Here is a 72089-nt window from a genome sequence, read left to right on the forward strand (position 1 = left end):
TCTATTTGTATCATCTTTGTCAATTACATTTAAGTAATTAATTAAATCAGTTGCATGAATGTAATGTATGATATTTGGATAGTTTCATGTGATATATATATGATATCTATTTGCATCATTTATATCATTTACATTTAAGTAATTAATTAGATCACTTGCATCGATGAATGTAATGTATGATATTTGGATAGTTTCATGTGATATATACATGATATCTATTTGTATCATTTATGTCAATTACATTTAAGTAATTCATTAAATCAGTTGCATGAATGTAATGTATGACATTGTTTACGTCAGAGATGAATATAACATATGAATATAACAAGATGCGGTGGCTGAGCGGGTTAGGCGGCTGACTTTGTGTGCTAGCGATTAGGTGCCTGACCCTTAAGCTGTGGGTTCGAATCCCGGATGGGACTCAACCTAACAAAAGTATTAGAATCTGTACTTTACTAAGGAAGTGTAATCCCAAATATAACATATGATACATTTGACCACTTTCTAAATGGCATTGTATATTCACAGAAATTAATATGTTTCTTGGACAATACCCTTTTTGAATTTTACATGATTGTAAAATGATAATGATTAACACCCTGAAATATGTTTAACTGGTGAAATCTTTATTCAAGAAATTTTAATTTTAACAAATATTAACTAATTATGAAATTATGAAAACATTTCTGATGATTTTTACAACATAACTCTTGCACAAGTACCATAAAAGGCTGTTAACAACAAGCCAAGGTCAAGGCCGTGTAATCAGAATCCGGTCAAGGGGTACCTTTCTTTCAGGAGCTGTTAATCATTAATGTGCAACTAACTTTGCAAGAAAAGTTTTGATTCTGAACAATCACATCCTGGGAATCATTGATATAGAGAGAATCTAACCCGAGTGTCTTTTGATATCAAATATATCACCATGAGTTGATAAAGTAACAAATATCCGAGGCTTGCCGAGGATATTTCTACTTTTATCAACGAGTGTTGATATATTTCATATCAGAAGACACGAGGGTGAGATTCTATTTATCATAAAAAATCACTCTCCATTAGTTTCCAATGAAAAATGTACATCTCTGAACACAGTACTGCCATTAGATTTGCAGTACAGCATTGTGACGTCATAGCATTGTCATGGCATTGTGCAAAATCTACTGTCAAAACGATATCTCCTAGGAGATATCGTCTGATCTCACGCAAGCGATATCTCCTGTGGAACACAGTTTTGGATGATAAATAGTTCTTGTATTCACCAAGTATGTTGAAGCACTCTCCTATTTCTAGAGGCCCTACAGGTTTAGGCCCACGGCCTTCCAATTTGTGAGCTTATGAAAACGTGAACACACTGGCACATGAACTTTTGGGGTTCATCTAATCGAGATCTTTCCAATGCTATAAAATATGTCTTTGTAGCTTGCTTCCTTCTGTGGGTCAAGTTAGGACTTGCTAGCCATTCCTAAATTGTCCCGTCTGGTCTTGTTTACAACATCTGCAGCTACTGCTCGTAACATAATCTTTTCATGGCCATGTTTTGCAGCATATGCAACATGAAGTATGATTATCGGTTTCGGGACGAGTGGAGTACCAGGTTTCAACTTTCGAACACTGACAGCTCCGTCAATAATTAAAGTGATAAAGTTGGCTCTTTAGATACTGCTGTAACACATGCTATTTTGTGTACCAACACGCCACATTTTGTACCAGTGCGAAAGCATCCATTTTCTGATAGGGAAGGTGTCTGCTTTTCATGCTTATCAGAATCATCTAAATTTCCCCACGAGACTGACGCCTAAAGTACACTCTGAAAAGAGTTCGAAGTCACTCTTCATTGTTTCCAACCCTACTTTACGCTTTTTACGGCTCTATTTTAATCAGTCAATGTTAACATAATACGTAAAAGATACTGTTACTCGGATTTGTTCTGTCCACAAACTTTCCTTTGTTGAGGTCTCAAACCGCTCTTTCCCTATGGGTCCCATTTTTAACACATTGGAAAAGTCAAGGGTCAACATTTTCGGCAAGAGGTACTGGATACGATGGTGCCGCATTTTGTTAACCTTGCCAAACGTCAGATATTCATGGATGACAAACGGACAATGTTAGACGATGTTCGAGAAGGACCTTATCCTGTTCAAAATAAACAACTGAGGCATACACTGTACAGATAATGGCAGAGGAATCAGATGCTAATAATAGTGAGTGAGTTTATTTTTACGCCGCTTTTGGCAATATTGTGGCAATATCACGGCAGGGGGATACAGAAATGTGGGGATCAAACCAGGGTCTTCAGCGTGAAGAGCGAACGCTTTAACCACTAGGCTACCCCACCGCCCGTGCTAATGATAGAATGCTTGATTGCAAGTATGAGGAGGAGATGCTGCACCTAATACTGGTGTGGTCGCCTGTGGTGGTTCATACAATCAGAATAACCATTGTATGAAAACTCTGCGACAATCAGATTTCAGGGGTAGTCATGGTGACCATACTTTCCAGCATTGTTGATGTTCACGTTTTTGGTGTATTCTTCTCAGATTGCAGTAATGTGTTACCAAATTTCAATATCAGTTTTGTTTTTGTTGAAATCAGAGTAAAATGTGTTACAGTTACCGTTTTATCCGTGTAATTTTGGTTTGCAAAGCATATGCATGTGCGTCCGTGCTCACCTTAAGAACGTGGGTTGTTGCATGATTAATTCGCATGGACATATTTCATTGTGGCCTTGAGCATGAAGTCCAAATTCAATATCGTAACTTTTTCAGGATGTAACATAGTTAGACCAGTGAAATATCAGGGTGTATACGGTGTATATAGCGCCATATCAGACATATTATATTGTATTGTATATGGAGTCACATCCAACATATGTTGTACATAGCGCAACATCCGAAATACCATGCCACATATAGCGTCATATCCGACATGTCACGCTGTATGTAGCATCACATACGACATGTCATATTGTTTAAAGGACCACATTTGACATATCATGCTGTATATTGCATCACATCCCTTCTATCTCATTGTATATTGCATCATATCTGATCTATCATGTTGTATAATGCATACTCCTCTGACATATTATGTTGTATATAGCGCCACATCCGACATACCTTGTTGTATATAGAGTCACGTCCGTCACTTGTTGTACATAGTGTCTTATCTGACATATATTGTATATAGGTCTTATCTAACATATGTTGTATATAGTGCAACACCCGACATACCATGTTGTACATAAAGCTACATCTAACATATCATGTTGTATATAGTGCAACACCCGACATACCATGTTGTATATAGAGTCACGTCCGACCTATCGTGTTGTACATAGTGTCTTATCTGACATATATTGTATATAGGTCTTATCTAACATATGTTGTATATTGTGCCACATCTGACATCATGCTGTGTCTTGTGTCACATCCAATGTGTATTGTATATTGCGCCACATCCGACTTATTGTGTTGTATATTGTGTCATATATCCGCCCTATAATATATGTTCCCAATGTTACATCAGTGCACCTACACACATGTTAACTAATTAATCAATACATAGCTAAAACAAAGAGATTTTTCAAAAGGGGAAACAGATCAAGATTTTACAAAAGCGGTTGCTGCATACACAGGCCAGGTTTGAATACTGGGAATAATGGATGCCATTTATTTGCAAATTTCTTCATTTCATTCTTTCTTTTGGCAATGAAGCTTTCAACAGAAAAAATATCTTTTAAAGTCTTTATAAAGTTCTTGCATTTTGGAATGTTGTTTGTCAATAAGAGACATAAATATGTCTTTTGCTGAAATGATTATATGATTAAGTAATGGGTTTTTACTTAAGGAACCAAAATACACTAAAACTTTTGTCAAATTAACGTTTTGTATCAAATGGGAGTTAACTTGTCATTTGTAATATAACTGCCACGGGGCCTGTATGCGAAGAAGATTATTGAGTCACCATGGGTTTATTGTTAAATATGGAAACATTTGCAAGCATAATCAGTAAAAGATGGGAACATCATGACTTATTCCGTTAAGATAACATGGCTTAACAATTTTCATACTTTTTCTATAGTGAGTCTAAACTTTTGGAGAGAAGTATATTTAAGTATGCGTGTTTACATATTTTGTAAACATCAGACATACGAGTTTTTCACCATATCGAGGGCAATGTTTGTGTTGCCATTTCTGTTCACGAGGCCGAACCGTAAAGAATCGGACAGCAACAACAGTCTCGGTTATTTTCTAAAACATTTTCATGTGCTCGCCTCCCTCATTGAAAGAAAGGTTTCTGAACCGGTGAGTGAGTGGGTTCAGATTTATGCCGCTTTTAGCAATATTCCAGCAATATCACAAGAAATGGGTCTCACATAATATATCCATGCTGGGAATCGAACTCGGGTCTTCGACGTGACGAGCGAATGCTTTAACCATTAGACTGCCCACCGACCGTCTCCGAATCTTGTACACTGGTCTCGTCATCAAGGCAGGATTGCCAGACACTCATTTTATATAACAATCCTTGGAAGAATTACGAGTGCCTGATAGTAAGTTCGTGAGTGCCTGATGGAATGTTCATCATTGTTCTGATAGCACATTCCTCAGTGTCTGATAGTATGCCTGTCAGCGTCTGGTAATAAGTCCGTGAGTGCCTGATAGTAGGCTCGTGAGTGCCTGATTCACGATATTTAATTCATTCCGTGTTCGTTAATATGAGAATGTGCGTACTTATGATGAGGTTGTGAGCCGCTCCTGAATTGCCAACAGCATAGAGGCTAACGTCGTACTTATCATATTTATCATAACTGCATAATATTGTGCACAATATGGACATTATGACACGCAATACATTTTAATTACCATTAAACAACATTACTCTGATTTCAACATACATCCATCCAAAGGGAAGGTATAATTGTCAGCTTCCGGTCGTTGGGCGCTGAGAAGCGACTGCAGCTTGTAAACAGGAACAAGTGATGCGGTTGTGTACTACACTACGTATATACATCTGAATCATCAACTACCACTACAAATGGCGTGAGAGCTGGGTCAAACGTCATAACTGAGGCAACAGGACGATGGGGAACCTCTGGCTGGTACTGTTGTTGGCGATATGTCTGGCAGGTATTATCATTAATATTAATATGATTATTGTCATTGAATTGTATTTAGTTGTTTTGTGTGATTTAATTTATATTGTCTTTATAGTATGTATGTATGTATGTATGTATATGTATGTATGTATGTATGTATGTATGTATGTATGTATGTATGTATGTGTATGTATGTATGTATGTATGTCTCTGTGTGTGTATGTATGTATGTATGTCTCTGTGTGTGTATGTATGTATGTGTGTGTGTATGTATGTATGTATGTCTCTGTGTGTGTATGTATGTCTCTCTCTGTGTGTATGTATGTGTATGTCTGTGTGTGTGTATGTATGTATGTGTGTGTGTGTGTGTGCGTGTGTGTATGTATGTATGTATGTATGTCTCTGTGTGTGTGTATGTATGTATGTGTGTGCGTGCCTGCGTGCGTGCGTGTGTGTGTGTATGTATGTCTCTGTGTGTGTATGTATGTATGTGTGCGTGCGTGCGTGCGTGCATGCATGCATGTATGTATGTATGTATGTATGTATGTATGTATGTATGTATGTATGTATGTATGTATGTATGTATGTCTGTATGTATGTATGTATGTATGTATGTATGTATGTATGTATGTGTTGTGGCTATATTTGTGCGTGCGTGCGGGTGAGTGAGTCTGCGCATTTGTTTTCAATAACATTTCAGAACGGAGGTCAGGTAGAAAATATATCAGTTGACAGGTGACTCAAATCAAGTCTTTTATTTCGTATGAAGGCTTTCAGCCCATATACCACGATACAAATTACTAATATATACAATAGTGAATGTAGCATACATTATAAACACGTATAATTTAACATAAGGGGCATTTTGAAAATTTTAACACAAATGTATTGTCCAGTAACCAGCTGCTGTCTCAGCTCAAAGCTCAAACATAAATATTTACAAAGAGTATTTAATAATTCAGTTGCATGTACGCATATTATTTGACTATAAAACACTGGAAAGCCTCACTTATCCTCAGGTACCCGGATATCCCTCTTGTTGATTTCACTTCCTGGACGCCACGCGGCTTTCGCTTGAAAAAATCTGTACCCTTAAGATTGCCCCATTTGTAGCAATTTTGTACGGTCAAAGTCGTCGTCAGGGGTTACTGTAGACGCGCTGGCTTGAGTCTGAGTGTACTAGTGGCCTTCACCTTCGCCGTTGTGGGACTCAAATGTGACACGTTATCAGACTTGAAGGCAATTATATTACTATCACACTTATCTATTTCTCTCTTTCAGAAATGGTGCATGGGTTCTGTTACTTCAAACGAGGCATCTTCCCCACAGATTGCCTTAAGACAGAATACTGCTGTGGGCTAGGCAAATACAAACGATGCTGTAGGAATGGAGAGGTTGAGTGAGTAGCATTTGTATAATTAATCATTGGAGGTATCTCTTTCTGACTGCTGTTCAGAGTGACATGTTTATACGTTCCTTCATGTACCCAGTATGAATGAGTGAGTTTAGTTTTACGTCGCACTCAGCAATATTCCAGCCATATGGCGGTGGTTCGTAAATAATCGAGTCTGGACCAGACAATTCAGTGATCAACAGCATAAACATTGATCTACGCAATTGGGATACGATGACATGTGTCAACCAAGTCAGCAAGCCTGACCACCCGATCCCGTTAGCCGACCCGACAAGCATGGGTTACTGAAGATCAATTATTATGACGTATTTACATCTGTGGATGGCTGGCCATCAAAGGTAGAATGTGGGGCCATCATGCGTTGGCGTCACGCCGAAACAAAGGTTCGTTCGCACAATGTGAAGCCCATTTCTGGTGTCCCCGCCGTGATGTTTTGAATATTGCTAAAAGCGGCGTAAAAAAGGTAGAACTCAGTCAGTCAGTCAGTAGAATTTTAAGGGCTTTTAAGTCATGGACTGTAGATTTTATCGCAACCTCAAGACATTTAACAAAAAAATATTACTTCCAACAGTTAAAAAATGATGTTATTATTTGCACTAAAATACATTGTTGCGAGAAAAGATATTTAGGCTCATAGTTTTAATTTAAGAAATATCCTGTTATGCCGATTTAACCATAATTAAATTAGTCTCCATACAAAAACCCCAGCCCTACTGCCAATAGACTTATATAGAGTTTAAATACCAAATAAATTAAAATTAAAAAATATAAATAGAAAACACTTTCACGCAAATATTTAATACGAGTAATTTGGGTTTGTACTATTCCTGCACTATCAAGGTGAGCTCCACATATTGTACCCATGTTAGGAATCGAACCCGGACCTTGGGCTTGACGAGCAAACACGTTTATCACTAGGCTACACCACCGGCCTTACTCAAATATGAAAACACAACAGAGACTGTGAATGTTTTTGCACCATATATTCTATACATAACAGTACACTATTTTCTCTCCCTACAGTAATTCGCCGCTTATCGTCGGACTGTGTGTTGGAATTCCTTTCGGACTGACTATCATTGGCTTGGCCATTTTCGGTTGTTACTGGAAATTCTGCCGACGATCTGATTACTGATGCGAAACTGCCATACGGAGCATACAGTGGAACTTTAATAAATGCCTAGCAGCTATCAAAATTGTCGTCAAAAACGGAACGTCAAGAAAGATGGCGCGGCCTTCACCTTGAGTATTAGACCTGGCAAGAATACGCAGCCATACACAAAGGTGCATGATCCAGGGTCCCGTTTCACAAAGCAATCGTAGCGCTAAGGTGATCGTAACTCCCATACTTTCACATAGACATACGACAGTCGCAACGCTACGGTCGCTTTCTGAAACGGGCCCCTGCAATATATCTATTTTATGGCTCAAAATAGCCGGGATATCGTAAAACCAATCGAACTCAGCCTGTGATGTTGATATGTAAATAGACAATATTTTTGTACTATATACATACGTAAATATTTGGTGTGTAAATATCTGGGGTTTCTTTTGTAAATACAATAGAAATTGTGTTTTGATTTGCTTCCTTGTTCATTCTTGAAATAGAATACATCAGCGAGAATGTGTGACACATTTGCCATACACACCGGAATTCAAGTGCAGAGTTGCGTCCCTTTGGTCTTCTAGGATTATCGTTCTTTGGTTAGTCACGAGGTTTGCTAGCGGGTGTCATCATCAAAGTGGTTAATGCCTCGCATGCATCACTTCAGGTTTTCCTTCCACAGAACAACCGTAAATGATCCGGGTTAGAATTGATCTTCAGCAACCCATGTTTGTCGTAAGAGGCGACTAACGGGATCGGGTGGTGAGGCTCGCTGACTTGGCTGACATATTTCATCGTATCCCAGTTGCGTAGATCGATGCTCATGCTGTTTATCACTGGGTTGTCTGGTCCAGACTCGAATATTTACAGACCGCCGCCATATAACTGGAAAATTACTGAGTGTGGCGTTAAACTAAACTCACTCACTCACTCTTGAGAGTTAGTTCGGTTTAACGCCGTTTTGGTAGAACAGTCGAACACTGCTTGGTCGAGCTCTGATGAGTCGAGCTCACGGCTGTCTCGAACTTATAACGTGGTCTCTGCGTCTTCCTTATATGGTCATCAATTGTGGTTGTGTCGAACCTCGGATAACTCGAAGTATCAGGTTTCATCAACTCCGGTATTTCATTTATGTTAGGCGTGTCAGCCATTTGTGGAAGGTGACCAATTCTAACCCGGATCTTCATGGGTAACTCACAAGTGCATTGACAAACTCAATGACATCATCGTCTCGACTGTCGTATATTATGTTTGATTGCATTTTAACGCCGAATTCGATAATGTTCGAGCTGTTTAATGGCATTTCGTCTTATCCAGATTGCGTTGGCTGATACGCATATGATCAGTCACTGAATTGTTCGTCCATTATAGAACATATATTCAGCCCACCAACTTATAGCGGGGACACTGAGTGTGACAACGATGTGTACTGGAATACACGGAAATCATGTGCCCATTTGCCTGACAACCTCATTAATACTAATACCAGCGAAATGACAATCGTTTAGATTTCCAGATTCTCTTTACAGTGAGTGATTAAAGGCTTTACGGGGGCGGTGGGGTAGCCTAATGGTTAAAGCGTTGGCTCGTCACGCCGAAGACCCGGGTTCGAATCCCCACATGGGCACAATGTGTGAAGCCCATTTCTGGTGTCCCCCACCGTGATGTTGCTGGAATATTGCTAAAAGCGGCGTAAAGCCAAACTCAGTCAGTCAGTCTTGTATGATCTACAGTAACTTACAACACAGACGCACGCACGCACGCACGCACGCACGCACGCACTCACAACACGAAAATAAAAACACAGAACAAAAAGTTTGGTTACAAGCATTTTCAGCAATACATTTCCTTCTCACTTTGAATAATCTCTCTCATTCTACTCTTTAGTCTCCCTCTCGTGTGAGAAGGTTCTTCTAAAATTAAATGCATGTAAGTTTTCAAAACACAACTGGACAGTTATTTTTTACTCCCCTAATCTCATTGTAGGCAGTAGTACACACTAATTGGAACAGTCCACTTATGTGCAGGTAAGCGCTGTCACAACAAACTTTGTTGCTATTTATTCCCTGTAGCTATTTTTCCCTGTAGGCGTTAGTAGACCTAATCGCACATACACAACAAAACACACACAACAAAACACACCATCCACCCGAAAGAGAGACTATGCGCCTGTTACGCTCAAGTACATGTGAATGACAGTCCTATGAGCGATGAGGCATATCGAGTGGTTTCCCAACGAAATTGTCTTCCGCCTGGTGGGTTTACCCCGCCTACGAAACAGCGTGGGTAAACCATGGGGTAAACCATGTGGGTAAACCAAGTACACAGGCGAAGGCAATAATGAAAGCGAAAGTAGAGGGCATGACTTGATACATACCCGAGAGGTGCCGAGTGGTGGGAATGGCGCTGGCGTGTTCTCTCCTCGTTCTTCTCTGTGTTGCAGGTAAAAATAAGTTACCGTGTTACCAAAGGTGCATAAAGATGTTTTAGTTAGGATTACTTTGAATACAGTATTTTGTTTAATGTGTTTCTAATCTTTGACGTTTCGAGCAAGACAGCGGTATAATAATAGAAACACAAAATAAATATTCTGTCAACATTTACTCATCTGTGATAAAATATCATTTCTTATTGGGAGGCGTGTGCGTGCGTGTTCGTGTTCGTGTCTGTGTGTGTGTGTAGGGATGTGCACACACCCACACACCCTCCTCTGAATTCCCCCTTGGAATTTCGCGAGAGTAGTAGTAGAACAACAGTGGTGATATGTCAGAAGATAATTGATGACTCACTTTCATTTTGTGTGAATTTAGAGTGGAGGTCAAACTTTGGGATATATGAGCCTCATACTTCATACTTCAAAATCAATGATGCTTCTGTGTCACGTGGTACTGGGGAATTCCCAGGGGTTTTCCTAGGTAAAAGGAAGTAGTCGGTGTTAGCGTCACCAACACAATCACGTGAAAACCGTATGAACAGCAAAATGTGTTGTTATGAACTCGTAGAGGGGTAAAGTGTCATGCCAATTTCACATTATAACAGTCTAAGTAAACTTAGGCTCAGTATTATTCGTTACACTGCTATACTGACTCTAACAAACCCTAGTAGGAGGTCGTGTCAGCTAACCTTTGAGCGACCTATGACCGACAAATGCGAGACGGCCGAACGGATTTAACCAATCTGACAACGACTACGTTAGGGCTCGGCGGGACAGCCAGGTGTTAGGGAAGCACATGCACAAATGCCGACAAAGTTATTGATTCATTAACCTGTGCTGTGCCGTCTCCATCCTTTCTCGCACACCTGGCTGTCCCTTTCTCTGCACTTCTCCCTCGTAACAAATAGTGAACTGTGTCAATATTTTAATGATAGTTTGTTAAACAACTTTTTTATTTTTAGGACATAAATTCTGCAAATACCTCACAGAGTTGGTCTGACGTTTTGATTATAATCAGTGTTTCATTGAGTATTTTATGTTTATTAGTTTTCGAGTTAGATTGCAATTCATCGGTCCACTTTTGAGCCAAACGGACTATAACTTCGCTTTAAAGAAGTGGGCCGATATTACCCAGTTTATTACTTGTTGGATTTTTTTCAGCGGAAATCAATGGTTATTGCTACCTAACCAAGGCCGTAAGTGTACGACTGCCCGTTTACTGTGAAAAGGGAGAATACTGCTGTGGATCAGGCAGGTATAGACATTGCTGCAACGAAGACAATTCGTAAGTTCTTTAGCCTCATATATACTGATGTACAAAAGAAAGTACACACCTGGTGTTTTGAGGTTATTAAAACAACGTAAATATTTTGCTAGCAATGTTCCTATTGGGTACGATATCTATGGTGTTATTGCAACACGACACAATGTTTGTGACTTGTGAGTGACAATCAAAACACTTTTCTAAATATTACGCTGTTTTCAGGAAAACATTTTACCGAAGCATCAGGTGTGTACTATCTTTTGTACGTCAGTTTATATAGATATTATATTAATATAATATCCTTGCCTGCTTATACAGCAAACACAGAGACTTGACCTAATCAAAGACCAAGTGATGGGCTGGGTCCCTCGGCTTATTCCGCTGCCTAAATAACATTCGTCACTACTCGCCCATCTCCGTAACCTCCACGATGAGGCTTGTGCCGGAATAACACGAGTGTTATTACGAGTGTTATTCCGGGACATTACGGAAAGGGTCGAGTGATGACGAATGTCTAATTAGTTCATTCGTGACCAACTCGTGTTATTCCGGGACAAGCCGAATAGCGACTCGTGTTCTCCTGGAAGGATTTCATATTGGTGCATGAACATCAGAAAGTTCTACTTTAAACAAGAACGATAACTCTACCAGCTGTTCACCTTATATTTCTAAATGAATATTTCTAGATAAGGTTTAATTATCACAAATGGGAATTGTTTTATTGAATATACAAATAAAATAATCTTTTTTTCAGCAACATTAAATCCCAAAGCAGATACTCAAAAATAACTAAAAAATATTTCTCAAACTGAACATTCGTGTAACCTAGCTGTCACAAACAGGATGGAATTTTAAATGAATTCGCTGAAAAACAAATTCAGACTGAAATATACCCAGAGGTTTGAAATATAAGGAGACATATGAGACCGAACAATACAACTGTATTCCGATGGTGAGATCTCACAGACGAGCTATAGCAGCATTCAGGTGTGGAGTTGCTCCAATCGGTATGGGTGGCGGGGTAGCCTAGTGGTTAAAGCGTTCGCTCGTCACGCCGAAGACCCGGGTTCGATTCCCCACATGGGTACAATGTGTGAAGCCCATTTCTGGTGTCCCCCGCCGTGATATTGCTGGAATATTGCTAAAAGCGGCGTAAAACTAAAACTCACTCACTCCAATCGGTAGAGAGACAGGGCGGTACAGTAATCTACCAGTAAGCGAAAAAGTGTGTTTTAATTGTAAAACCAGTGTCGAGGATGAGTGCCACGTTATCTTACATTGTCCACTGTATGAGAGTATGCGTCGAGTTTTATTTGAAAAGTGCAATTCTTTATGGCGAGACTTTAATAATGCAATAGACTGTGATAAGTTAGGGTTTTAACCTTTCAAACACTGATTGTGCAGTTTTTAGTGCCAAAGCCAGCAATCTTATTTTAGATAAACGTAAAAGTATTTTATATGAAAATTGCTCTTAATTGTATTTATATTTATTTTAATTACCAACTTTGTTTTACATAAGTCTCTGGTAACTCCAAAAGGAGTGGCTCAAGGTATTTTTGTATATATAGCTTTTAATGCAATGTAATTCATGTACCATAATTGAGGTGAGACTATAATAAAATACTTGTCTGTCTGTCTGTCTATAAGTTCAATGTTAGAGATTAAAGTTGATTAGTTACATACAGATATAATATTATTGTTTTGAAACTCGTAGCGATTAACAATTACATTTCCTAAAAATGTTAGAAGCACACGTACAATCTCACATAAACAAACACATAATGCCATAACCAATTTAAGTACGTGGGATTATTTTTATCAAAGCACCGCAATCATTACGGGCGTTCTGATTGGTTTGTCGTATGTTTGCACACAACATGCATCCAGGTGGGGACGAGTCTGCTTGGAGGTTACGGAAAGGGACAAGTGGTGACGAATGGAATTAGTTAACTGTGACATCTTTCGTCACCACTCGCCCTTTTCCGTAACATGCAGTTTGTCCCGGGTTACCAGGAGATGGTCACAATTTGAGGTAAGGTGAAATTGGGTTTAACGTCGTGCTTGAGAATATTTCGCTCATATGACGACGTGCATGCGTGTGTATGTGTATGTGCGGCTGCTTGTACTAGCCCAGACTTAAGCTGGTTTTATCGTGCTAGCCCACTGAGATACCATGCCGCAGTGAAGCATGAATACCCCACTCAGACACATTATACTGACTCCGAGCCGACCAGTCCTTGTACCCATTAATGCCGAGCGCCAGGCAGGGACCAACAAGTACCATATCTTAACGTCTTTGGTATGACGCGGTCGGGGATCGAAGCCACGACCTTCCGCTCTCCGGGCGGACGCTCTAACCACTACACCACGGAGGCGGTCCTCACAATTTGACACAAATAGTTATGAACGGTGCTGAGTCCCAATGTTTGGCTTACATCGAGTTTTCATCGTGAGCCTTATAAATATGTATGAACTGATTTATAAACGATTACAAAACGTTTTGCCCGATGTTTAATTCAACCATTGCCAAAACACATTACACAGTGTTTTCTTATTTATATATACGTTAACATTAATAACTAAACGAAGTGATTATTTAATCGTGAACACTATATAAAAATAGTAGAAAATAGGTACCATTACTCAACGTAACAATACCAAAGCCCACCAATTCTATTATCAGTCAGAAAACAGCAGCCTGTTGGTTGGGCGTTGGCATATTTTTCAGTTTAGGGACGAACGGTGTTGTGTTTAAATTGGGTGTGTTTGATAGGGTGTATGGGATGGATGGGGTAGTTAGTGGGGCTAATATTTTGTACGGAGGCGGGATGTTGCTCCAGTAGAAACTGCAACTGGAAAACCTGATATATTTTTTGTGAGGACATTTCAGTTTCAGTTTCAACTGTTTGAAGCATGATAAGCATGTTGTATTTTTTTTAATTTTAATCTTTTATTTTTCAATAACTCCTAGGTATGCGCCGTTAGCTGTGGGACTCGGGGTTGGTATTCCCGTGACGTTGGCTGTAGCAGGCCTAATCATCTTCCTGTGCGTCAAAGGCAAACTTCGGTGTCCTGTCCAGCGCTCGTCAGACCGGTAAGCATGTAGGGAATGTCTCAAACATCCGGGTTAGATTTGGTCTTCAGCAACCCGTGATTCTCGGAAGAGGCGACTAACGGGATCAGGTGGTCCGGCTCACTCAATTGGTGATCGATGCACATGCTGTTGATCACTGGATTGTCTGGCCAGACCGCCGCCATATAGCTGGAATATTGCCGATTGATTGAACAACAAACAAATAAACAAGAACTTTGCCTTAAAGTCCGGGGTTCAAACCTATACACACATAGGGTGCGGCCTCCTTGCCTTTGTCAAAGCCGTCTTTCGATGCAAAGCAGTATTCAAGTACATTCCATAAAATATATCATAATTAACTTGCCGGTTCAAGATGATATTAAGCCATAATATAAAGAAGTATGCTTTGGAGACTCAAGGCAAGTATGTTATTTGATGCTGACATCACCACAATGAAGATATATTTTTCATAAAATAAGTAAATTTCATGTTTGCTTATCAAATAAATATGTTTAGTCATCAAAATATGTAGTGCTTGGTATGTTGAACATTTCCCTATATTTAAGTTACTATATAGTTAAGTTTCAGGTATATTAAGGCTTTAAGTTATTCTTCACTCGCTTTTAAACATATTGTCACCAACGAACTCATTCGCCACAGTTCAATCACTTTCGTAACCTTGAACATGCCTCAAAACGACACGGGTTTATCACGAATGCACCCAGCCCGGATTTAAAACATGCTAGCAACAGTTGCGTCCCTTTCTTGCGAACGGTATGTCGTAGTTTCCTCCGGGCACATTCGTGACCAACTCGTGTCATTCCGGGACGAGTCTTCTCGGAGCATTCGTCACCATTCGTTCCTTTCCGTAACCATGAAGACGCAAATTGGCCAGGAGTGTTCTTGTGGTTACAGAAAGGGGCGAATGGTGAGGAATGCTCTCGGCAGTTTGCATCAATGTCATGTCATGGTTGTCAAGTTGACAGTAAGATCGAACCGATAATCCTTGCAGGAATAACAGATTTCCGATCTAACCATCCCCCAAATTAGCCAACTATTACGACTGTCAACAGCTGTGACAGAATAGTAAATTCAGATTTCGCGGTCGCACAATTTGGAACCAGAACTGGTTCTTGAATATACGCTTGTCACCTGAAATCTGTTACCGGAAGTAAGCTGAACCCCGTCTCGCACATCGCAAGTTGGCGCTCGCAATGGGAGCCGGAACCAGCTTAGTACCGGTACTAGCGCCTCGCGAGACCTACGGGGCCTTATTGTAGGCAGATTGCTTATGTACCGGTTTGTTTCAGTGTGTGTAGAATCTATGCCAATGTGTCTGTAATTTTGCAGGAGCGTCAACTATGCACCAGCCAAGAGTGGGGAAGCCTCTTGATCCACACGGCTCATCAACACAAGGTACTGCAACGCAGCAGTCTTCACGTGGTCATTCCCCATGGATGTTTTACATCATATATGTGATATAAGTGTACAGTGAACTCCGTAAGTTCGAACAGCAGCCTTCCTAGTCACTTCTTCCCATTTAGAAAATCCAACTCACAATCGGAAACCCGGTGCCTTTCAATTACCAGATGCCAATTAGCGTCAGCGAATCAACAAACTGGGTTTCGGACCATAGCACCTGGTTAATACGCACCTTGAACTCGTATATTTGATCGGATTAGGCTTACCATATGTCTAAATATAGCACCTCTGTGTCCCTCAAGAACAAGCCACATGTACAATGTTATACACTGCAGTCGGAACATTGCTGCATAATGAATAATACTGCCACATAACAATATGTCTGTAAATTTATGTACTTCAGGATGCAGCAATTACGATTATTTTTGCAACAATGACGTTCTATTCATGTACTCAAACAGCGACAACCTTTACTTTTTCAGGAAAATTAAACAATTACTACTCACGTCTTGCATCCACGTTTTATTGTATTATCCGTACGCTTGTGTATTGACCTCAGTCACCTGATTCTTGGTTACATTATTACAAAGTTGTGAGTGGTGACAGCGCTGGGATTAACTAGACTATGTGGTCTTGGTGCATGTTTCAGTTTTATTAATCAATATTTCGGCAAATTGTACAGTGAGTAATCAAATAGATAATATGGCGCAATATTTACTGCATTGCAAAACAAATGTAAATCAACGTAAAGCTAGAGTGGAATCTCTTACACCTCTCAATATTGACCTCTCATTGACAGGACTATTGTTCAAGGAATTGTTCAATAGGGATTGTTCGCCAAGAGGTTCATAATATAATTCTTGCTTATATCAAAGCGTGTAGCAGATTTGCTGCTTCATGCATTTTTAAGAAACTTAGCAAACCTTTATGATGGGCAAGGTGTAAATGGACCTTGTTGCATTTTGTTCCATAATGTAGAACAAGTTCCCCAGGGAATCCGAATTTCTGGTTACATGATTACACCTCGTCTTTGTTTAACACCAGACACCCCTCCAAAAATACATCGCGTACAATGACATGTTCGAGGTATGGACAACCTAAAGAAGGACATTTTTTACTTTGATCTTCATTGTATAGCGATCAAAACTATTTTAATGCCCCGTCCTAAGAATGATAATACCAGTTTTCATTCAACACTGCTTGCGTTTGGTCTGTTTTGAACATTTAAGTGTTTGATCTTGAGAATGAATCTAAAATATAGGTGGATGAATTTCTAAGAGGAAATACAGAATACAAATATGATGTCCAAATGCTGTTCAAGAGGTATACACGAGATATTCTCTATGCCCGGGCACTGCATGGTTTCAAAACAAGAAGTGTTGGGGTGAAGTCAACTTGAGTCAAAACCTTTAAAGCATCCCAATTCTCATGAAGCTGCTAAGTAACTACAGAGATGCCAACCCTATTTTGGGCCAAAGTGTAATACTTGAGGTCAAAAAGTGTAATTTGGACCTAAAAAGTGTAATACTTAAAAGAAAATACTTAGTGAAAGGTGATAACTTTATAAAAATTAGTTGTAAGAAGGTTTATTCACATGAATAGGAAATATTCTAGACAGAAATACATGTGACCAATCATTATGAAGCTCCATACATCGAAAATTGTTGGTCAGGGGACACAAAATACTTTAATTCCTTATAAGTTAATTGGAATAAGCGCGATGCTAAGAGTAAGACCATTTCTGAACCACTGTACCGGTGCGTTACGAAACACTTCCCTGTGAAATTTTTTCCACTTTATGGAGTTTCTTAAAACGAGTAGAAAAGCGTAAGTTTCGCAGATTAAGTGTAATGGCGTAATATAATGGTCAAAATCGTAATAATTACGCCCAAAGTGTAAGGGTTGGCATCTCTGTAACTATGAGGAGAGAGAAACGTAACAAAGTTCTGAAAGAAGACATATTTGTTTTTATTAGCAAAACTTTACAATCATAGTTGGTATAGAGAACACTGTACATATACAAACACAATATACTAATAAGCTAGCATCGAGTCACAGTTTATAACTATGAATATTTCCTTAGGATTTCATAGATTAAATTTCAATAAGACCCTGGCTCTAAATATGATTTAAATGTACAGCCAACTGCCTATTCATCCAGACTTCCTCGCAGGCAGCGCATGCGTCAAACTGGGCGCAAGCGCATCCTACTCACGGAACCAGTCTGTTTTAATTTGTTACTCTTTTCATTATTAATAAGATTCACTATTGAGGGATCTCTCAAAATCCGAATTGGGTTTGCATTTACAACACGGTATATTTCATACTAGTCGAGGACTGACACTCAGATTGTGTTCTACGTCATGTTGTTCTGTAATTGTTTAACTCAACTCATCAAGCTTTTAATCTTTGGAAAGTTTGTTTATTCAAATAAAAATCGTTTTATACCGCCGCTGTTAGCAAAATATTCCAGCAAATATCACGAGATATCGCTCATCAGAGAACGATTCACACATTGCACTTGAGTTGAAAATCGAACCCGGATCTTCCGCCTGGCGAGCGAACATTGTAATTCCATATGTCCATATGTGGATATACGTATCCAAATAAGATACTGAAATTTATACCAACATAGAGCAATCTACCGGATAATTCATATGCCCATATATATGGCATACAGGATGTGCGAGGATTTCAATACAGTGGGCTCGTTAGTTGTGTACACGTCATTGATTCGGTGGGCGTGGTTTAGCCTAGTGGTAACATCGTTCACTCGTTACGCCGAAGACCCGGGTTCGATTCCCAACATGGGTCCACTGTGTGAACCCCATTTCTGGTGTCCCCCGCCGCTTGACACACTCACTAAACGTCTCAGTGTTTGAGTATTTCAACATTCCTCACAGTTTCGCAGTGTTATCAACGTCAAGACTCGATTAAGGATTATAAAGTAAGAAATAAAATATTGTGTTAGGCAGTAAGTTTTGGGTGGTCCAGCTGTGCCATATATTTTAATTATATATCGGTCAGTTCACCCCCACAGAACGATTGTAAACATTTTACGAATGCTTCATTTCTCAAGAGATGCCATACACTTTTGAAACGTCCATAAAATCCTCAAAATCCATTTAATTGGGATGCATTGAGTGCTGCTTGACTGTCTTTTAGATGGCGATATTTTCACATAACAAAATCAACACCAGTTTCCGTTTCACAAAGCTATCCTAGCGCTACGACTGTCGTACATTTTCGAAGTTCTCTATACTCGTAAGGCCTACACTTTTTCGAAGTTCTCTTAGCACTTAAGATGGTCGTAAGTGCCATACATTAACTTACGACTATCTTAGCGCTAAGAGAGCTTCGAAAATCTAGGCCCTGTAACGTAGACTTACGACAGTCGTAGCGCTACGAAAGCTTACTCAAACGGGGTTCCGCACTGCGCATCTGTAATTATAATAAATTACAGGCCCACAAAGAAGAACCGCCAGAGCTAGCAAACTAATATATATGTAGACACTATAGAAGTGTCCACAAAAAGAAAGCCACTGTCCACAAAATGTGAGATAATCATAACGAATAGAAACTGGCATTTATTTATTCGAACTGTGTTGTTTGATGCCCTGGATTTGATTCCACTGAAAATGTCGCAGTTTCTTATCACTACGATGCAAACTGGGAGACTGTCTTTTAAATGTGTATGGCTTTTTCTACTCTACTTTAAGTGTGAAGATATTCCTCAGTTCTCTTTGTTTTTCATGCATGTGTAAGTTATTTTCTCGAATGTAATTGCCGAGTTCATTCAATATCAATTTATCATTGTCCAAACACCAATTATGTAACTCTCGGGAACTTGCTCAACCATCACTAGTGCAAACTTTCACTTGAGTGTACGGTAAGTTATTTATGACAAGTATGTTAAACACTTAACATAAACACTTACATTCTGTGGGGGAGATTATGCCCTATACTGATGAAACACAATTAGACTTATGGCACTTTTGGGTTATGAATTCACTTAAAACGAGTCATCACATGTCGTATTTCAATGACCTAACTACTAGTTCTGACCAATATTGTGAATAAACATCAATACATTCGTGATATTAACATATGTAAATCATTAGGTCGTTAATAACTTTTAACATTTAAAGTTTCACATAAGAGTTGTTCCTGGATTTCAAGATATCTGGAACAGATGTCTAAAATTATGTCTAACTCAAGGCCCACCAATCCCATTCGTGGCAAACTCGTGCTATTCCGGGCCAAGCCGAATAGCGTCTTCTTGAAGGTGACGGAAAGGGGCGAGTGGTGACGAATGCCACCATAATGTACATTATTTAATAAGTGTATGAAGCGACCGAAAAATGTCTAAGATTGCTTTTCAAGGCAGCGTCTCACACGCAAGGGGAAATGGCTCAATGTTTTGTGTGCAGACAGGCGTCTCAGTCGTTTGGTGTATGCACGGAACACATTTCACCAGGTCCGGAAAACATATGGGACAATGGATTATTTTGTTGCTGGGAGAAAATCACTCTTGTGGGGTTAGTTTTGGCAGTACGGGTAACACATACGGTTTAAAATACACATTATATTACAACATTTCAAATATACAACCGAGTCGACTATGGGCATCACAAACAACATAGTTCTGAAGACGGGTTTATCGGCGGCGTTAATGTAACACATAAGGCACGCGTTTTACGCAGACTGTCCACTCACACAACAGAAACATATGCAACCGTTTCCTCACCACGGGTCGTGTTATCGGTCCATCACGCAGCACTTGTAACACTAACACGTCCTGAGAGGAAGTTGATATTTACATCCATTGGGCCATAGCACACGTGTTCCGCAGGAAATGGAACTGTGAACGGATCTGCGATTGGACGAAATTATTCACTGCGGAGTAACTTCCGCTCACTCGGCCCCTCCAAGCATGCGCAGACGATTGTTTCGTTCCTTGTCGGGCCTGTTGGCCTATATGTAGACAAAGTGAGCCACAGTTTGTAGGTGGTTTTCAGATCTTAAACAGCCACCCCCGATGCCGCTTTTTCATGGAAAACTTCAACTCCAGACATCCAAGTTGCGACCTGTTTTCATCCAAGATGCTCAGTACAAGCTCATAGTCACCCTGAAACAACGAACAGAAACTGATAAAAATGTTGAGAGAGTGCGGTAATCGTGTAAACGTTGTTAGTGTGAGTGAGTGAGTTTACATGGTTTCATGCCCCTTTACAAATATCCAAGCACCATCCCAGCATGGGAGGCCAAAAAGGGGTTACACTTTGTACCTATGTCGATATGCGGACACTTTTCTCACAAAACCACCCTATCACCATCTTATATGAATAGAGATGACTTGTACTTGGCTGAAGTAAGGACCTTTTGAGTTAATGAATTTGGTACCCGGCAACTGTCAAGGGCACTAATCCCCAAAAAGGAAATCCTACTGCAGTGGTTTCGCCCTCCAGTTGTACACACTTAAACACTGAGAACCCCTGCTTCTGTGGTCAATACATCAGGTGTTTGACACAACTATATATGTGACTTCACGTAGTGACGAGTACGTGGTTGAAAAGCAGGAGTGAGTGAGTGAGTTTACTTTTACACCGCTTTTAGCAATATCACGGCTGGGAACATCAGAAATGGGCTTCACACATTGCACCCAAGTTGGGAATCAACTCAGGTCTTTGGCGCTTTAACCACTAGGCTACCCCACCGCCCCAACGCGACGGCATTTGGCGTTTGAGTCAAAGAGTACAGTAGTCCACGAACGAATGTAATGTAATAATAGGAACAGTGAGTTGGGTTTCACGGCGGTTTTATAAGTAATACACAAAAATGTTCGTCGCACATTGGAGGGAAAGGAATCCGAATCTTTGTCATGACCTACGAATGGTTCGCGAAGCTACTTGACCCTTCCGTACCAGGCGTATATACCCTCCCAAACAATGTCAAAGTAAATGGTGACGTAAGAAAATATATACATTAAATTCTACCACTATCTTAAGGTCATAGGGATCATCCATGTATTTAACAGAACACGCACAAAGAACTCTAGACTAACATTCAGCCCCAGAAAGAGATGTATACTCAAACATTTAGAGCAAAACTCAAAAGAAACCCACAAAAATGCAAAAAATGGAAGAAACAAGCAACTCGGTCGGATCATTTTAGACTTGAGCTGGACTTCTTTTAGTATATTTTCTAGCGTCAGGGAGTCTAAGTGGACCCGTGCGTCTGTGTTTGGTACTCTGTGTGAGATAGGCTGATATCAGCAATGTGCATCGCTGCTTAGCCAGTGTAATATACTTCCGTTCAGTCATAATGGCTGTCCTGGACTCATTGGCTTCCAGTACGGCAGGTGTGTTTTGAGTAGAATGGACTGCAATAGACTCTGTACCAAGATAACAACTTCAACAGACAAGGGATGAGCTTTTAGCAATATTCCAGCTACATCACGGCGAAGGACACCAGAATGGGCTTCACATTGTACCCATCTGGGGAATCGAACCCGGGTCTTCGGCGTAACGAGTGAATGCTTTAACCACTAAGCTACCCCAACGCTCCGCGATATTAGGGACTGCACCAGAGATAGTTGTTGTAATGAAAAGGAGATATAAGTAGCAGTCTGTCATACAGACCCTGTAGCAAACATATCCAAGAAATCCCACGCAAGACTAGAAAATGTTGCAAGTCTAGATTTCCTCAGAATGAAGAAAGTCTCAGGGCTCCTTTTTATTATATTTTGTTTTTTCCACTATGAGCCTTTTTGCTGTAAAATATGTTCATTTCAGAGACTAGTTGTTAGTCTAATATAATAGTAACTGATGCGGTTATCTGTGCTTTCGTCACATATGTCATGACTACTTATGCCAGTCGTACCTGTAGTGTCGAGCGAGTAGGGTGTAGAAGTTACATGATCGAGCGGCAAGTTGGCTTACGCAACGAGAACTGTTCGCTGGTAACATTGTGAATAAAAAAAATAATCGACTGCCGAAAAAACCCGTTAATCGGGATAGTTTTAATGCCCTACAATCGACCGGATTAGTGAATGAGTGAGTATGGTTATACGCCACTTTTAGCAGTATTCCAGCAATATCACGGCGGGGGACATCAGAAATTGGCTTCACACATTGTACCCATGTGGGGAATCGAACCCGGGTCTTCAGCGTGACGAGCGGACACTGTAACCATTAGGCTACCCCACCGCTCCTCGACCGGATTAACAAATGTTTGTTCTAACGAATCCGAGTGCGCAATGAGCACGCTCCCGTGAGCATCCAGACATTCCCATCATTTCGTCAGCTTCCGGACATGTTCGGACAAACGAGTTTTGCTGCATTACAAATTATTACTTTTCAAAGGAAATGGGACTTTGTAGCACTTAAACAGCGGAACTCACCACGAACACGACGTATCTGAAACAGGGTCGCTGGTATTGTGTGACACTCTCATATGCATCGAGTAATTTAGTTCTGTATAATACTGTGCGATATGAACCAAAACAACTCCGCTCCGATAACGGCCGAGTGCTATTTCAGACCCATCTGTTTATTAATTCTCGAGTGAATCGTACAGGCTCATGGCTTCGTGTCAACCAACCTGTCGGTGAGTCATTGCTTCAGCCACAGGCCTATAAAGCTTATTAATGAATTTGAGAAAATTGGATGTTAAGAAGCTCTAGATTAGGTCCATAGATGTGTAAGCTGTGCTGCCTTGTGTGTAGGTGGTCCAACTTGAGTTATGGCCCCGGGGCAGTGTGGGATGCCCCCTGCCGTGAGGCCGAGACGTCTTGACTCGGTGTTTCCTGGCCCCGGGGGTGGGGAAAACGGAGGGGGTGTCAATTAGGTTATGTGTACTTTGTGAAAGGGGGCAGATGGAGAAGCTACCCGGCCTGGAGACGAAGGTGCTTCCTCCCCGAGGTTGGGAGCAGGGAGATGAAGGACTCGGGGAGGAGGGGGGAGGGGGAGGGGGGGGAAATGAATGTTAGTTCACATAGTGGATGGTCGGATGATACAAACTTTTTAAATGGGTGACACATAAATACTTTAGTTCACTTTGGGACGTCAAAGTGCTGAATGGAGTTTGAAATACCTGCGCTTATGTAGAATCTGACGTCATTATACACAGTGGGAACCCATAATGAATGGAAACGGGAACAGAAGCACCCATACATGAACAAGATATACTTAAATATGACCCACTCTGTAGATATGAACCACTCAGATAGTGAATATGACCCACCCAGACAGTGAATATGATCCATTCAGACAGGAACTAGGACACACTAAAACAGGGAATGTTACATACTCAGACAGGGTATATGACACGTTCATATGGGAAAGAGGGCATACTCAGAAAGGGTATATGACACATTCAAATGGGAAAAAGGGCATACTCAGACAGGGTATATGACACGTTCATATGGGAAAGAGGGCATACTCAGACAGGGTATATTACACGTTCATATGGGAAAGAGGGCATACTCAGACAGGGTATATGACACGTCCATATGGGAAAGGGGGGTAACTCAGACAGTGCATATGACACGTTCATATTGGAAAGAGGGCATACTCAGTCAGGGCATATGGCACGTTCAAATGGGAAAAAGGGCATACTCAGACAGGGTATATGACACGTTCATATGGGAAAGAGGGCATACTCAGACAGGGTATATGACACGTTCATATGGGAAAGAGGGCATACTCAGACAGGGTATCTGACACGTTCATATTGGAAAGAGGTCATACTCAGTCTGGGCATATGTCACATCCATATGGAAAAAGGGCATACTGAGTCAGGGCATATGACACGTTCAGATGGGAAAGAGGGCATACTCAGACAGGGTATATGACACATTCATATGGGAAAGAGGGCTTACTCAGACAGGGTATATGACACATTAAATTATTACCCTTACGATAAATTTGTCGAATTCTGATTGGTCAACAGCCAAACATACGAAACTATGTAGGCGAATTTGCCAGGTTGTGCGAACCGTACACACCGTCAAATCTGTCACGTGACACTCTACACTAATACTTATTTGGGAAAGACAGCATACTCAGACAGGGAATTTGACATACTCACACAGGGAATTTGACACACACATACGGGTAATATGACATACTCACACAGGGAATATGACACACACATACAGGTAATATGACATACTCACACAGGGAATATGACACACACATACAGGTAATAAGACATACTCATACAGGGAATTTGACACACACATACAGGTAATATGACATACTCACACAGGGAATTTGACACACACATACATGTAATATGACATACTCATACAGGGAATTTGACACACACATACAGGTAATATGACATACTCATACAGGGAATATGACACACACATACAGGTAATATGACATACTCACACAGGGAATATGACACACACATACAGGTAATATGACATACTCACACAGGGATATACACACATACAGGTAACACACATACAGGTAATATGACATACACATACAGGTAATATGACATACTCACACAGGGAATTTGACACACACATACAGGTAATCTGATATACTCATACAGGGAATTTGACACACACATACAGGTAATATGACATACTCATACAGGGAATGTGGCACTGGAACATTCAGACACTGAATATGGCATACTCAAACAGTTAACATGACACACCCAGACAGGGAATATGACATATTCACACAGGTTAACATGACATACTCGCAATGACAACATGACGAGCTCATGCAAGGAACATGATACATTCACGACATGCCATTTCCAAACAGGGGTACTTGTCGGTTTCTCAATAAAGGTAAGAGAAAAGATGCAAGTTTCTGATGTTTTGCACCGAAACCATTACGCGATGGTGACAAAAAATTAATCATAATCAGAGCAACACGGAACTTCCGACCATAGGATCCTAGCACGACCAAGGGGCACAGCTTCGTACAGTGAACAGCGGTGCTATATAATTATGCCTTAGGGGCATCTGTGCCCCATGTAACCATGTTATGTCACATCTGTGATAACAATCAGGCATATGTACAACTAAGCAACTTATAGGTAGAGTATGGAAAGATGACTCTGTGACAGTGTAAATAAAGAACGCAGGGAGGAATACGACAAGTGTTTTACGACGTGCGTTGTTCTGCCAACATAACAGGGATGTCACTACAGGTACACTGCATTGTCGCCGTTAACCTCTGGTGGATATATCAAGTTCAGTACATTTGCCACAGTTGCCTTAAATGTGTGCCCCTTCCAACCACCACCTCGTTATCAGGAAACATATACCAGCAAGGACAGGTATGTCATTAAGGTTAAAAATAGTCTGTCAGGTTTTTCAACATTTCAAACGTAAAAAATACATTTCTTTCAAGCTTTTCACAGTCATTTATCTGTCTGTAACAGGAAATACGTGCTTATTTACAGGCCAGTACACAACAAAAACGGCGACAGCCTTTCCAGATAATAATTGTACCTTCCAGAGCAAACGCATTTATCAAAACAGAAAGATATCGTTAAGAGTCGAGGATTGAATCAGTCCCTTTTGTGTTGAATTTCAGCTTAGGTCTAATTTGTAATCACGTGACAATGAAGTCCCGCTGAAGCCTTTAATTTTCGTTACACCCCGAAAGTGGGCGTGGTGGAGGGCTCTTCTTGTGAGGCTCGAGGTGCGTCGGATGGATGGAACGGACCGCCGTCATCTGACGTAGACCTGAACACCGGCGATGATTTACAAACCCATTAACCTGGTGGCACGGCGAATTTCACAATGCCTTCAGAATTTAGTTTCAAAAGTTGACTTTTGAAAGGTGATTGGCTCCCGCAAAAAAATTCAGGCTATATCTGAATAGGTGTGAGGTCTCATCGTTCACACAACAGCACAATTCTCGCTTGAAAGCTTAACATTATCACACCTTTGTGAAATGAGACTGATGCGAAAGTTTTGAAAAATACAACATTATGTCTCTCTGTCCGTCCTTGTAGGGTTTGTTATTTCAACGCGGAGGTGAGAGGGAGGGGGCACAGATTTAACTGAACGGATCCTGTTCGTGCAAAAAATGTATTTAACATTAGCCCCCTTCCCCTGCTGTTGTCATGTCAACCATGACGTCAAACGACAGACCCGTATTTCAGTAAACGCTATTGTAAATGAATTAAGGCCAAAGTGAATATATTTTTTATATCTCGTCAAAGGTTGGTCTCAGCTAGCTCATAGAATTACAGATTTGAGAGTACAATGACCACTTGTGCCCAGAGGGGTTTCAACTGTAACACTGTGATGTAGACCTTATATTTTGGTCCCATTTTGTAGTTTCGTGAACAATTCGATGTAAGTGTGCCTTGGCGATAATGATCAAGTAGTGTGTTTGAAGGTAAACGTTGTATTAGGATCTGGGTGCCGTTGTACAAAACAACCTTAGCGCTAAGGCTACCTTAAGTCTACGTTAAGGTATGGGAGTTACGGTCACCTTAGCGCTAAGATCGTTTTGTACAACGGCACCCTGGTAGAACATACCAGTCATTCTTACAAGTTGGTCAACGCTTGCTTGTCGTGGAAGACTAACGGTGAGCGAATGCTGTTTTGCGCCACAGTTGACAATATTCAAGTTTATCACTGCGGCATGTAACTAATCAGAAATTGGTATGAACAACGCTTTACGTCGAGGTACGTTGCCGGATCACTAACGTCAAACATTGTGACCGCCCGTTCCTTATCACAGCACCTGTGAAGATCCGGGTTAGAACTGATCTTCAGTAACCCATGCTTGTCGTACAAGGCGACTAACGGGATCGGGTGGTCAGGCTCGCTGACTTCGTTGGCACATGTCATCGTGTCCCAGTTGCGTAGTTAGATGCTGGTGCTGTTGATCACTGGATTGTCTGGTCCAATCTGTCTGATTATTTACAGATCGCCGTTATATAGCTGGAATATTGCTGAATGCAAAACTACACTTACTCACTCACAGCCGACACCACAAACATTGTGACCTGTTGTGATTCATATTCCCTACTGTGTCTAGTAGGTGAGTGAGTGAGTATGGTTTTACGCCGCTTTTAGCAATATTCCAGCAACATCACGCCGGGGAACACCAGAAAAGGGCTTCACACATTGTACCCATGTAGGTAATCGAACCCGGGTCTTCTTCGAGCTAACACTTTAACCACAAGGCTACCCCATCGCCCCTACTGTGTCTAGAGTTGAGTTAGTGAGTTAAGATTTTTAGTCACATCGGCAGTATTTCAGTCATATCTTGACTAAAACAGGTTATATGTTATATATTCGTGATACATTAACTTAGATCACAAAAACCTGTCGACGAAGGACAGCAAAAACATATGAAATATCACAAATATAGATTTAAAGCCAGAAAATCTATTTTACTACTGAATATAAAAACAGCTTCTGATTGCCAATAATTGCAGGTAGATCGCCATACTAAGGACCATGGGTACGTATAGTACTTTTGCTACCTGCAGGGGCGGTGGGGTAGCCTAGTGGTTAAAGCGTTCGTTCGTCACGACGAAGGCCCGGGTTCGATTCCCCACATGGGTGCCCCCGCCGTTTGAATAGAGCTAAAAGCGGAGTGAAACTGAACTCACTCACACATTTGCTGCCTGCATGGACCCAAGCTGGATTTAAACCATCACTTCAGCCGTTTGCGTTTGTGCTATTAATCTATTTTCTTGTCGTGGGTGCGCACCCATTGATAGATATTACTACCATAGCGGAGGGGCATGTGTTCTTTAGTACTTCACTAGTCAGGATAACGTATTGGTGGATGTACTGTTACAGACCTTCCAACCCCCAGAGTGAAAAATGCTTGAGATGCCGGGCTCCAGGGGCCGCCCTCCACGTCGAAGTCCTGCAGCTCAGTGAGCGAGTCAGTGAGTGAGTGAGTTTAGTTTTACGCCGCACTCAGCAATATTCCAGCTATATGGCGGCGGTCTGTAAATAATCGAGTCTGGGCCAGACAATCCAGAGATCAACAGCATGAGCATCGATCTGCGCAATTGGGAACCGATGACATGTGTCAACCAAGTCAGCGAGCCTGACCATCCGATCCCGCAGTCTTTCTGAAGTCAACGCATAACTACAAATTTCCTTATCAGTAAAGTCGCCGACAACGATGTATTCAGGCCTATCTGCGTGATTAACGGATGTTTAGTTTTACTTTTCATCGGAACCAGGTTTAACGTGAGTTTTGTCAGCTTAGTCGTGAGAGCGACGTGAGCAATAAAGGCTCAAGCCAAATGAGTGACAGTTGGCAAGTACTTGTATGCTTTTATTCGACTTAACGGGTGGTGGTGTGGGGACATTGCAATAATATAACGCAGATGTGAGATAGCATTAAATGTCCATAAAATTACATACACTTACATTAATTAGAGCTCCAGCAAAGCCGTTTATTTTTGGAACATTGACCGGCACCCTGGACACTGTGAAGTCCCCGGCCTGGAAGGGGCAGTGGCACTGGACGTTGTACGACCGTAACGTCTTCGGACACCCAGAGTGCTCATACTTCTCCAGGCGGTGGCATATATTATCATATGTGCTGAAATATAAGTATACTATAATCACATTATATAAATATAACGACGGATGAAACCTTTCGGAAAAGAGTTCAGCCCATTGAAACTTCATATTGACATTTGAAATAGTGAGTGAGTGAGTTTAGTTTTACGCCACTTCTTAGCAATATTCCTGCAATATCACGGTGGGGGGCACCAGAAATAGTCTTCGAACCCGGGACTTCGGCGTGACAAGCGAACGCTTTAACCACTAGGCTACCCCACCGCCTCATTTGGAATAGAGGTAAACTAGGATTTCTGTATCATTTTTCACCCACAGCACGATTTTCCGATCAAGTTAACAAAACATTTTACTTAAAACTGAACCTCGTATGTTTTTCCCTGCAGCCTATCCACCCCAAACTATCAATTATCTTGTGCTTTATCACCGTAATTCGGAGGGACAACTCACCAGGACCCGATGTGGTTATCGAAACATGGGATCATAAAGGGGATCCCAAAGAAATACTTCATGATGCTGAGCTCGACGGAGACCCGTCGAGGAAGGTCCTCCGTGACGTTGCCAGTGAAGCTGACGTAGAGAGTACCGGGGATAATGACTGGCATGGGACTGGCTTTGACGTCATAGAAGTGGATCGGGCGGTTGTTTTCTTTCCCTGTGAAAAACAGTGTGTGAGTGAGTGAGTCAGATGGGTTGAACGGATTTGAATGGATGCAGGTCTTATAACGCTTCTTTGGTGTTACTTACGAGTAGTACGGTACTGACAAACCCGGACAGAAAGTTGGGGCGAACAGGGAGTCGAGTGAGTGAGGAAATGAGTTTAGTTTGACGCCGCTTTTAGCAATATTCCAGCAATATCATGGCGGGGGACACAAGAAAATGGTCTTCACACATTGTATCCATGTGGGAATCGAACCCAGTCTTCGCAGCGAACGCTTTAACCACAGTGCTACCCCATCGCCCCCCGGGAGTCGAACGATGCTGGTGAAAGAAATCGGGCGTTATTTAACTTCTTGTCAAAGAAAGGATGGATGGATGGATGGATGGATGGATGGATGGATGGATGGATGGATGTTTGATTGATTGATTGATCGATTTTGATTGATTGACCATTCTATATTTTCCGTCAGAAACTACTATTACATAAAAAAAGGAAGCCACACATTAACCTTCATTAGAAATCCGTTTCTGTTTTATCATGACAGTTTCTTATAACCCTGACACAAAAAGCAGTTCAATCAGACCATTCAGTGTTTTATTAATACTTTGTGGAACAATCTGCGCTGGAGTGAGTAGATGGAGAGAAACACGAACGAAAACGTATATACAAAGGGTCGAAACGCTACATATGACCCATCAGACCAATCAAGGCATATCATAACTTTAGGCCCCCGCCAGTACGTCTAAGCTTCACCTTGATAAACTATGAAATTGCTAATATTAGGTATGTTTTACCAGTTCATGATCTACTGCGGTATTTTTAACAAAATATTCTTCAAAATACACGTGCACGCCATCAGTGTTTACAAAACTATATCTCATATCACTATGATCAACCAGGTTTCCTAACTAACATCGTATTTCCACCAATCCAACACCTGTGCAATAATCTCCATTTATCACCTGGAACAAACTTCCGTAAATATATGACGTCATAGCGACGAGATCCCGTGGTTTCTCGCCGGGCGATCGCAATAACGTTTGTTATCGTACATGTCAAATAACGAAAGATAAACAGATAAACAGGGAACATCCTAGGGTGCTAATGACTTTTATCGACCCTGGTTATTTATGAGAGGAGCAGGAAGTTTGTGAATTACCCACGTCTGTATGAATGAATGCCCCGAGCATCCGGGCACTTTGTTCAAATCTTGACGTCAAGGCGATGTTATGATATTGCAGTGTAGGCTTCGGTACACCCCAACTATGCGTGGAGTTGTATGTTTCTGTTGTTAAACATACGGCGGAGTCACTAACAGAAAATATAACAAATTTTCTCATAGACATACAACAGCTATGTGTCATACAGGTGTCGAAATATCCATACCATAAAAATCACCTCAAGGTCAATTAACATAACATTACACAGTTTCATCGATTATTTTCTGGTGATGAACAAAACCAAAATGAGGTCTTTGAATGGCATTTAGAAGCGATACACATCAGGAGGAGAGTGTTCTTTATCATGAGGAACGCAACGTTTCGGAGTATATCCTTAATGTACTCCTTCATCAGGAGAATGACTTAATTAACTACGTGGATAATACTGGATTTGACATGCAATTAGAAGTCTATGCAAGGCAAAGATCAGGAGATGTCATTCTTGTTTAACTGTCAAGGTGTTTATGTTTAATTAACAACTTCAAATTTACTAAAAATTACCTATCAATTATATCATCCTTCAATGACTGTCACGACCAAGTTTAAAACAAGCGTTATACATATTTGTTATATATTCATCTACATATGTTTGAATACCAAAGCGAAACAAATATTTAAATCGAAATACGGATCGGATAAAAAGAACAGTCACGCCAAGCACCCGAATACCTATCTGATATTCAGTGTTTGTTCTTTTAAAGGCATTAGCATATCAGAGATGCATATTGTATGCCTGTGTTCATATTATATGTCTCAAGAAATGTAGGTGATTACAACAATACTTCACCTCTGCGAGGGTTGATTAAGAACAGATAGACCAAGGTAATTCTTCCTAACCTCAGCTATTAACCGCGATGTCTCAGTCTCGACTCCGGGAGCCTCCGTTCGCTTTCTCCGATATTAAATCAGCAATGAAATTCTACATAAAATGCGTAATTTATCATGCCTTATTTACCATCTTCGCGGGGGGTCCCATTTTTCTATCGATCGTAGATCTAGTCTAAGCGGCAGTTCTAACGCCGCGGAAAGGAATATAGAGAGGGGGACGCGGTTTACAGGCGTTGAGGTATAAAACGGCGGTTTGGCGACTTCAGAGAGGCAACATTAATTACTGGGAAGATCACACGGAACCAGGCCAAGTTCAGAAGGTTTAGATGAAGAAAACATAGCAGTGGTTGCTATAAAACAGACACAAATGCCTCCACTTTCATCACGAGTCTTATAGTTAACAGCATGGCGGTTTAAGGGGACCGGACGCGAGGTATGGTATTAAGGCAGGAACACTCTAATCATCACTAGGGATCAAAGCGAGTTGGCGGCGCGTCAAAAAGCGCTGTTATAGATTGTCACAAGTGATGGTTTTTAGCTGTTCAAATATGAACCACTGTTTGTTTAATAGCTATCTAAAACACCGCTTGTATATGTGTCGTCGGAGAATCTATCTAAAAACATGCCTTGATAGCTGAGGTGTCTCTATACTACCGCGGATAGAAAAGATTACTTGAATGTGAATCGTGAATGTCGATTTAAGTAAGGTAATTTTGATACTCCGAATAAAGCGAAATCGTATTCAACTCGAACGTCGTCGACATTTAGAGAGAGATGTCGCCTTTAAACAAGTTATTTCTCATCGTCCCCTTGCAGTGACAAGACAAGACACGTGTCTCCTGTAACCTGAGACATTGGCCGAAGGTTGAGGCACCCGGATGTTTAATCGAGTCATAGAGAGCCTTTTAAAACTAAGATAGATATTGACGCGGAGATGCACACAAAGTCAGAGACTGCAAAGAAATGAAAATCGTTGTATATGCATGCCACGTTTGAATTAAAAGTCCCTACAACTTTCAATGAACTTTAGTGTGAAAAGCCGTGTAAACCAAGTTAATATCAGATAAGGCCGGTGTAGGTAATGATTATTTTGACTATCATGTCCATATAGATTTACACTTCCATCGATCTTAAATTTAAAAAACTTTTAAGTAATACAACACGCTCAGAACCCGCCACAGAAAACCACCGTGGAGCTAAGACGACCGTAACTTTCATACACACACGTACGTACGACACAGCGAACGTACGACACTAAAGTTAGGTTTCCATGTGTACGTATTGTCTGCGTAACTGCGTGGTGCGTAGTGCTTAGTGCGTATTACGTGTGCGTAGTGTCCAATTCCATGTGTACGTATATAAGGGCTATGTGGTGCCTTAAATCAAGTCCTTCCTTTCCTGAAGATCGTACAGATCACAATTGCTGTCTACAATGCCACGTACCTTGTTTCTCAAAGAACGCTAGAGAACTAACAGACATAACAGAGGATGAAGAGGATGTGGTCACTGCAGGTTTATTGTACTGTTATGTGAAAACACGAAGGCCCCGATGGTGGGTGCGTGAACTACTGATACAAAGAAGGAGGGTTCAATTAATTGTTCAGTATCCTGGGTACCGAATTCCTTGCCATTTTGCAACTTGTGTGCACAATGAAAACCACGTGACTTTGGGAAAACCCCTTGGGAATCCCTACTTCCGGCCTCCGTATAGCTGCGTGATGCGCATTCGGACACTTTTTGTGCATAAGCAAATTCACGCACTACGCACTACGTATCACGCATCACGTTTTAAGCGTGCATGGAAACCGCTATAACTATTTTAGTATAAACTGTTGTATACGCATTACGTACTACGCATTACGCATCACGCACTGCGCGCACCTGGAAACCCGGCTTAAGTGTACGTACAGCTACAGGTAACCTGCGTGGTCCAGTTGTCAGATCGTTGGAGAGGAGGGTCTGTGGTTCGGACCCCGACCATGTCGTTGTAAAAGACTTCAAAAGATGCTGCTTCTTACACTGTGGGAATTAAATAAGAATTTCTACCGGGTTTGGTAATCTTATCCACGTTAAACTGCAGCATGCATTAGTTGAGTGGTATAATAAAACAGGCCTCAGTCCGGACAAGCAAAAGCAGTTCTTTTAGTTCTTGCACACGATATAGGGGCGGTGGGGTAGCCTAGTGGTTAATGCATCCGCTCCTCACCCGGGTTCGATTCCCACATGGGTACAATGTGTGGAACCCATTTCTGGTGTCCCCCGCCGTGATATTGCTGGAATATTGCTAAAAGCGGCGTAAAACCATACACACTCTTACTAACTCAATATTCAGCGTGGCACATCTCATGTTTACTCTCCCGTCATTTGTTTTGTTTTTAACCAATTCTGATTTCGAATCCGAAGAATATTTATTGAATCATTTTTTGTGTGGAATGAAACACAGACAATTTGTGAATAAAACATGCGACAATAAAGACAGAAAGATTAAAACACTGCTTCAGAATCTTCTCATCGAATATCAAACAGTGCGGTTCTCGTTTTATACGCCGTAACGCTCCGGAAGCTCATTATTTCTAGTTAAACTTTTTAATGCATTTCAACTATTGTTTACCTAACCAAAGAAAAACCTATATGTTTTCAAAAGAGCCTAAATAGTATTATCATGGCATATTAAAGGAAAACAGTTTAGTTTTAATCTCAGGCATTTTACCGCATGTCAGAAACTCCTCGACGCTGAAAGTATCTCCCGAACACATGATCGCTTACGCTTGGCCCGAAAAAAAGATAAACTACCGGAAAATGCCAGAGAATTGTTTGGTATAGTTGTATGTACTCTTGTGTGCCTGACAGGCGATTAAGACAGGGGAATTATAGATACAACGATATGGTACGCCACCTCGCTAAACATTCCATCCTGGCCGGAGTTCGGTCTTGAAGCGCGCTCAGCATCGTGTGTGGCGCTTGGCCGTCAGAAAGGTCTATTACTTCCCGTGTGATTTGACGAGAGCGAAAAGAGAAAAAAATGGCGACCAGCTCTCGTTGATTTCTCGTAATTTTAGTCTCGTCTATTTATTCTGCTATTTTCTCGTCTCTTTCCATTTCCATATCTATATCGTCTTTAAGAGTCGTAAACGCTCCTTCTAACTCGAAACTGCATGGTATCCCATGAGAGCGGAGTTAGATAAGATAGCCCAACGGCAAATTGGCTATGCCTCTGTTCACTGCTTGTAAACTCTGGGTAACCAACCGCCAATTCTCATTATCAAAATGCATGAGTGAATGTTTTTGAATAAGACTAAATTAATGCCTTTGATTTCAAAGAATTAGATTAGATTTCTGTGGCGAATTTGTACTCATGTCGGGTCCAGACAATCAAGTGTTACTTTGTTTAATATTTACCATTGAATAATGAAACTGATTTAGAAGGATTGATATACCCCATGCTGTTTCGGCGCCAGTCTCCTTCTATTGGAAAATACTTTCAACTTTAATTCGGTTAAAATTAATGATAAACAATAACCGGATGTAACCAAAACAGTCTCCAAGTGCAGGGCTGTGACGTAAAAGCCGGACCAGCCGGTGTAGATCGAGGGCCTATACACCTGGATGCGAGATTTATTGGGCCTTAATTGACACGATGGTAGCATTGAGCGCCCCGAGCACCATTTATAGAAATGTTGGGGCCGAATTAAGAGGTGAGGTCGCTGAGTGCAACCTCAGGAACAACAACGTTCTGGGTACAGTCGGTGCATAGGTCCGCGAAATTCGAAGCTTGACTTGCAATTAGGTGTCTTCTGAATGCTATACTAAACAGCGTGTACCAAGCCACACTAGTGGAACAAGCTTTCGTCGTCGGACTGGCGTGGGTTCCCATGTTGAAGCATGTTTTTCTATGACAGCTAGGCCAACACCTGGACTAACACTGACGGTGGTTCCTTTTCACGGTGTTCTTTGCCAGAGGACAACTAATTTGAACGGAAGGAGACTGTGTTCTCTGACGGCGTTTTATTATTTATTGCAAACCAACATACGTTATGACATATGCTATGTTTGGAATTACACTTTCCCAAATATAAAATATGTTACATTTGACTACTTTCTAAATGGCATTGTGTAATCATAGCATACTTTTTGCAGACAATTGAAATGAATAGAAAGTTAATAAATATTAACACGATTCTAACTCATTCTTCTTCTTGAAATAACCTGAAAAAATAATTAACAAATTTATTAATAGTTAAGTGAATTTCATTACATTACATACTAAAATACAAAGAAATTCATTTTAACTTTGCCTTCTGAGCATGCCTTAGAAAATCTATTTGGTTCATTATGATTATGCAGAATATTGTAATTATCATTATTGCTGTTGTTATAATTATTATCGCTTTTATATGTCACAGATTACACAGGTTTCTTACGAAAAAGTAAAAAGGTGCAACAATAGTGTGCGACAGATATAATGTTTAAACATTTAGGGGTTTTCTACCGAATGGGATCAAGCTTGGGAAATCTTCCCACGAACAGTGGTTTTATGTGGAGACATGCCACATTAATCATGCAAGTTTAACCGAGTTTATTTCAACAAGGCAGTCAATGGTAGTCTGTCATCATAATACGGAGGCCCGAGCCCCAGCAAGCGCAACTGACAACAGGTGATTTTCGTGTCATTACGCCGAGCTTCAATGCGAACATTCCGAACCTTCACTGGAATGTTGTCAATTGGTGTGTTCCGATGTTGACAGGCACAATACATGACTCTTAACATGACCAGAGGAAAGTGTCGGGAATCACCGTATTACAATCCAATGCATGTTGACAAGCGGCTATTCAGTAAATCCCCAGCGTTCATTCAGTCAAATTAATTTATTCGCTACGACATATGCTGTACGTGTTCTCGTACTGTTCACACACAATCTCCCAGGTCACGAGTTTCAACTCAGGGTCACTACAGGTGCGCTACATCTCTGTGTGGAGTTCACACCTGGCAATTTGCAACCAGGAAATTCCTTTACAATTCCCATGTGTTTCAACACCGACTTAATAACTTGTCATATCGCAATAGCTATGCTATTGTAACTTCTACTTCCAAGGAATATTTCAACATTTAAAATTAAATAAATTTAAGACGTACATGTATACTTGTGTGAAACGATATCACACAGAGATACCAAACATATCCTTTCTCCTTTTTGAGTGGCATTTAGAAGTTGGTGTGATGAACAGCGAGGAGGGTTCTATGGATATACAACTTCTTTAATATAATATGAGCGACGTTTCGGTGTAGCTACTAACACCGTTATCAAGCAAGTGAACACGGCGGGGGATACCAGTCAAAGTAGTAAAAGAAGTAGTTGCGACAGATCGAAGGAGCAGTGGGTGAGTATGGTTTTACGCCGCTTTTAGCAATATTCCAGCAATATCACGGTGGTGAACAACAGAGTTTGGCTTCACACGTTGTACCCATATAGGGAATCGAACCCGGTTCTTCGGAGTGACGAGCGAACGCTTTAACCGCAAGGTTTCACCACCGCACCTCGTGGAAAGTAGTCATTCATTAAAGTCTTAATGGATATATATATTCAGAGTAACTATTTGGAAATGTCTGTGGAAAAGTTTCAGGGCGTAATCAGTATTCATTAAACCGCCATTATTCCTCTTCATTCCACACACAGCTGTACAGTTGACCGTTAGTAACAAATGTCTTCTAAAACGCAACCTGCTCGCAAATATGTCGCGTTGTGGTCGCGTCCGTCGACATTCGTTCGTGGACTGTAGTGCAGTACTCTTCAACGCTTACTTCGAATGCCGTCACGTTGGGGCGGTGGGGTAGCCTAGTGGTTAAAGCGTTCGCCCGTCACGCCTGAAACCAAGGTTCGATTCCAAACATCTGTACCATTTCTGGTATGCCCATTACTGGTGTGCCCCGCCGTGATATTGCTGGAGTGAAAGCGGCGTAAAATAAAACTCACGCACGCCGGTCGCGTTCGAGGGGACGTAAGTTTTGCGTAGTAGCGTAAGAGCACCGCGAATACACACGGTCCCAATGAGGTGGGAAGCGCGGCAACTTTCTCACAACTGCGGTTAGCAGCTCTGCGGTTTTTCCACGCTTAGCCAAGTCGTAAACAAGCAAACCATACAACAACACTTGTACGTATACAGCGGGGGTTCCTGGAGAATGGGGCAAAAGGGGGAGCGTTTGTGTTGTACACATACCGCGTGACCACAAGATTATCCTCGTTCAGGGACCAATGCAACTGCTTCCAGCCCTGACACTGTATTTGTATCGAAACTTCCGTAGTGTTGGGCTTTTTGCCTAATACTTATTATGAGAGGCGGGATTTGTTTCTTAGCTTAATACTTTCTGACTTAAGGTTATGAACGTAAGTGTTGGCGAGATTATGACACGCATTGTGCGTTACCACAAGCTCTATAATAGCATTACTTTGACACCCTCTATTGTGCTTAGCTTACACACAGCCAACACAGCAATTACTCTCTGCAGTATGGTGCCATAAAAAAGCGACAAGAACCTTTCCACTTGCATGAACCAGAAGGTGGATTAAGATATTTCGTTGAAATTATTAAATTAAATGTCAATATCAATTAAATGATTACAGTATAGAGTGCGGTGGGTTTGTTGGGTGTGTTGGTAGTTTTTTTACGCCGCTTTCAGAAATATTCTAGCTCGAGTAAAAAATAATCCTCGGCTGTCCAGGGTAACTCGTATATCAGCATTCGCCACTGTAGCTTCGTATCAGAGGCTCCTGTTTCTGACGGGCGGTGGGGTAGCCTAGTGATTAAAGCGTTCGCTTGTCACGCCGAAGACACGGGTTCGATTCCCCACATGGGTACAATGTGTGAAGCCCATTTCTGGTGTCCCCAGTCGTAATATTGCTGAAATATTGCTAAAAGCGGCGTAAAACCATACTCACTCACTCACTAACTCCTTAAATCTGAAATGCAGGATTCACTACATCGATAGCTCGCTTTATTCGCCGTTTCCTAGGTTTATCATATTCCTTTTAAATATCATCGAGAGAATGTAGTTTTCCATTGCATCATTTGTTTATTTAGCATTGCATCTCCACGTGTTATACGCCAACGAAACCAGTCTAAAGTTCCCGGGGACAGCACCTGCAGCTTGTCGCTAGGAGCTCTGGACAATCTTGCAAGGGTTTATGGCAAGTCGTAAATGAGATGTCAGTGCTTTTTTTCTTGTAATCACTGTATGTTATACAATAACATCGACGAATATGTCTGCCATTTCAATTACCCGTCAGTTATCCGATGTCTTTTATTCATGGATCAAATATAACAGCTTCATGTTTTCAAAAACGGCGACACTTCGTACCAGCCCAGTTCTATATAGACGGGGATACGGGTGGATCAGTACGAATATGAAATGTCATACAATGACATTCTGCGTGAATGATTTTTATTCAACAATACCGAAGAAAAGTCGGTCTCATCTGGAACAAAGGCAAACTGCACAGAAATAATTTTCCTGTGAGAAGTACCAAGTGCATAAATCTGAACTAGGAGGTCCTCTGTTCATAATCACCAGCCTGAAGCATAATAAAATCCATCCCGTGATATTACAATTGAAATCCGAATGTTTTATGCGCTATAATCATATCCACAAGTTATTAAAGAAAGCCATAGAATTATGCGCCAAGTCTGCACATCGATAAAATAACCATTCAAATTTACAACTGTAGAAAATGTTGAGTTTCATTGCTTTAAGATAGTATGAAATGAGACGGCCGTGTGGTCCACGTGATGTGTAAACGTTGCCACAATGCGTCACCGCCATTGACGATGGTAGATAAGAGGCGTTTCTTTTAAGGTTAAAATTCCGACAGTAATACGCAATGTTCTTCTTTTCATATCTAGTCACAAAGAGAAAGTTTTTCCAGATGTATCAAAAGCGCCAGCGAGGTCTGAAGACTCCTGATGATTTTGTACCGTCTTGTCCGCGAGCCCACGAGTGCATATAATTAGCAAGGTCTTGTTTACAGCAACGCGCGATAAAAACCCCTCCCAGGCGCGTGATTGCATCAACTTGTCGCGTACAAAGTCATAGAGAATGGGGAACAAGCGTCGGTATAAAGATTGCGTGCTTTTTTACTTGAATATCAACGTGTGTAGAAAGAATGCATTTGATAGTTGATAATCGAGGTCTTGTTTCTTTGGTAAGATCTTAAAATTGTCCTCTAACAGATGGTTATGAAAGCAGTAGTTGTTGAGGGAATAGTTTACGCAAACAGCAATAAAACAACACTAGTTCAGTAGAAGTATTCTAGGAGTTGTGGTGGGTGGTATCAGTAGAAGTAGCAGTACCAGTAAAATGATAGTAGTAGAAGTAGAAGTAGTAGTAGTAGTAGTAGTAATATATCCAAACAGCAGCAGTAGTAGTAGTAGTAGAAAGATAGTAGTAATAGAATGAAAGTAGAAGAGTTAGTAATAGCTGTAGTTGTGGTATCAGTAGAGGTAGAAGCAGCAGCAGCAGCAGCAGTAGTAGTAGTAGTAGTAGTAGTAGTAGTAAGAGTAGTAGTAATATAAGTAGTAAAAGCTGTAGTTGTGGTAGTAGTAGCAGTAAACTTGGCAGCAGCAGCAGTAGTAGATAGTAGTAACAGAGTAGTAGTAACTATATTAGATGGTAGATCAGTAGAAGTAGAAGCAGCAGCAGTAGTAGTAGTAGTAGTAGTAGTAATATATCTATTAACAGCAGCAGCAGCAGTAGTAGTAGTAGTAGTAGTAGTAGTAGTAGTATAATATAGTAATATATCCCAACAGCAGCAGTAGTAGTAGTAGTAGAAAGATAGTAGTAATAGAATGAAAGTAGAAGAGTAAGTAATAGCTGTAGTTGTGGTATCAGTAGCAGTAGAAGCAGCAGCAGCAGCAGCAGTAGTAGTAGTAGTAGTAGTAGTAGTAGTAGAAAAGAGCAGCAGTAGTAGTAGAAGATGAAAGTAGCAGTAAGTAATAGCTGGTTGTGGTAGCAGTAACAGCAGCAGCAGCAGCAGTAGTAGTAGTAGTAGTAAAAAGATAGTAGTAATAGACATGAAGCATACCAGAAAGAGTAAGTAATAGCTTTTATTGTGGTAGCAGCAGTAGTTAGCAGCAGCAGCAGCAGCAGTAGTAGTAGTAGTAGTAATATATCTATTAACAGCAGCAGCAGCAGTAGTAGTAGTAGTAGTAATATATCTATTAACAGCAGTAGTAGTAGTAGTAGTAGTAATATATCTATTAACAGCAGCAGCAGTAGTAGTAGTAGTAGTAATATATCTATTAACAGCAGCAGCAGTAGTAGTAGTAGTAGTAGTAATATATCTATTAACAGCAGCAGCAGCAGCAGTAGTAGTAGTAGTAGTAGTAACATATCTATTAACAGCAGCAGCAGTAGTAGTAGTAGTAGTAGTAATATATCTATTAACAGCAGCAGCAGTAGTAGTAGTAGTAGTAGTAATATATATATCTATTAACAGCAGCAGTAGTAGTAGTAGTAGTAATATATCTATTAACAGCAGCAGCAGCAGTAGTAGTAGTAGTATCTATATCAGCTATTAAGCAGCAGCAGTAGTAGTAGTAGTAGTAATATATCTATTAACAGCAGCAGCAGCAGCAGCAGCAGCAGCAGTAGTAGTAGTAGTAGTAATATATCTATTAACAGCAGCAGTAGTAGTAGTAGTAGTAGTAGTAATATATCTATTAAGAGCAGCAGCAGCAGCAGCAGTAGTAGTAGTAGTAGTAGTAACATATCTATTAACAGCAGCAGCAGTAGTAGTAATATATCTATTATATATCAGCAGCAGCAGCAGTAGTAGTAGTAGTAGTGTATATCTATTAACAACAGCAGCAGTAGTAGTAGTAATATATCTATTAACAGCAGCAGCAGTAGTAGTAATATATCTATTAACAGCAGCAGCAGTAGTAGCAGTAGTAGTAATATATCTATTAACAGCAGCAGTAGTAGTAGTAGTAGTAGTAAAGCAGCAGTAATCAGCAGCAGCAGTAACAGCAGCAGTAGTAGTAGTAGTAGTAATATATCTATTAACAGCAGCAGTATGTTAAGTAGTAGTAGTAGTAGTAATATATCTATTATCAGCAGCAGCAGCAGTAGTTGTAGTAGTAGTTATATATCTATTAACAACAGCAGCAGTAGTGGTAGTAGTAATATATCCATTAACAGCAGCAGCAGTAGTAGTAATATATCTATTAACAGCAGCAGCAGTAGTAGCAGTAGTAGTAATATATCTATTAACAGCAGCAGTAGTAGTAGTAGTAGTAATATATCTATTAACAGCAGCAGCAGCAGCAGTAGTAGTAGTAGTAGTAGTAATATATCTATTAACAGCAGCAGCAGTAGTAGTAGTAGTAGTAATATATCTATTAACAGCAGCAGCAGTAGTAGTAGTAGTAATATATCTATTAACAACAGCAGCAGTAGTAGTAGTAGTAATATATCTATTAACAGCAGCAGCAGCAGTAGCAGTAGTAGTAGTAATATATCTATTAACAGCAGCAGCAGTAGTAGTAGTAGTAACATATCTATTAACAGCAGCAGTAGTAGTAGTAGTAGTAATATATCTATTAACAGCAGCAGTAGTAGTAGTAGTAATATATCTATTAACAGCAGTAGTAGTAGTAGTAGTAGTAGTAGTAGTAGTAGTAGTAATATATCTATTAACAGCAGCAGTAGTAGTAGTAATATATCTATTAACAGCAGTAGTAGTAGTAGTAGTAGTAGTAGTAGTAGTAGTAGTAATATATCTATTAACAGCAGCAGTAGTAGTAGTAGCAGTAGTAATATATCTATTAACAGCAGTAGTAGTAGTAGTAGCAGTAGTAGTAGTAATATATCTATTAACAGCAGCAGCAGTAGTAGTAGTAGTAGTAGTAATATATCTATTAAGCAGCAGCAGTAGTAGTAGTAGTAGTAGTAGTAGTAGTATAACGTATATCTATTAACAGCAGCAGCAGTAGTAGTAGTAGTAATATATCTATTAACAACAGCAGCAGTAGTAGTAGTAGTAGTAATATATCTATTAACAGCAGCAGTAGTAGTAGTAGTAGTAGTAATATATCTATTAACAGCAGCAGCAGTAGTAGTAGTAGTAGAAGTAGTAATATATCTATTAACAACAGCAGCAGTAGTAGTAGTAGTAGTAATATATCTATTAACAGCAAGCAGCAGTAGTAGTAGTAGTAGTAATATATCTATTAACAGCAGCAGCAGCAGTAGTAGTAGCAGCAGCAGTAGTAGTAGTAGTAATACATCTATTAACAGCAGCAGTAGTAGTAGTAGTAGTAATATATCTATTAACAGCAGCAGTAGTAGTAGTAGTAGTAGTAGTAATATATCTATTATTAACAGCAGCAGTAGTAGTAGTAGTAGTAATATATCTATTAACAGCAGCAGCAGTAGTAGTAGTAGTAATATATCTATTAACAGCAGCAGTAGTAGTAGTAGTAGTAGTAATATATCTATTAACAGCAGCAGCAGTAGTAGTAGTAGTAGTAGTAATATCTATTAACAGCAGCAGCAGTAGTAGTAGTAGTAGTAGTAATATATCTATTAACAGCAGCAGTAGTAGTAGTAGTAGTAATATATCTATTAACAGCAGCAGCAGTAGTAGTAGTAGTAGTAGTAATATATCTATTAACAGCAGCAGTAGTAGTAGTAGTAGTAATATATCTATTAACAGCAGCAGTAGTAGTAGTAGTAGTAATATATCTATTAACAGCAGCAGTAGTAGTAGTAGTAATATATCTATTAACAGCAGCAGCAGTAGTAGTAGTAGTAGTAATATATCTATTAACAGCAGCAGCAGTAGTAGTAGTAGTAGTAGTAATATATCTATTAACAGCAGCAGTAGTAGTAGTAGTAATATAGTAGTAGTAACATATCTATTAACAGCAGCAGTAGTAGTAGTAGTAGTAGTAATACATCTATTAACAGCAGCAGCAGTAGTAGTAGTAGTAGTAGTAATATATCTATTAACAGCAGCAGCAGTAGTAGTAGTAGTAATAACATCTATTAACAGCAGCAGTAGTAGTAGTAGTAATATATCTATTAACAGCAGCAGTAGTAGTAGTAGTAGTAATATATCTATTAACAACAGCAGCAGCAGTAGTAGTAGTAGTAGTAATATATCTATTAACAGCAGCAGCAGCAGTAGTAGTAGTAGTAGTAGAAAGATAGTAGTAATAGAATGAAAGTAGAAGAGTTTGTAATAGCTGTAGTTGTAGTATCAGTAGAGGTAGAAGCAGCAGCAGCAGCAGCAGCAGTAGTAGTAGTAGTAGTAGTAGTAGTAAGATAGTAGTAGTAGAAATGAAGTAAGATGAGAGTAGAAGAGTTAGTAATAGCTGTAGTTGTGGTATCAGTAGCAGGTAGCAGTAGAAGCAGCAGCAGCAGCAGCAGTAGTAGTAGTAGTAGTAGTAGTAGTAGTAGAAAGATAGTAGTAATATAATGATGGTAGAAGAAAAATCAGTAGTAGCTGTAGTTGTGGTATCAGCAGCAGTAGCAGTAATAGTATAATGATAGTGAGTGAGTGAGTTTAGTTTGACGCCGCTTTAGCAAGATTGCAGCAATATCACGGCGGGGGACACCAGAAATGGGCTTCACACAATGTGCCGATATGGGGAATCGAACCCGGGTCTTCGACGTGACGAGCAAACACCTTAACCATTAGGCTACCCTACCGCCCCCATAATGATGATAGTAGTAGTAGTAGTAGTAGTAGTAGTAGTAGTAGTAGTAGTAGTAGTAGTGGGAGCATAAGTAATAGTAACAATATATAGATTATCAGTGTAAGTTGTAATACCAATAGAAGTTGTAGAAACAGAAGAAACAGTCGTAACAGAAGAAGAAATAATGTTTTAACAGTCAAAAGAGTAAAAGAAGTAGTTGCGTCAGATCGAAGGAGCAGTGAGTGAGTATGGTTTTACGCCGCTTTTAGCAATGTTCCAGCAATATCACGGTGGTGACTGACTAAGTTTGGTTTTACGCCGCTTTTAGCAATATTCCAGCAACATCACGGCGGGGGACACCAGAAATGGGCTTCACACATTGTACCCATGTGGGGAATCGAACCCGGGCCTTCGACGTGACGAGCGAACGCTTTAACCACTAGGCTACCCCACCTCCCACAGAAGAAGCAGAGCAGAAGTTGTTGCAACAGAAAAGAAGCAGTAGAAGAAGGACTAGTAACCCAAGAATAACAGAGGAGGTTACATGAGCAGTAACGGCAGAAGTACAGAAGTAAATGTTGTAGTAACCCAAGAATAACAGAGGAGGTTACATGAGCAGTAACGGCAGAAGTACAGAAGTAAATGTTGTAGTAACCCAAGAATAACAGAGGAGGTTACATGAGCAGTAACGGCAGAAGTACAGAAGTAAATGTTGTAGTAACCCAAGAATAACACAGGAGGTTACATGAGCAGTAACGGCAGAAGTACAGAAGTAAATGTTGTAGTAATTATGGCCGCGGGCAGAAAAATACGTCATGGTAGTAATCAAGCTCGTGAAAAACACTAATTTCAACACGTCGTATTAACAACGAAACTGCTTCAGTTAATTTAAGGTGTTTTTTGGCACGGGTCTGGGCCTTTCTCTCCGAGCGGCATTACATAACACATGTTTGCCATCCCCTCTCGTCAAGCTGTTCCTCCAGCTATTTTCGTGACGAAATATCACCGTGTTAATACGTAAATAGCAAGTTAGGCAATGTGGTAGAAATTGCCAGTTGGGTCAACCCTCTGATAATACAGGGCAATTATGAAGAAAAACTTTGACGGTGGTCGATGAATAGATCGTGACGGAAAGAAATAGTATGGGTGTCTCCCGCAAACCTGCCGCCTAAACAAAGTGGATCAGGTTGCCGCGCTCGTTCAATCATTTACCCAACACCGATGCCTGCAAAACGCAAGTTTTCATATCAAATTGAGGCGTTTAAAGGCGCAGTACTGATATTGGTTCGTAACTCGGCGACAGCAATGAGATTACACGCCTATGGATTGCTCGTTCTCGAATGACTGAACATAAGAGAAATATATTTGGATAACTTAACTAGAGGCGGTGGAGTAGCCTAGTGGTTAAATCGTTCGCTTGTCACACCGAAGACCCGGGTTCGATTCTCAACATAGGTACAATGTGTGGAGCCCATTTCTGGTGTGTCCTCCGTGACGTGATATTGCCGGAATATTGCTAAAAGCGGCCTAAAACTAAACTCACTCACTCACTTAACTAACACGAAAGCCCCCATAAGCAACCTGCATAATGAGTTTCTATGTTCAGCTGAGGGACTGGGGATTTTTCGCCGCTTTGGTGAACATTCAAGGCATAACACCATTGTGTCCGTTTTGAGCATCAAACCCAGTACATCGGCATGAATAGATAGCTCTTAACCACGAGATTATATAACCAATCAAGTTCAAATATATTAAGTCGTCAAAAGAGAACATGTACTACACTGACGTTCAGAAGAAAGTACACAGTCACCTGATTCTTTGGTAAAATGTTTTCTTTAAAACAGCATTAATATTTGAAAAAGTGTTTTGATTCTGCCTTGTCACAAACATTGTGCAAGTGTTTCCAAAACACCAGATATTGTACCCAATTACAACATTGCTAGCGAAATATTTATGGTTTTAATGGAAATAGTCCCCAAACACCAGGTGTGTACTTTCTTATGAACGTCAGTATAGTATTAGGATAGGTGACAACAAGCTTCAAGGTATGCATTCGCGATGTCCAGCGTTTAGCCTCATCATGGATTTTTATGACGTCAAGCAACAATAATATAATAATTCCCCCTACGCCATCTTGTTATACCATAAGTTCAGCTTTACAGTAGGATAGTAATGACATATTCACTTCTCTCATCATATCTTGTGTTGACCTGTCATGCGATTTCCTATATACGTAAGTGAGTGATTTGGATTTTACTCCTCTTTTAGCAATATTACAGCAATATCACGGCAGGGGACACCCAAAATGGGCTTCACACAATGCACCCATGTGCATTCGAACCCGGACCTTTTGCGTGACGAGTAAATGCCTTAACCACTAGGCCACCCCACCGTCCCGCCTATAGTCGGCTATATCAAGGGACTCATGATCAGTGATGTATGTTCAGTTGTTTCGTGGCGCTGTGGGGGGAAGATGGACGGGATACCTAGAGTCTTGTTTGGGAAATTCACACTGAGAAAGCGAAACACCCAGGTAATGTCACACACATATGACATCTAAATCAGATCAACAGCCGCCAGAGACGCTTCTCTTAATATCAAGAATTTAAAAACTAGACACACTTGATAATTACAACTCCTTTACACAGTTGCCATCTAAGACTGAATAATCCGAGACCAGATTATTCTGTTTTGCTTAAAAACGGTACATGGATGTATACCGAACGACGCTATAACAGTATATTTAAGAGTTTGTTATCCTCGAAGATAACTCTACTTTGTCGTTAGGATACTTCTTGGTAATGCCTATTCAACAATACTGCATTTAATACACAAGTAAACACTTAGCTGTTAAGGCTAGGGGCAATTAATACCTGAACAATATGCTGTTCTGTTGTCACAAAGTGATATAGCATAGTCTATTTAAGACGACGTGATGTAAAAATCTTGCAGTCATAATATGGCGTCATGGTTCTACCCATTCGTTGTTATTTAAGCATATGGAAAGGGACACTAACGTAAGTACATGTATTCCGAAGGGAAGTGAGTAAGTTAGGTTTACGGTCGCTTTCAACAGTATTTCAGTTACATTACGGCGTGTCAACTTGGAGGAAAGTCCAGTGTGAAACAGGCTGAGACATTTACCCCTTGGCAGAACCAACGAGCATGGAGCAAACAAACCCAGAACAGAGATTCGAACCAAAGACCATACGCCGGTAACCTTGCATAGCAAATCGAATGGATCCCAAGCAACGCTCAGCCAAATTACATGAACAGACTCCAACCTGGTCTTGGCGTAATGAGCTCTTGTTTGCTGAAAAAAAAAATATAATATAATGAGACGGGGAAACAGCACGAGTAAGTGTTGAACAACAAGGAGAGTCACTTGCTTGATAACGGTGTTAGTAGCTACACCGAAACGTCGCTCATATTATATAAAGAAGTTGCATATCCATAGAACTCTCTCCATTGTTCATCACGCCAACTTCTAAATGCCCCTCAAAGAAGACACTCATGAGAACTGTTTGAAACGACCAAAGTAGGATTATTTATCAATGAAGATCGTACTGTTTCGATACGGATATGTTGGGCTCTGTGGTTAAGGTGTTCAATCGTCAGGCCAAAGACCTGGTTCAGTTCCCTACACCAGTAGTAAATGTGAAATTACACGCAGCAATACAGTCTTCTTAAAGCCTATCTCACAGCCTCTGAACCACATTATTCTCCCTACTGCCCAGCCCTCCCTGCAATGCTAAAGCCCTAAATGAAGCAAGTCTAGATTTCCCCAGGTTATCCTAAATCTCCCAACTCACTGGGTCTCCTTTTCAATCTACATAGGTATATTTCTTACTATCAAAATTATATATATTCAGGGCCTAAGCATTAGTCTACATCACACCATGACAGCGGTAGATTTATAACAATCTTGGTCTTGGAGCAAGGAAACAACGTACTATTAAATACTTTTTGACATCCCACTGCGAGAGGCAATAGTCGCGAATGCATGGCGCAAATATATATACAACACCTCTGTGTTCATGCGAGTTTTACATTTACGATGGGGCGATACGGTCCTCTCTCGTTCACTGACTACAGAGTACATAAGCTGTATTAATGATGGCGTAAATAAACCTGCTACAGCAATTCTCGGAACACTATCACGGTGATATCTCATGAATTCCAACCATTTATGACTGACGGAATTTCTTCCCGCCTCAACAGGTGCTCACTCCTCATTGTATGAAAGAACACGGAATATACATTCGCTGATCAGTCCTACAGCTGGTGAAGCTAACCACCTAGATACGCTGCTTGTTAAAGACAGACACGGTTCCACATCCCGGTGCCAATTCTTAACCTTGGTATAGAACTTGTAATACGTGCGATGTGTGAAACGATACCGTCTGTGTAACTGTGGTAATTCACACAGCAGCGTGATAGATAAAAAATGTAAACAGATAAACAAAACGGCCCATGAACGACAAGATTCAGCTTTGTTAATACACCCACATTTCCAAAGCTAGCCCATCTTTGACTTTAAAAAACCTAATAACAGCGGCAAGAATAACTACCGTCAGCAACATGTTTTTTGTATTTTCGCTTTGCTATCTATGCTAAAATAAATTAAGTTGATATGTTTTCAATTCGCGCATCTCGTCATATTCATACGGTTCTTTTTGCTTTAGAATGCATATCTATAAGAAACTACGAATGCTGAGAAATATATTTCTATATTCTTCTCAAGGGGATATTAAACTTTTTAAGTGGTGAGAGGACCTTTAACGCTACTCACAGGCATACAACTGACATGTGTGTAACACGCTCCCCTTCCCCCGCCATCCCTCCCCTTCCTCGCGTTCTCGTACCTACTGAGCGATTAGTTTAGTTTAGGAAATATTGGATAGTTATCAATTGTGCCATATCAAAACACAGTCAGCGGTGAATCCAGTGCGTTTATTAGCTTGTTGAGAGATAGGACTTGACAACGAACACATAACTGTGTCACGGGAAAACGTGTTTGTTGTGCTTTTTCCAACAGATTAACCGATCGGTGCGCCCCAATGCATCAGTATATCAAAATATGTTGAAAACTTGAATTGACGCAAAGTTGTTTGGATTCTCTTAAGCGATACAAACTTGGGCATTAACAGCATAATGTTAGACTGAAAATGGTTACAACATGACTGATAGTTATTTAACGCTGTCATATTAAGATTTCAAAACACTATTCACAATTTGTTGTCATTGTATGATGAATATGCTTAGGTATGAAAGAATATCTCTTTCAAAACGTCGTTCATTTTAAACATATCATGATACACGTGAAAGTGAGAATCCATCCGCACTTAATGTTTCATGTAACGCTATACCATTTCTTCAAAAAGACAAAAAATTAAAAAGTTGTTAAATCTTGACCCTCTTACCACAATCGGCAAAACGTAGAATTGTTCTTTCTCTCTTCCGCCTAGCCGATACCACTCCACATCCACACAGGAAGACAACAAGCACAATGGCACGAACATTCATCATGTGTGATAACCGCTGTATCTCACGCACAAGAAATATCCCAGATAGCCCACGGCAAAACAAACAGTATAAAATATCTCTGGCTGAGATATCTGCATAAACAAATAAATCCCACTTCTTCTGCAAGGGATTTCACAGGCAAACTCTCAGGTAATGCACAGGTGTATTAAGAGTTCCGTTAAGCAGATCGAACACAGGTGATCGGTACAAGTTCGGTTGGTTTCGCGTTAGTATTCCCTATGCCGTAAGATCGATGCTTTGCCGTGTATAACACTCGTGCAAATATTTACGACAAAGCAGGAAAGCTATCAGACCCCACACATAGTCGACACCAATCTTCATCGGAAGGTTTTCGTCAAATAATTAAGTCAATAGTCCAATAGTTTTTCACTGCTTCCATTTCCGAACGTCCAATTGGAAAATTTTCACAGGTAGGAAGCCTGCGGAGAAATGTCCAAAGCGACAGGCCTTGCTTCTCTCGAGCGATTTATGACACTTTAGCCCGATAGCAAGCTATTTAATCCCTCGATTTTCAGTCTTCTTGATGATAAAATTTGAAGATAAATAATTTTCCCAGATCAACAGTCTTTTAATATATTCAGCTCTCGTTCCCCAAAAGGAGTGGGCTCGCTTCGAAATACCCCACAGTTTACGTTAAAACTGCTCATTGGTCGGCCGTGATCGTAGCCGATATTGACTATCAGTGAATTGCCGGAGACCACCCACCTTGAGCCGCGCGCCTCGTGTACCTCTACTCTAAGAAGAACAAGCAGTGGGGAACGTTGGTCGGAGCACGGTGGGTCTACAGAGTAAAACCTCCAGGGGAAACCGTTGTCTTTCAGTCTGTCATACACCTATACCATAGACAGGACAAATCAAGAGGAGATCAAGTGTAGCAGTATCGAATTTCACCCTGTTTTACTTCGCCTGTCCATCGGGCTAATTTTCTTGTTAAGATTTATCTTATGTTTGATTAAGATCTGCCAGTCAGTTTCCCCCGTCCTATTATTTCTATCCCGGTATCATCCTTCTCAAGACTCACTCTCTTCAGCGGAGAAGACTCATGTGACAAAATTACTTGATAAAATCTCTGATTTATTTGTGATTCTCTAACACTTAATTCCTGTAATCTTTCCCGCAGGGTTGGGATCCTGCCCTCCCGCTACTGATGTGGGTGAGACTGAGTGATGAGGGTGGGGCCGTGGGGGTCATGGGGCGCGAGGAGGCGCGTGGGGGTGAAGACGATAGACAGCTGATAGGTGTGTAATACGAAAAATAAATCGGCGACTCCATCAAATCTTGACATGCTGTATCTAGCGATGATGACAGGTTCGTAGGGAAATATATCACAGATGCGTTTGTGTAATTTTCTTCTTGAAGAGTGTTTCGTGTAAATAAATTACGGCTCACAGCAACATGATCAGTCTCACATTCAGTGGATCCACCAGGTAAAATTCTTCAGTACTCACCTGTGTGTACATGTATTCTTAACTCAATCTTTGACATCGTAATTTCTGTTTGATATTTATTTACAAAACCAGCCTTTGTACATTTAACCCGTTGGGTGTTTCCAAGAAAAAGGGGATAATGATGCTAATATCTGTACGAGTGATTAAAGCGGAGTCATCTGTCATTTATGAAGGGCGTGTTTCACACTATAAAACAGAGGATCACAAAAACAAGATCGCGTATCAATAGTTAACTTTGAAAAAGTTTAACTGAGTAAGATAGTTACATTTACACTTCTTCCTCCTTGTAATTAATGACATAATTTGGTCATAGGTCATGAGACCCAGAAGAAACCCCATCACAGAGTCCACATTAACGACAATTCTTACGTATCATCTTTTATCTGCAAGCTTTAAGAATACAACAGGGGATAGAGGACAACCTTGCTACCTTTTATTGCAAACAATGTGTTCAGGACGAGTGGTTACCCATAACAGGCTGGTTTAGGGGCGTGTGGTAATATTACAGTCTAAAGGACATGGCCAGGCTTTGAGGATGACATAAATAACAGGCTTGATGGCACTGATCCCGCGACAACAACCGGCCCTTATTGAGATACGCCCGTTCATGAGTGACCATCAGTATCTGGGTAACGATAATTTGTTTAACTATACCAACATTTGTAAGTCACTGGTTTCGGGTGTGTGGACAGGGTCATGAAACATCTACCTGTATACCTAGAAATCACCCAGCGTTTTATTGCAACCCTGGCTCGTAACAAAAGAGACCCTTGCGTCACTGACATCACGTTCCTTTATCTTTAAGGGTTTCAACACAGGTTTATTGTATGTTAGATGTGTTGTATATGTTGATGTGTAGTCCGTGATATCCTTGTCGAGATATAGAGCATAGTGACACTTTTTTACGCATGTTATTCACAAACTGCATAAGTGTTTATAGTTTTCATGGGAACGTATTTGTCATATTTCCAGACTGCATATTTATACAGCGTTTCATTGTATACCTGGTGGTGCGTAGGCGACGGGACATCCGGGCGTCCAAGCATGATTAATTCAAATGTGGTTGTCAGCTAACTACAGGTAGCTAAAAGTGTCTTATATTTTCAGTATTGCCGTTAATGAAACTTCTAAATTATATCATCAATATCAATATCGCCGCTACTGATATTTTTATTATAATTAAACATCTATTGTCTACTTCTTTGTGGCGCCCCTAATTTGTATTATGAATATTGATCTACTCTATTGTCTCTAAATTGTACTATAAAAATCAGCACAGCAATTAAGTGACAATATTCTTAACTTCCCACACACATTTCCGCAGTTTAACATTTGGCACTATTTACTACGTCATATTCTTGACTGCCAGTCGTCTTCGGTATTTTAGTACCTCATTCATGTCATATATAAATACATAAATGTGTACGTATATTGTCAGTGAATTTATAGGGCTGAGCAGAGATGCCAAAACTGCCATTTCCATCAAACAGGTAAAATAAATACTAAACGAGTGTTATTGTGATTTGTTGTATCAACACTTATAAGGCGTCATCGAGCTGCCATCGGTTCTTAAAACGTCATTTGTCATCGCGTTCCACAAACTAACGCTCATGGCTGGATCTCGCCACTTTGGTTAGAAAGGAAGTTTCGGGTTTTGGCCCGAGTGAGCACTTGACTCCAGCCACCAGCATAACAGCCGCAGAACAATGGTATTGATGTAGACAGTGGTGGACAATAATTGCATCCCATTGTCTCATTATCTAGCGCAGGTAAAGGGCGGGATCAGCATCCACGAAGAGACTCGAGGGGTCGGGCGACCGTCGTGGTCATTGTCCAGTCTTGTGGTATGCTATGTTCGCCATCACGGACCACCTAGATCGCGGAGGGTCGTGTTCTCAAGCCTCACTGAAGGACAGTGTCCACCACTTCGGAGTGTTGCTACAATACTTTCCAGAGCTCAACTTGTCTCGCCTTGCTCTGAATGCAGGCCAGTTTGAAAGCGTTTAAAACAACGCAATGGATGATTTAAAAGTCATTATACAAATATTTTACTGATTTCATGAGTTTTCGTTATAATGTGGTGTTTATCAATTGTCGTAAATCGATCGCGACTTGTTTTGCAGCGTAGATAAGAACGATTCAAGGGGCATGAGGTAATGATACAAGAGGATGCGACGTTAAAAGCTACGAAGTCATTAGTGATTTATTAATTTTATCACGTGATATGTCGTTACATGTAACGGAGTAACAAGTGCTTTATTGATTATACAAGATGTTACTTCATAAGCAACGGAGTCATCAGATGCACAACAGTATTAACAGAGGATATGTTGTTACATATAACAGTGATCAAATACATATAACTGTTACAGAGGATACGTGTTACATGTAACAGTTTCATTACAGTATAGCATTGCTTTATCTCTGATCTAACCGTGATGGTTTGGTTTGGTTGTTGTTTAACGCCGCACTCAGCAATATTCCACCTATATGGCGGCGGTCTGTAAATAATCGAGTCTGGACCAGACAATCCAGTGATCATCAGTATGAGCATCGATCTACGCAAATAGAATACGATGACATGTGTCCACCAAGTCAGCGAGCCTGACCATCCGACCAAAACGGGGTTGCCACTTACGACAAGCATGTTTTACTGAAGACCAATTCCAGACCGGATCTTCACGGGTCCTAATCCGGGTTAGAAGTCATCTTCAGCAACCCATGCTTGTCGTAAGAGACTACTAACGGGATCGAGTGGTTTGGTTCGGAGACTTGGTTAGGCATGTTATTATTTACCAGTCGCGTTTATCGATGCATGATCGCATGTTACATGTAACGATGTAATCCCTGGTAACATATACATGTATGTATATCTAACTACCTGTTGCGTGTGCGTCCGCCCGTAGAGCGGAAGGATCCCCGACCGCGTCATACCAAAAGACGTTAAACTATGGTACTTGTTGGTCCCTGCATGGCGCTCGGCATTAATGGGTACAACAAGGACTGGTCGGCGCGGAGTCAGTATAATGTGTCTGAGTGGGGTATTCATGCTTCACTGCGGCATGGTGTCTCAGTGGGCTAGCACTATAAAACCAGCTTAAGTCTGGGCTAGTACAAGCAGCAGCACATACACATGCACACGCATGCACGTCGTCATATGAGCGAAATATTCTTAAAACCCAATATCACCTCACCTCACCTGTTGCGTGTACCGACGTCGAGTGGCATAAATGTTTTATATTTGTCATTACATGTTACACGGAACGGCGTATCCCCTGGTGATATTAATACACCTTTGTTGAGCTATAACAACGTTTTCTTCTGGTAATGTTACTAAATTTACATCTCTGATCACCTGATATCTTTGTGACGAAACTTACTCTGGGAACAAAAATAAATCTCTGATGCGACAATAGCTTGCAACCACGTATTCCTTGGTATCACTAATAAATCTCTGATCACCTGTTACTTGTATTTGGCGGATCGTATGGTAACATTAACTTGTTTCTGATCAACTGTTACATGTATTGGCGGATGATATAGTAACATTATCTTGTTTCTGATCACCTGTTACTTGTGCTGGCGGATCATATGGTAACATTACCTTGTTTCTGATCACCTGTTACTTGTATTAGCGGATGATATGGTAACATTACCTTGTTTCTGAATACATGTTACATGTATTGGCGGATCATATGGTAACATTACCTTGTTTCTGATCACCTGTTACATGTATTGGCGGATCATATGGTAACATTACCTTGTTTCTGATCACCTGTTACATGTATTGGCGGATCAGATGGTAACATTACCTTGTTTCTGATCAACTGTTACATGTATTGGCGGATCATATGGTAACATTACCTTGGTTCTGATCACCTGTTACATGTATTATCGGATCATATGGTAACATTACCTTGTTTCTGATCAACTGTTACATGTATTGGCGGATCATATGGTAACATTACCTTGGTTCTGATCACCTGTTACATGTATTAGCGGATCATATGGTAACATTACCTAGTTTCTGATCACCTGTTACATGTGCTGGCGGATCATATGGTAACATTACCTTGTTTCTGAATTCCTGTTACATGTGCTGGCGGATCATATGGTAACATTACCTTGTTTCTGGATTCCTCTTACATGTGCTGGCGGATCATATGGTAACATTACCTTGTTTCTGAATTCCTGTTATATGTGCTGGCGGATCATATGGTAACATTACCTTGTTTCTGAATTCCTCTTACATGTGCTGGCGGATCATATGGTAACATTACCTTGTTTCTGAATTCCTCTTACATGTGCTGACAGATCATATTGTAACATTACCTTGTTTCTGAATTCCTGTTATATGTGCTGGCGGATCATATGGTAACATTACCTTGTTTCTGAATTCCTGTTACATGTGCTGGCGGATCATATGGTAACATTACCTTGTTTCTGATCACCTGTTACATGTATTGACGGATCATAACTTTACTTTATCTCTGATCACCTGCTACTTGTGCTGGCGGATCATAGACTAACATTACCATATGTCTGTTACCAGTATTGGCGGATCATGGGGTAACTTTACTTACTTTTCCTCTGATCACCTGTTACTTGTAATGGCGGACCATATGGTAACATTACTTTGTTTTAAATATATCGTCGTGTAACGACGTATGATCGCATCATACCTATACTTGTTGCCACAATGTATCCTCTGGTAACACTGCTCCATCTCACCTGTTACATGTAACAATTGTATGATCTCTTACACTACAATATGTCTAATCACTATTGTTTTTAACGATATATATATACACCTGATATCAGTACTATATTCTGATTTCACCACTGCGTGTTCTGAGGCATCCTCTGGTAAGGTTACCATCTTTGTATGGGACTTCGTAATCATTTTGAGGTACAAGATGATGTTTCGTGTTCTCAATTTAAAGCATATTGATGATTGCTCCTAGCACCTTTAATTCTAAGCTCATTCCAGTTATACAAGTGAATTAGAATGAAATATTTGCTGCACTTCGATAAATTGAAGCGTCCCTACAATCAGGAAAGATTTCACTCAGTTTTGTGAAACTAAAATAATCATAATTAAGTCTCGTAGGTACTCAAAAAAACAGGGAGACGGTTCGTGAGTTAAATCTACATATAGATCCATATATATGGAATAGATTTGTGTAAAAGTTTCTAAGGAAATAATCATTTTGGGTCGTAGAGTACAGTTTTAATTTCCTTCCATGAAATTAAGCCCATAGTTATTATACACAGGCGACATACATCTGCAAGAGGACATGTGCAAGAAAGTGTCCTTCACAACGAAGTCCGTCATAGAAAAAAACTAGAAAACACTGCCGTGAATCATTTGAAACCTTTGAGGTTCTCCATTACGCCTTCGCGTATCATTTTATAAATATTCCATACGACCTAATCGTTTGAACGTTTTGTTATATATATCTCGTTTAATCTTTTTAAACTGTTTTCCCATACCCTTTCGCTTGATGTTTCACGAATGTGCAACATATATCCCAGTAAACGCGCAGGCATCAAGCTGTATGTCTCTTCGCTTGAATCTCTCGTAAAACACCAAAACAAAGGTGTACCTTCAGCACTAAATAAACTTGTACGAATGTACTCCAACCGAGTGAACGTCTTCCAGCAAGGTCCCATCTCCGCAGTTAGACAAGATGGGGCGACTTTATCACGTAATTACACAGGGGGTCAAAATAATGTTAGAGAACCTGGGTGGCCCTGATATAATGCCTGCATCAACAGCTACAACGCAGTTACCTCCTTTGTCATATATAGTACGTGCGCGGCGGTGATTATAGGAGCTTTAATCGGGTGGGTAGAATGCTGTGGCTTGGCCGATCAACGGGGCTAAACACTAGCTGGTGTTATGTCATCGGAATTCGCCTAGAGGGGAAGGATTTCGAGACGCTGGTATGTGCCTCGAAACTGTTAATCTGCATAAACATTACAAAATGACTAGTCAGGTCGCTTGTTTGGACTTACTCTATATGGACATCTCATAGTAGTACTTACTGAGTGAGTTTGGAATTACACCGCTTTACGTTGGAGAAATTAAGTTGATAAGACTGTCTCAGACGTTCATCAGTTGGAAGAAACTCGCGAGTGCGGTTTGGTGCTTTCTAATATAGAGTGAGCTTAGATTTACGCCGCACTCCGCAATATTCCAGCTACTTGGCTGCGGTCTGTAAATAATCAAGTCTGAACCAGACAATCCAGTGATCAACAGCATGAACATCGATCTACGCAATTGGGATACGATGACATGTGTCAGCCATGTCAGCGAGGCTGACCACCCAATCCCGTTAGTCGTCTCTTACGAGAAACGTGGGTTACTGAAGACCAAATCTAACGGGTCTTCTAACTTAGAAACATAGTCGGAAAAAAATGATATTCTAACCAACGATCATAGGTTTCTGGTGCACACAAGGGACGCAACTCTACATAGCAAATCGTAACTCCACGACTGGGCCATCTTTGTCTTCCTCCTCCTCCCCAGCAGTAAAATAACATCGTTGACGTCACTGAACAACACCGACACTGTATGTTAATTGATGTCCTCTCACATATACATCAGCGTGGGAGGTTTTGGCTGAGAGTGAAGAGGGATTGGGAGGAACTTATGAACATTTCTGAGAGTCATACAACGGGTTAAAGTGTCAACGACAGCAAACAAATCGTTACATGAAAACATACAGCCGGGGGCATTGTATCCGAACAATGTAGGCCTGTATCAAACTTAAACCAGTTTTAATAATGATGATGACACACGACAATGGCGTTTGGAAATGTGTTTGGAATCTTCTTAATGACCCGTTACAATTCTGTGCAGGTAGTCGTCACGTACATGTCATGTGCGTGCGCGACAAAAACGACGTTGTTGGTCACGTCGTATGCTGTGCCTGCTGCAGGTGGCGGCATCTTCGGGAGGTGTAAATCCCACCTGACACAGATTGCTGTCAATTACACATCGCACCTGACGCAGGTTGTTGTCAATAGCAGTCCGTCACGCGACTCTTGTCCCCAACACAACAATCCGCTTAGTGACGTTGTTGATGTCATCGACACGTCAAAGCAGACATATTCATTCATGTCTCCCGCCGCGAAGTATTAACAAACAAATAGTTCCGTGTCCACAGAAACTACTTCGGATAAGGGCCACCCCCGAACAGAGAATTACGAAGGCCACGTGCGGTCTGACCTCTGACCCTGTCATGTCAGACTCGTGTACTATGCGTGGCAAAGGGAGGCTCTAAGGACATATTACGAGGGGCTGGGTATTTTTCTTATCGGCTGGCTCGTAGCCTTCACCATGTGATACCTCTCAGGGGAGCCTAACCTCCTCAACAAGCGATCATAGACTATGAAGTACCAACTCCGTTTGACCACCCAGCTGAGTTCGAATTTCAGTATAATGTAGCAAAGCTGATCAAACACGTAGAACAAGACACACACGTATGTGTTGAGCTCTCCACCTACTTTTGGTAGTTGGAGTAGTTGTGTCTGTGGGAGGTGGAGTTCTAACATTCTAGTATAATTAGATTTCAATGAAAACTGATAAATAATAAAATGGAATAAATTTAAAAGGAGTTTTACTCAAGTCCAAATGATTAGGCAAGTCCAGAAATTAAGGATTGTTCCGGGCACAATTTAAATCTGCTGTATAGAAAAATTTCTTACATTTTTTTCTGGGACTAAATGTCAGTTTAGTACAAGCTTTAGTACAATAGGGTACTGGGCATACATCCATTTGAATCACAGATTCGCTGGCGGTGGGGTAGCCTAGTGGTAGTCTGCCTCACAGTCCCTGAACCACATATTATTTTCCCTGCTGCCAATCCCTCCCTGCAATGCTAAAGCCCTAAATGAAGCAAGTCTAGATTTCCTAAGGCTTGAATCTCTGGTCACCCTGATGCTCCTTTTCAATTTATATGGGTTTGTTTGTTACTATCAAAATTATATATTTCCAGAGACTAAGCGTTAGTCTAGCCTAGTGGTTAAGGCGTTCGCTCGTCACGTCGATGACCCGTTTTCGATTCCCCACATGGGTAGAATCTATGAAGCTCATTTCTGGCGTCCCACGCCGTGATGCTGCTTAACTCACTCAAACACAGATTCGCTCAACTTGTGAATTATCGTACGTCGCTTTTACCAAATTCCAGAATATCATATTGGGGGACACCGGGGATTGGCTTTTCACGCATGCCCATGTGGGGAATCATATTTGAGCCTCAATTTTGCGTGACGAGTGGATCCCTGTAACTATTTATAGCTTCCACACCAGTGTAGGTCGGTGCCAATTGGCGACCTATATGTATATATGTGTGTCTAGCCCATTAGCGTCCCATACGTAAAAGTGGTGTAAAACCATATACTCACTCACTCAAGAAGGCTAAACTGTTGATACAGATGCGGGATTCGTAAAATAAGTAAATATCAGTAAAATCAGTAGGATCCTTTAGATGTAAACAGAGAGTGAGTGAGAATTTACGCCGCTTTTAGCAATATTCCAGCAATATCACAGCGGCGTATACCAGAAATTGGCTTCACGCATGGGACCCATATGTTGGGAATCGAACCCGGGTCTTCAATGTGACGAGTGAACGCTCTAACCACTAGGCTACCCCATCACACACACCACCACCACAACACACACACCCACCCCCCACCCAGAGAGAGAGAGAGAGAGAGAGAGAGAGAGAGAGAGAGAGAGAGAGAGAGAGAGAGACTGACTGACTGACTGAGTTTGGTTTTACGCTGCTTTTAGCAATATTCCAGCAATATCACGGAGGGGGACATCAGAAATGGGCTTCACACATTGTACCCATGTGGGGATTCGAACCCGGGTCTTCGGCGTGACGAGCCAACGCTTTAACCACTAGGCTACCCCACCGCCCCAGAGAGAGAGAGAGAGAGAGAGAGAGAGAGAGAGAGAGAGAGAGAGAGAGAGAGAGAGAGAGAGAGAGAGAGAGAGAGAGAGAGAGAGAGAGAGAGAGAGAGAGAGAGAGAGAGAGAGAGAGATGGAAACACACTTTGATGCATTCAGGGATAATTTCATTCTTTGGTGTAATGTATTCCTGCTGACATATATTTCATAATTAGGGCGGTTCGAACCTTACCACTTCGAGACCCGTGACCCCCGAAATTGGTTGAGAAATTTTATAAAAAATTTATGTTACTTAACGCCTCATCCAGCAATATTCCACTAATTATAACCATATAATGGTCACATGCATGTTACTATCTAAAATATCACTACATGGGATATATCTAGAAACTGACCTTCGTGTCACATCCAATCTGGTCGTCTGCTACATCAGGGGAGGTTACTCTAAGCCAACTTTATGCTGTTGTGTAACGTAGAATTATACCATGCAAGTTCGCGTCGGTAGGAAGACCACACAGTGTAAGTGGAAACCACATCTTGTTTTTTTTGCTGTTTGTTTGCTTCTTGTTGTTGTCGTCGTCGTCGTTGTTGTTGTTGTCAGCACGAAGTGACAGTACAAAATGAACAAGTTCGGTTTTTTTTAAAATGAGTTGGTCGTTTCAGACTGGACCCTGCTACTGTTGGGATAATGTTGATCGCTTACGTATCGCTTTGAATCATAAACGAAAACGATTGCTCCTCGCGCCTCGTTTCTCAAGCAGTCGTGGTTGTATATATTCATTAGCCAATCTGAAAACTAGGAAATAAAGCAGACGACTGCAACAGACAGTTTTGTAGCGCTTGGGAACTGTTAATAATGACCACCTGCCTTGTAGTTTTGAAACAAAGGTGAATCAAATCATTTCATCAAATAACCTTACAGGTATATATATAATAAATAGCCAAGTAAACATAAAATGAATGTTTAAGATTTTAAGATAATTGAGGTAAATAGGAATGAACGTCGCCGTCAAGATTAGTGTACCTTTTTAGCCATACACGTGCATGTGTCTGTCTATCTGTCTGTCTGTCTGTCTGTGTTGCTGTCCGCCACGAACAGCGATATTCAATCTAAAATACGACGGTCTGAAAATGATCAAATCTGGTCCAGACAAACCAGTGATTAATATTGTGAGCAATAAATGTGGAACGATGACAAAGCATGACGCTTACTACCACGTTTGTATCTTTGATCTTTTGACGGTCAGTGACTGTTGGCATCATCACCCCTCACCCCCTCACCCCTCACCTCACCCAGTAAAAAGATACATTCAACTCACTCACTCTAGCGTCACCCAAAGACACCTGGGTATCCATTCTCTTTGAATGAAGCTGAAAATAGTGAAACTGCTTTTACCTATTCTGACAAAAAGATTTTACTGAAGTCATTTTCATGAAGCAATGTTTAACTCTTAAAACTGGGTTTTAAATGTTTTAGGTCTTCTGAATAGCAACGTAAAGTTAAGACTGGACCAGACAGACCAGTGATTAATATTGTCTTCGGAACCGACGTAACGTCATCAACCAAATGATGACGCTGACTACCCGATCTATGTTGTTTCCCCTTACAACCAGCAAGGATTGCAAGGTACCAACTCGAACCCGGAATCCCAGCGGTGGCCACATGCGAAGATCAATATTAAGGAGGTTGGATACAAAATATCAAAATGTCAAGAAATGTGTCCCGAATATAATTATGTAATAAAAATAGTCACCACGGCATTTGTTTGACAAGTGGCGCCCCCTTGTGGCACCGTCTGTAAAAAGTAATATGTCAATAAAAGTTCTCTCAAAAGTAAATTTTATACTTTTATTATTCAATATGTTTTTTATAAAGATATTTCAGTATTGGTATGAAATAAAGCAGGAAAATCAATTTTCAAGGCAGTATGTAGGATCTGACACATTAATTAAGTTCTAAAAAAACCCAGGATTTTAACAAAAATATTGATTTATCAATGAAAAAAAAGATTTTTTTATAATAACAGGATTTTTATATAGTAATTTAATTTAGATATAATATTCATTAAGAAAATTAATGTTACAAGAGGAAATCAACATTATCTCCAATTAAAACAGCATACCCAAATGAAATTTGATAAGGGGGGATAACTATTGCCCAGGTTTACCTCAGGATAAATGACATGTATATTCAGGGGAGATAAGCGATGGCGGAAGTATGATTAGAAGCAAGATAAAGGGAAATAACTGCGTAACATAATACGGGCTCCTACTGTCACATCCCGTCGAATACGGTATGCGCACAAACAAAGGTATCCAACCTCTTTAACAACTGCTAATAAAGATGAGACCGTCCAAGTACGAATGTCAGGAGTACTTGTTGAATACAAGTCTAAAGCCCTATGCAGCATTACGTCCATCTGTACTAAGTCGTTGCTCACACTATTAACCACATGTTTGTATACTAGTATTTGATCGACACTTCACAGCGGTGATCATTTCAACTCACTCACTCACGCAACCCCCTTTCGTCGCAGGCACACTGGTACAGATAGAGTAATGACATCTCTTGTGATTTAATGCCAACAGGTGCCTATTTCGGCACGTTTTACATACAGACAAGTGGAAAACATTCTTCAAATCTAATCACTCCCACATGCCTCCAGGAGGTTACATATTTCCACCAACATAAACAACAACACTGGTGTCTGGTGTGCTTCTTCTCTTCACTGTAACAAAAGTAATTGTTCGGCGTTCGCAACATATCGACATAAAAGTGCGTCAGCTTTTGTGAGGTTTCGCAAACGGCCTTGGAATGTTAATTCATGATAGTGTTTGCATTTATTCTAAACAGCAAATATAACGCCATGGGAAGATATTATTGTTAATTAATCAAATTGGCACTGACATTACATTGCGACAATTCCAGGAATTCCGCTCTCAGCTCATTGTCTGGAAAAACGGAGTCCTACGGGAAAACCGTTAGATACGGCATAAATACATTCCCTGCTCCGATGTCAAAATGTCAGAATTGAAACCAGAATTATTTACACATTTCTCCAAATAGAAGCATGGAAATAAACTCACGACCACGAGCAGCCAATGTTGATGGAACAGTTTCCAACTTCCTGGTGAAAAAACGTTCCATTTCTCATCTGAGAGAAAGACAAAAATATCTGATTATATTTTTCCTTCGGTTAAAATAATCGAAACGTCAAATTCTTGTGCCAAAGTGGCCAATATATCTCTTCTACCCAGCAATTGTAGACAAAACGTTGATTCTTCATAAACACTGTGGCTATGGGGGATATCTGCTTTCTGGTGGGCATGTATTTCAATAAGGAGTGCTCTGGCTTCCCTCATAGTAAAGGCTGATCCTCACTCTTCTTTTTGATCTCCCCCTTGCTTGTACAGCGACTCAAGTGCATCTTCTATACAGTGGTTTCTGTCCCATATTTCTTGTTAACAAAATTCCACACACATTCTGTGTTTGGTAAATAGCCAGGGATGTGTTTTGCTTCTCGTGGAAATCCTTCTTGCGATGTGTGTGGCAAGTGAAAAAAGGTCGGGATCAGTCTTGACGAAAACATTCCATATATCCAATCCCCAACCCCAAAACAAGCTGATGTCGATGACGTCATTGATGCCATTGCCTTCCTGTGACGTGACGATACGTCAATAGCAATTAGAAACCGTTCAGTTGTTCTTGGAGGAGGGTCGCGTTCGAGTCCCATATCTACACAATGTCAGAAAGCCCAATCTTGGTGTTTTTTATTTTTATTACTTAAATATTGCTTAAAGCGGCAATACATTTCAAATACATTTGTTAATTCACTTCACCATAACACAAACTTAACCATCAGCAACGAAATATTCAACAGCTCCAGTTTGTTGGAACATATCTAATTCTCTTGAAAAGTAACTGGGCTCAAGTTATCATTACTTTGAACGCCCTCTCTATAGATTTCTATCTATTCTCATTTACAAAAAAATCCTTAAATGACGGAAAGGAAAGCAGTCAAAATTGAAAAGTGGATGAATATGTGCAAAGCTCGCTCATACGTTTTTGTCTTCTTTACATATAGAGTCAACTACGGTTATAACGAACACCTTCACAACGAACTCACGAGATAAGGAACTGACTTTTGTCACCAGCAATAGCTGTTTATTAATCGAAATGCATGTGAAACTACGGATATAACGAACTGAGCGTTGTGGTCCCTTTGAGTTCGTTACAACCAGAGTTTATTGTATGTTCTTAAAATGTTCGATCACATAATCAAGTGAGGAAGTATTGCCATCTGGCATGAGTTATAAAACACTCGTCATACTCGTCTTGAGGACTGTTTGAATATGTTCGTGTTGTATTGCAAATAATGTGCCTTTAGACGACGTTATTAAGAACATCTGAAGTGAGCCCTGCATAATCGATTTCAAGTAGCTTTCATGCTTTGCTCTACCCATTTCTGTCCATAAGACCTTTCCTTTAAAAAACTAGAGACACACACATTGTGAAAACACGAAGAAGGTTCGTCTTAAGCATTTACATAAAAAAGCAAAAGAATTATAGACATTAAATCGTAAAAGTACAAATATTCATAAATAGTATTAACCTGTTTATACCAAAATACAACTGTAATTACTATATGGATCATTTGTCTATATCACTGGCGGCGATGTCGATTTCGGATCCATCAAATGCACGTCATGTCGATTTCAGAAGTAATGAGAGACATTTCATAGATGACTTCAAACCGCCTTCCATTCAGCGGGCTTATATATTGTCGGTAGATCTGTGGCTGTAAGTTGATTCCGATTGCCGTAGGAAAATACACCCTCCAATGTCTGGGGTACAATTCACGTCCAATACAAACACACCAAGTGGGGAATTGTTTGTATAGCATTAAGCTAAAGCAACTCGGATTTGTCGGTCGGAATTTCATCGCTATGTGCTTTATAACATAGTTATGAATTATCGTGGAAGAACGATAATGCGAAACACTGTCGTTGATATCCGGCAGATATATGAACATAACGTTCCCGTATATATTCGTCCCTCAGACGCTGTGGCGATCTTGCAAGCATGTTGGCTTCCACTGAGAACTTGACGGACAATTACGCACCTGCCTTCTCGTTTTGTCTTATTGTGAACAAGGTGGGCAATAACACATCATCTTCTCATTTTGGTTTACTTATAAAACGGTGCACAATTAAAACACCTACCTTCGCATCTTGGCTTATTTAGCACCACATGGACAATTCAAGCACCTGTCTGCTCATTTTGGCTTATTGTGAACTAGTCGGATGGTTAAAGCACCTGTCTTTTCGCATTATTAATGTGAACTACGCCGACAAATACGGATTCTTTTTTATGCTGGTTTATTGTTGACTGGGTGGAACAGTTAAAGCACTTGTCTTTTCCGTTTGGCTTCTTGTGAACTAGGTTGACAATTAAAGCACTTGTCTAATTCCGTTTGACTTATTGTGAACTAGGTTGACAATTAAAGCACTTGTCTTTTCCGTTTGGCTTATTGTGAACTAGGTTGACAATTAAAGCACTTGTCTATTTCCGTTTGACTTATTGTGAACTAGGTTGACAATTAAAGCACTTGTCTTTTCCGTTTGGCTTATTGTGAACTAGGTTGACAATTAAAGCACTTGTCTTTTCCGTTTGGCTTATTGTGAACTAGGTTGACAATTAAAGCACTTGTCTTTTCCGTGCCTTATTGTGAACTAGGTTGACAATTAAAGCACTTGTCTTTTCCGTTTGCCTTATTGTGAACTAGGTTGACAATTAAAGCACTTGTCTATTCCGTTTGGCTTATTGTGAACTAGGTTGACAATTAAAGCACCTGCCTTCTCATGTATTTTTGTAATCAACTATTACATTGTTGATATAGAATGAGCCTCGGGGAGAGTTCTATGGATATGCAACATCTTTATTTTTAATGTGAGCGACATTTCGGTGTAGCTGCATGCTAACACCATTATCAAGCAAGCAAACGGTGTTAGCAGCTACACCGAAACGTCGCTCACATCAATAATAAAGAAGTTGCCTATTCATAGAACACCTGTTCACAACAACTTCTAAATGCCACTCAAATAAGTTAAATGAACCTGTTGAGGGAAAATTAACAATTGCACATGAGCGAAAGCACAATAATTCTATCTCATTTTTATTCAACGTCCCGCTAAAACATATTTAACTTGGGAATCCCACAGATTAGTTATTGGTAGAATGATCTGAAAGACAAATTGATCTGATAGAGTGAGTGAGTTTACTTTTACGCCGCTATTAGCAATATTCCTGCAATATCGCGGCGGGGGACACCAGAAATGTACCCATGTGGGGAATCGAACCCGGGTCTTCGGCGAGACGAGCGAACGCTTTAACCACTAGGCTACCCTACCGCCCCCGATCTGGTTGACAAATTGATTAGAAACACTATCAAATCAGTGTATTTAAAGTAAGCTTCGAGTTAATCAGGTTCAATTTCTAATCGACTATGAGTTTAAAATGCGAGCAATGAGCGATGTAGATTCGAATTCTAGTCAAAGACAATTTCAAGAAATAGTGTGAAGCATTCCTTTTATTGCATTTAAAAGCAGAGCGGTGTGTATAAAAAATGCTAATAACAACTTCCTTTTTTACAAACGGTAAGGCAATTTTGAAGCTCTGGTCTAATAATGTTTTGCTACTATCGTAAACAAATCTTACTCCCCACTCCCGATGCTCATATCATGTAACGCCGTATTAAACGCCTCGTAATGACACATACATGTGTATATTTATGGTTTAAAGATTTTGAGAACTATCACTAAATATTTCAACACGCACAGCCTCTGCAGAGGGTGTTCTTGAACTCGTTACGCATTTCCCGTCAATTAATGCTATAAAACAGGTTTTGATAGCATTCAATGGCTATGCATGGTAGCGCTGGTAGTCGGTGTGGATATGTTAGTGCTTGGCACCACTCACAGAGATAATCGCTTTCCGTCATACTCGTGTTCATTTCATTTTGCTCGTAGACTGCGTAATTTCCAAGGGATAAAAAACATTCGATACACAGATCACCGAGTTCGTTGAAAACGTATTTACAAATAAAAATATATATTTTATCTCCCAATAAACTGGACAACTTACGATTATTCCTGGCGTAAAGAGCAAAGATAAAAGGAAGTATTTCTTGAAATCTACGCAGTGTAGCCATAGAGGTTGTGATTTCCACTGATCACAGATTCGTCTTGTGAGGTCTGACGGCGATCAGGGGGGTCTCAGCATTGAGGGGGCTTCCCTTCCCCTCCCGACCATCGAAGGAAGGCTACATATTGGAAACGCCGTTTAAAGCCTTTGATTAAAGGAGCATTGTCTTGGGAACCGACCAACGTTTGAACAAGATACAAATACAAGCTGATGTCGATTATCACCCGTCGCGTGTATATTTCAGTTTGAAATTAACATGGACTAACGTATTTCATCTACTGTCTATTGCACGTTGTCAATCACGTGTTACTGATTTTGGCTGGCTCATCTGTAGATGGTTTATTTGCTTCGACAAACGATTGCCGACTGAGCACACCAGGCCTCCGTGGCTGTGTGTGTTAATTACAATCACGTTTATGCTCACCTGACAGCGTTTACGATGCGCGAACGTCAACAATGACGTCGTTTCGTGTATACACATCTTCAAATGCATTTACCCATCAATATCACAGTAAATCACATACTTTTCGCTTCATAACGATATAGTAAATTGTTCACATGCTGATCATGACGTTACTAGTTTTCGATATCTTATGGAAACCTTAGCTGTTGCTTTAAACAGTATTTACAATATTATCGTATCAGTTAATTATCATATGATAATCATTTCAAATTATCATTATAATAAAACATCGTATCGAACTCGACCAATCCCATCATCTGTTGATTTCATGGATTTCCTTAAGACAAAGTTGTACCATCACAGATTCACAAAAATATCATGAAAAATATGTCCTAAGGTTTTTATTTTCTTATTTAAAATATGTATTTTTGGCAGTGGTTGGGGGTTGGGGTTCTTCACTTATGCTCCTGCTAATCCACGTGCTAACGCCGTCACTCACAGAAACGACTGGGTCAGACTTATACCTTTGTTTTAGAGTTATCTTAATGAGAATCAGCGATTCCGAGATAGGCCGTGATAGAGTACATGGTTCCGAGCGTTCAACCCAGCGCGTATGCCTGGATCAGCTTCCAAGAGTGTTATCCTAACACCTCCCACGAGCGGGGTTAAAGGGATAGGTTTTTAAATGTTTGTTGTAAAACTGCAACAACGCTCTTTGAGGTCCGCATCCAAGTGATGTAATTGCATTTTCAAAAGGCTTTGGACTAATTAGCTCAGCAACAGTATACTGCTCTCTTGGAAGATGGAGACAATGGTGTTATCAGGCCTGACTGACTGACTGAGTTTAGTTTTACGCCGCTTTTAGCAATATTCCAGCAATATCACGGCGGGAGACACCAGAAATAGGCTTCACACATTGTGCCCATGTGGGGAATCGAACCCGGGTCTTCGGCGTGACGAGCCAACGCTTTAACCACTAGGCTACCCCACCGCCCCTATCAGGCCTGAGACTCTTTGAGTACTATACCTACGATAACTGTGTGGGTTGTTTGGGTTTTAAACCTATTTTTTAAATGTTTCAAACTTGCCAAAACTGAAATTACTAAGTAGTTTATATATAAACTTGAAACGTGAAATGTGAAACTTGCAAAAAGATTTATCACAACTGTTCAGGGAATACATTATGGGTTATAATTTAATCCAAATTTAATGAAAACATGTTAGAAGATTGCAATGTACTTGTTTCACTGCACAGTTGTGGGTGTAAGGGAAGTGAACCTGGAAACACTTGTGTTGACCAGATACATAGTACCATGTACAATATTCTCAATAGCTACACATCACATATTATCTATGTCATGTCATTCAGAAACTAACACTGTAAATTTCATTTGGCATCAAAGTTGCTTCGTCAAGCATCAGTCGGGCTCAAGCTGTTTCAACACAGATCAAGATGTCCCATGTTGCTTCATCAGGGATGAAGACGTTTTAAGTTGCTTCATTAAAATGAAGACGTTTTAGGCTGCTTCATCAGAATCAAGACGTTATGAGCTGCTTCATCAGAATCAAGACGTTTTAGGCTGCTTCATTAGAATCAAGACGTTTTGAGTTGCTTCATCAGAATCAAGACGTTTTGGGCTACTTCACCAGAATCAAGACATTCTGAGCTGCTTCATCAGAATCAAGTCGTTTTAGGCTGCTTCATTAGAATCAAGACGTTTTAAGTTGCTTCATCAGCATCAAGTCGTTTTAGGCTGCTTCATTAGAATCAAGACGTTTTGAGTTGCTTCATCAGAATCAAGACGTTTTAGGCTGCTTCATCAGAATCAAGACGTTTTGAGTTGCTTCATCAGCATCAAGACGTTTTGAGCTGATTCATCAGAATCAAGACGTTTTAGGCTGCTTCATTAGAATCAAGACGTTTTGAGTTGCTTCATCAGAATCAAGACGTTTTAGGCTGCTTCATCAGAATCAAGACGTTTTGAGTTGCTTCATCAGAATCAAGTCGTTTTAGGCTGCTTCATTAGAATCAAGACGTTTTGAGTTGCTTCATCAGAATCAAGACGTTTTGAGCTACTTCACCAGAATCAAGACGTTTTGGGCTGCTTCACCAGAATCAAGACGTTTTGAGCTACTTCACCAGAATCAAGACGTTTTGAGCTACTTCACCAGAATCAAGACGTTTTGGGCTGCTTCATCAGAATCAAGACGTTTTGAATTGCTTCATCAGAATCAAGTCGTGTGAGGCTGCTTCATCAGAATCAAGACGTTTTGGGCTGCTTCATCAGAATCAAGTCGTGTTAGGCTGCTTCATCGGAATCAAGACGTTTTGGGCTGCTTCATCGGAATCAAGACGTGTTAGGCTGCTTCATCAGAATCAAGACGTGTTAGGCTGCTTCATCGGAATCAAGACGTTTTGGGCTGCTTCATCAGAATCAAGACGTTTTGAGTTGCTTCATCAGAATCAAGACGTTTTAGGCTGCTTCATCAGAATCAAGACGTTTTGAGATGCTTCATCAGCATCAAGACGTTTTGGGCTGCTTCATCAGAATCAAGACGTTGTGAGCTTCTAAACCAGAATCAAGACGTTTTCAGCTGTTTCATCAGAATCAAGACGTATTGAACTGCTGCATCAGAATCAAGACGTTTTCAACTGCTTCATCAGGAATCAATACGTTTTGAACTGCTTCATCAGAATCAAGACGTTTTGAACTGCTTCATCAGAATCAAGACGTTTTCAGCTGCTTCATCAGAATCAAGACGTTTTCAGCTGCTTCATCAGGAATCAATACGTTTTGAACTGCTTCATCAGGAATCAAGACGTTTTGAACTGCTTCATCAGAATCAAGACGTTTTGAACTGCTTCATCAGAATCAAGACGTTTTGAACTGCTTCATCGGGGATCAAGATGTGTCATGTTGCTTAATAACGATCAAGCCGTTTCAAGCTGCTCCAAAATAAAAGGAATCTCAGTTCGTAAATGTCATAGGATCGATTATTGTGGATAACATGAGGGTATGAGGTTCATTCACGCTAATACACCAATTTGCAATAGTGAATGTCATGGTATTTCCAGGTTCTCCTCCACTTGAGAGATTCTGGACTGAGTGTCTCCTCGGTGCACAATGTCTGACTCTCTGAGAGATTCCATGTCAGACTTTGTCCTCACTAACCCTGAAGACCTTGAGCGTCGCGCATGTCATTTGGCTCGGACTTATTTAGTACATTTACAGGCTTTGCGAAAAAAAATGAATATAACTAACTGAAGCGTAAACAAGATTTACTCACTCCAAACAATAGAGGGACATCAAACAATAGAGGGACATCAAACAATAGAGGGACATCAAACAATAGAGGGACATCAATCGCAAATTCGAACTAACAGAGAAAAACAGTCACATATTTAATTATGTCATAAGGCCCACTTAAATTTTCCACCCATTTGCAAACCACACACTGACTGTTATAACCAGTCAAATGGCATACGCGTGAACCGAAATACCATCTACAAAGAAATACAATATATGGGCGGTTAAAGGGCGCATAACTCTGAAGCTACATGATATAAGAACAATGTAACCGCTGAGTATGTAAATAGATACGGCAATAAACAGGTCGTCTTGTCGGTGGGGTATTTGGGGCCGAGAGGTCTGTGTGGATGATAGTGCTACAGCGGCAGATCAAAGCTAACCGGCCATTGCCAACGACGTTTTCACATTCTGAACATAGTATCACATTCTGAGCATAGCATCGTCATATTCCACAATAGTTTGTGAGTGGGAGGCAAGGGGTTGTTCCTTGTTCACAGGCCCACC

At 40.5% G+C, this 72089-nt stretch overlaps 2 protein-coding genes across 2 annotated transcripts; one reads left to right on the forward strand and one right to left on the reverse strand.

Moving 5' to 3' along the window:
* Positions 1-9979: 9979 nt before the first annotated feature.
* LOC124272286 lies at positions 9980-16315 on the forward strand. Its single transcript, XM_046707457.1, has 4 exons — positions 9980-10060; positions 11213-11336; positions 14287-14409; positions 15739-16315. Exons 1-4 carry the CDS (start codon positions 10018-10020, stop codon positions 15779-15781), a joined length of 333 nt encoding a protein of 110 aa, XP_046563413.1. The 5' UTR covers positions 9980-10017; the 3' UTR covers positions 15782-16315.
* A 2873-nt stretch (positions 16316-19188) lies between these two features.
* Positions 19189-50808, reverse strand: LOC124272244 (ganglioside GM2 activator-like). The gene is made up of 4 exons (XM_046707402.1): positions 50176-50808; positions 29801-30005; positions 29198-29372; positions 19189-20938 (listed from the first exon to the last, which is right to left on the reverse strand). The coding sequence occupies exons 1-4, from the start codon at positions 50279-50281 to the stop codon at positions 20825-20827; spliced, it is 600 nt and encodes a 199-aa protein (XP_046563358.1). The 5' UTR covers positions 50282-50808; the 3' UTR covers positions 19189-20824.
* Between the last annotated feature and the right edge of the window lie 21281 nt (positions 50809-72089).

Source organism: Haliotis rubra, unplaced genomic scaffold, assembly GCF_003918875.1.
Source record: "Haliotis rubra isolate DU_JTF1 unplaced genomic scaffold, ASM391887v1 Scf168, whole genome shotgun sequence".
Lineage (NCBI taxonomy): Eukaryota > Metazoa > Mollusca > Gastropoda > Lepetellida > Haliotidae > Haliotis > Haliotis rubra.

Excerpts from the sequence above, each read along its gene's own strand:
- LOC124272286 (XM_046707457.1), top strand. The coding sequence starts at position 10,018 with ATGGCGCTGGCGTGTTCTCTCCTCGTTCTTCTCTGTGTTGCAG. Across the intron at positions 10,061-11,212 it reads CGTTCTTCTCTGTGTTGCAG|CGGAAATCAATGGTTATTGC; the intron begins GTAAAAATAAGT and ends GATTTTTTTCAG. Across the intron at positions 14,410-15,738 it reads GTCCAGCGCTCGTCAGACCG|GAGCGTCAACTATGCACCAG; the intron begins GTAAGCATGTAG and ends GTAATTTTGCAG.
- LOC124272244 (XM_046707402.1), bottom strand. The coding sequence starts at position 50,281 with ATGATGAATGTTCGTGCCATTGTGCTTGTTGTCTTCCTGTGTGGATGT. Across the intron at positions 30,006-50,175 it reads TCTACGTTTTGCCGATTGTG|GGAAAGAAAACAACCGCCCG; the intron begins GTAAGAGGGTCA and ends TGTTTTTCACAG. Across the intron at positions 29,373-29,800 it reads GATAACCACATCGGGTCCTG|CACATATGATAATATATGCC; the intron begins GTGAGTTGTCCC and ends CTTATATTTCAG.